Consider the following 70,921-nt stretch of genomic DNA (forward strand, 5'->3'; position numbering starts at 1 on the left):
ATGGGACAGAAAAATGTCACAGTAAATAGTTCAGCAGTCTTATCTTTAGAGCAGAGCTCCTGCACATTGACAAAAAAGTAGCTATTTCACCCACTCTATGTTGGCCCTGATGTCCCAGTCTGACTGACCTTTCACTAGTGTGAAGCCTCTGAGGGCTATTTTCATCCTCGTGTAAATCAGCAGCAGAGCTTTGAGGTTGGCATCACAGAAGTTCTTACCTCACAGGGACTGTCCCAGCACAACCTTCCTCTGGAGCACACCTCTGGGCAGGAGATAACAGGATCTGCTGTACATGCTGACTACTGCTAGCTGTTGCTGTCCCCCCTGCCAGAGGAATCCTGAGCCAATAATTTAGAATTTCCCTCTTCCTTTCCTTAAGAGACGCCCCAAACAAGTACCAGTATCTTCCCTTCAGGCAGTGTTTCTGCCACCCTGCTCCCTTGCTGCAGCCAGTGAGGAGGTGAGCTGTGCAGTTCTCTGTGGTCTTTCGTGGTCAAGAGAGAGGGAGGTGCCTGCAGAAAGCAATTTATCCCTCCTAAAATCTTAACTAAGTCTCTCTCCGAGGAAGCGCCAAGGACAACTTTGCTCCTGACACTGGTGTTTCATTTAGACACCTAAAATGAGGTGTGGGCAAATCCACACCCTTCTGCTTCTTGCATGATGTCTTACAAGGAGAAGTGTTGTAATTCTTCTGCTTGCTGCTCTCAGCCGCTAATGCTAGAGATGATGTTAGATAAAGTACATCCACCCACGTTCTGGCACAGCTCTTTCCCCCAAATGACATAAATGATAATTTTCTTGCAGAAATGAAAATAATCTTGCTTCACTAGATATTCAACACTGCCTAGTGTAAAAGATGCATATTTTCTTATTTAGCTGTGATCAATAACACAATTCCTATCTCTGGGTAACAACAGCCCACAACACCGAGGGCTAGATCCTGTGTGATGATTGTCCAAATGGCTGTGTTTTGTAATCAATAGCCTGAGAGTCTTTCTCAGAAAGATTTGCATTGCATGATCAACAGCTACAGTAGTCCAAGCCAAGATGATGAAAGAGACAGTTAATCCCAAAGAGCCAAGTCCCTGGAATGTGCCCTGCTCTGGGAGGGCATCACTCAGCCATGTGCATACAGCTGGGTACGTCTGGTATAGCTGAAGCTGGTAGTTAGCCAGAGGTCAGGGCTTGGTAGGTGGCTGGGGTTTTTTTGCCTTTTTTTTTTTTTAAGTAAGAAAAACTTCCACAGTTGTTCCACAGGAAAAGTAATTTACCCACATGGAATATATGCAGTTGTCCTTGTTTCCTCCTTGCTTACTTTCACCTTCTGCTAGTGTAATTTGAGTGACAAGATTTTTCCAAACACCAAATTAGGATAAATGGTTGTTGTGTGCAACAGATGAAGGGGAATAACTGGCAGGCTTTTATCATATGAGGAATATGTGCAAAGGGCAGATACTGAAATAAACTTTGTACTCTTTTACAAAAACAGCCAAAGGCAGAGCCCCACAGGTAGAATCCTACAGCTGTAGGGTGTTTGTGCTTCACTTCCCAGTCTCCCCTTTCCCTGGAGGCAGCTACTGCTGAGCTGTGACAGCTGGGATGCTTGTGAAGCAACTCCTAAACCACTTCAAGTTTTCAACCTTACATGTTAAAGCAAGCTACCCTTACCCAAGCAGAGGAGTGAAAGGAAGCCCAAAGCATGATTCTTCAGGGAGGTAAAACGCTGTAAGTGACACATCCCCTGGTACCTGAAGAGGGCCATTTGCACATATGAATGGCCAGGACACTTCAGGACACAGTGGTTTGCACCTTCTTTGCCCAGATGCACATGCCTACACCCTGCCCAGCACAGTGAGGGACCCGCTGAGTCACATTCAGTGCAGTCAGGTCTGAGCCAACCACATGTGAACACCTGCCAGAAACCAGCCTGTGAAACAGGCTTTCCTCACCATTGATCCTTTGGAGCTACTCACACCCTGGCAACGAAGCACCATCTCTAAAAAGAATCCCAAATATAAGAGGAAACAGCAATGACCGTCAAAGCTAGAACCACATGAAACTGCATAGGTAGGCCATATCACCTATGGTGTCTGGACATCACTAGGCTGCATGCAAAATTGCTGACTGACAAGTGCAAAGGCCTGAATTAAATGAGCTTTAAGATGAGGTCCAGTCACTGACTATCTGCACTTTCCTAGGTTGCTACAGTATAAAATGAATCAGGTCTGTGTTGATCATCAGTAAAAGTACCAAAACATGTCAACCCTTTGTGTGGTGCTTGGTAGAGCAGACCCAGGGAACATTGCACTTCAGGGGACCTGCTTGGGTCCGACTGGCCAAAGCCATTTTTCTTGGCTCCCCAGCTGAACTGGCAAAGTTGTCTTTTGCCACTCCAAGGATAAAAGGCCAGTGCTGGGACTGGCTCTTACCACTGAAGAGAATATAGGAATGTTCAAGCTATTACAGGGAGCTGACAGAAGATCTTGGAGAGTTGGTTATGCAGTCATAGCACCATCACAGGAGGTGGAAACAGCAGAGGTGGGAGCAGGGCAGTACTTTGTATCCCCCCATTCCAACTTCCCAAGCTCTGCTCTATCTAAAATAGCTAGGAAAGCCACCACTATTCCAGCTGCTTACTTTGCCACCAGTGACAGCCAACTTAAGTGAGCATACCCCATGTCTTGCTGCCTCATATCCCAGAAACAGCTTCATTTCTCCTGGTGGAGGGAAGATTATGCTTTTATTTCTCTGTCAGGCTTAGAAAAGCCATAACATAGCAGAGCAGATAGGAGAGCCCAGACAAAAGAGAAGAGCACAGGCTGAGTATGGGACCAGGCACCCAAGCTATCAATTTGCAGGTAACCTGGCATGCCTAGCATGAGGCACCTGGGTGCTGGGCAGAAACTAAAATGTGGGGCTAGGACATTGTGTAGCTGAGAGGGATTGACATGGCTGTGCCCTACGTGCTGCAAGCTCGCTCTGCTTACATGCTGGCAGGGACAGAGTTCCTCCTGCCTGGCACAGAGCTGCCTCAGCCCTGGGCTGCGTGCTGCCCAGCTCGCACCTTGGCCCCACTTGGATTCACATGCACCACACAATGCCTTCACACAGATATATTTATCAAGCTAAAAAAAGTTCTGGTTAGCTGTTGTGTCAGCTGTGAGGATAAGCTGCACTATCTAGGAGGGAAAAAGAGGCCACCTGGAGCTGTAAAAATCTCACAAGCCTGCAAAATAAGGAGGGCAGCATGCTGGTGGGAGGTTAGATATTTACTGGAGTGGAAGAATTCCAAAACAGAAATTATTCATTTTCACTGCACAGTCCATCCCCCCACCATAAAAAAAATATTTTCTTTTTACATATTTCCTGGAATATGTGATTGAACTAGAAGAGCATTTTATGCTCCTGTTATGAAAGGGAACCCAGTCCAGTGGGACAAAGTCATTCTTGGAATAACTTTCAATGAACTCTAGAGTTACAACTGGACTGACTTCAGTGTAACAAGTCCTCAGGATATTGGTGGCTGCTGCAGTCATGTTTTTGTAGGCAGTCTGGATCTACAAGTTTTCCTAGTATAATAACTGCAGTAAGAACTGTGAGGTTTTGTAACCAAACTCGTTTATGCTGGCAAAATCCCTTCTTTGGATGATAGAGAGGTGACTTATACCACTTAACTTCTTCCAGTTTTTACTTGGGAGTTGCTGTTCTATTATGAAATGTCTTTATGTTGTCTGCACACTAGGTGTGAATAATTACTTCTGCATTGTAACAGCACCCTTTTCTAGCACAGACTAGCTAAAATGCCTAAACTACTTTATTTTGTATAATGCAGATATTAGGATATGACTGGGGAATAAAGAAACTACTATCTTGAAACAAAACAGAGTGATGGCCTGCAATCACCTGCAAGGTAAATTCTGTGTGACAGTAAGAGAACAGAATTCACCAAAATAATCTAGAACATTTTCTTTCAGTATTTTTATCATGGTTGGGATCTTTATTTCCTAAGCGATCTGTATAAACATCTGCATGATCTTATAGCCTGTATATGTCTATTTTCATTTCTAAGATCCAAGTTAATCCTGTTTGCAGCATGCAAAGAACTTGAGCAGGATGTGATATCACTTCATGTCATCCCCACTTAGAAGTGCAGTAGCCCTGCAGTATCACTGCCTTGCCACCCCAAGGGGCAGTGGGACACCTACAGATTTGTCATTGCCAGTTTGATTGCAGATGGTCTAAGGAACTTCTGGGAAGCAGATGTTCCCTGGAGAATCCCCTGGAAATGAAAGGGAGCATGATAAAGAAAACAAAGTTGCAGGGGTAAAAATCTAAGTATATAGGTGGAGGGGCATCTCCCTGAAGGTGGGATTTCATCTGGTATTTTGTCCTGCAGAGAATGGAGATAGGCTCAGAAGGTTATTAAAGCGAAGATAATCAGGTGTGTTTGGTGGTTTAAAATCAGTGAAACTCAATCAGTGCTTGTAGAGAGCAGTTTTACAGTATTTCCCCATGCATGGCACACACCTTAGGAAAACTCCAGATCAGTACCATACTGTTCTTAAAATAAGCCTCAGAGATAAATTCACACATCCCAGCAGAGATGGGAGAGGTGATGAAAGACAAAGAGTCTAAGTAGAATCTAAAAGGGAAGAAGTTTTGGGATACCTGAATGTGCAGATTGCTTCTGAGTGGCCCATTATGGATTAGAATAATGAAAAACAGGCCCCTTGTCTTAAAGCCTTCCCTTGACAACCTTTTTCTTGAGGCAAATGGGAGCACACAGCAATTAGGCTACCGTGGGAGGAATTTGGTCTGAGGGTGTCAGGGCTATTCTGGCACCCTGTAACAGGCTTTCCCCAGGGTTCCCCACTCTCCGCCCATCACAGGAGTTAAGTATATCCTTGATGTGACAGCACCGGGGCCTTGGGACACCAGGAAAGGTGGTGTTGGAAACAAACAGCCATTGCCAGTGATTCAATGGCCTGCAGCTCATTTCAAGGGAACACCAAGGGGTGTGCTCCTTCCTGGGGCAACCTAGGGCACAGCAAAGTCGCTCCACCCATTGTCAACGTGCAAAGAAGCCCATCGGCATGTACAGAGAAATACAATCAGCCACTATATAAATGGACTTGTATAAGTTAGGTTGAATTCTTCTCTTACTGAGATAAGGAGGTCAGTGGAAAGGGGTGACAAAACAGCAAGCAAAGAAAACAACTTTTGTAGCAGCCCTGTGAATGTGTATGCAGCTGCAGGGTCAATGAATATGTGTCTCACAACCAGAGGAAAGATGTTGCAGCAATCAAGGTATAAAAGAAGGAGAGTCTGGCACAGTTTGGGCTACCAGAGTGGCAAAAAAAAAAAAAACAAAAAAAAAACCAAAAAAACAAACAAACAAACAAACAAAAAAAAAACAACAAAAAAAAAACCACACCACAACAAACTGTATCCAGTAGATATTACCCAAAAATAGCCTGCAAGACTAAAAATAGCATGGATATATCAACATCTAAAAAGAGATTAAAAATGAAGCTCATAAAGATTGTAAGTCACATGAGAGAATTTTAGAGGTTATAAAAGATGGTGATGAAAATTAAATTATACTAATTCACACTACCTAGTTTCAATCTCCTATCACCAGAGCCAAAACAAGCAGACAGCTTTATTTACTGGATTTTTTTATTTTTTCTGGGATGAACAAACTGAAGGTGCTGTATGCCAGACCTCCCATGCTTCTCATATAGACCATGTTTCCTGCTTGCACAGGACTCTCTTCTGCCAGCACCTCAAGCATGTGCTTTGGTGCCTACCTCAAAAAGTGCCTGGAGGACTGAAAAGGCGAGAAGCAAGAAACTGTGTGTGGGGAAACAGCCTGTGTGAATCCCATTCTGCAGGTCAGACATCTGTCTCAGGTTTGCAGGGTTTTGCAAAGTATTTCATGTGCCACTTTCTCTTGCCCATGGGCTAGGATGTCCTGGTCTTGAACAGACAGCAGCAGATCTGACTATGAACAGGGACCGGCAGCCCGGCAGCTCACAGAGGCAGCTGTTTAGCAAGTCTTGGCACCACCAGGGGTGTAGCCAGCTGCCTAGGGCCATTTTAGACTTTAGTTACAGACCCAGGACCCTTAGTTAAGCATATATCCTGCTAAAATACTCTAATCTTTCATCTGATCTAACCCTCCATCCCTGCTCAGGGGTATTAAGGGTTTAGTTCAGTATTTGCAACAGGACCCAGATAGATCAAGAGCTTAAGGTGAAAGGATAAGCGAAGAGGAGGGGCTGCAGCAGAGGCTGATCCCATCTGGGGAACAGCACAAAGCCCTGTCATTGGTGCTGTGTGCTGGTGCAAGCACTGGACACGAGCCGGCTCGGCATGAGCAGTTCCTGCATGAGCACACCAGGCTCAGTCCCAGGAGCTACAAGGGCAGCCACGGGAGGGGCAGGTAGGCTGCTGGGGCAGCTGCAGCACTCCCTGCGGCAGCATGGGGAAAGGAAGGGAGAGAACTGCTCTACTCAAAGCCCAGCTTGTGCAGTCATAGCCTGTCCGCAGCCACAGCCTGTAAGCAGCCGAGTGGACCCAACCAGGCGGGAGACTCAAGTCTTCTTCCAGCTGTTGCTGAAGTGTCAGTACCCCAGTCCAATCCCACCCTGGCTGTTACCATTCTCCTCCTAACCACCACTACCTTCCCAAGTTTGTCATCAAAACTGTTTGTACATGCTTCCCCTGGTCCTCTGGAATCAAAGTGAGCTGTGCTAGCTCAGGCAGCTGAAACACAAGGTCTGCCTGTATCTAGTTCAATACTAGTAAATAGGTCAAGGAAAGCTGGTGGCGTGCGTGTGTGCCTGAGTGGTAATCTCAGACGACAGACCTGGAGTTTACAGACTGAGTTAGGCACCTCTGTGCTGATCCACCCCACGCACCCAGGAGCTGACTTTGGCTTGTGTTCAGTGCAAGCTACACCAAGAGAGTGAGTCTGGTCAGAGGAAATCCAGATGTGCCCAGCACATTTTCATCCCTATCCGCTCTTTGACTGCCTTTTCCCCCCACTGGCAGTCAAGGAGAAGGTTCCACTGAGGTCCAGCTGGAGTAAAGCAGAGCCACACTATCCTGCACACACTGCCAGGGGCACAGTCCCCCCTCCTGGAACAACAGGGTGTGAAAGCAGGGGGTGTGGATGGTGCTGGCCATGCAGGGTGCACTCCCTCTGCCTCAGCACACAAGAGCTTGATGCCACAGAGCTGCCTTCTCACACCAGCAGTTTTCATGCTCCTAGATGCTTGCAGCTAGTGAGAAATGGTTTTGGTGATGCTTTAAATGCTCACATCTTGACTACTGGGGCCTAGCAATGCTCTCCTTCTACGTGTAATACTTGCCCTGTGGTATAGATGGGTTTGGCGTTGAGCTTATGAGAGCACAGAATTTGCAAGTTCTCACCTCTTCCTTCCTTCCTTCTCAAGCACTCTCAAATCAAGATGCCACAAACAAACCACTTTCTTGCAAGTGCCTGTACTACTGTTTTATGTAATTCAGAACTGCAAAATCACTTTCTCCAGGTACCTTAGCAGGCACCAGTGTAAGATTCTCTGTCAAAGGATCCAAGGAGACCTGGTGTTGACTCCTCTGTAAAAGCAAGAACCTTACTCTCTAAATAAGATAATTATCATGAGGGTGTTTGTGCCTATTCTTGTTTTTGGGGACTCTCTCTTTGCCACCATGACTCATAAAACTCATTAAGCCGGAGTATGGCCAGCAGAATATTTAATTACACAGCAGTTGCAGGGTAGTGACAGAATCTATGTTTAACAGGCTGACAGCAAGATGGCTTTATCTACAAAACTGTTTAGATGCCCGTACAGACAGTGCCATCCATAAGGCTGGGCAAGCCACATCAGGCACCAAACCAGCAAGGAGGAAGAAATTTGTGCCAGGAGTAGGCTCAAAACACTAGAGATTTGCATAAACAGTCTGAAAACCTGCCTGTCATCACCATGTCTGGGGCAATGTGTAGAAACATTATTTGGTAAATCAACAGCCTTGCACTGCACAGTGACCCAGATAGGAAATACGATGCAAGAAGGGAGAAGGTAAGACTGTGCATTGTTGTAACACAAAGATTAGGTTATTTGCTCCTACTTTTATTCTAGCTATGAGTTTAATAGTCAATAAACCACTTGAAAACAAGTTCCAGCCTCTCCCTTTCTCAGACACTCTCACAGCAACACAGCATACAGCCAGACCAATTTATGAACAATGTATTTCAGTACTTAGCAAAACATTAACAAAATATTCTTAAAACCACTCTACGTATCTCAGCTACGGGTGCACGACTTCAAGAGCACAGCCTAAGGGTGTCTGAGAAGCTGCTCAGAGGGATTACACCAATATTGCAGTGATTACTTCTTTCTCCTGTGTGTGAATAGGCTTGTTTACATGAAGAAACTCTATTTTCCATTGTGGCCTTTGGGATTGCAGTAGACGATTCAGTTGCAGCAGGCTAGGATATGCGAGGATGATTTTGCTCACTGGAATAAAAAAGCAAATGGAAGATTTTGGAACACTGTTGGAAATCCCCTCCCATTTGTACATTTTGTCCTGATTACTTAGAATCCAAGCATGATCAAGTGCTTTGCCATCAGCTTTGGTTTTGTGAGGTTTTACTCCTGGTAATTTACCTTACAATTAGCACTTTGTATCATACATTCTAAGGTCTGGTCATAAAATTCTACCATAAATACCTCAGCACACTGAAAGAAGCAAGCACTGTTCTGCTACAGAAAACACATCTTCCCCAACTTTAAAGAGATGAAGCAATTTTAAGGTTTTTAAAAGAAATTGTAGCTGGATGATACTTTCAGGAAGATAAAGGAATGATAGCTTTGTAGGGCAGTGGCTCAGTTTTCCTACACATATCAAAGGTCTTTGAGATCAAACAATAACTTATCAGTGTTCAATATGCAGTCTGTAAGCAGAAAAATAGTTTGCTCTCATCTTCTCATTCTTCTGCAGACAGAATATTGTTTCCAAAATTAGCCTTATTTACTCCAAATTATTGAGCTGAGCCAAAATCAAGCCTCTGTTTTATATTTTCAGATTTTTTTTCCCCTAAAAGTATCCAAACAAGTAATGGAGTATGCCTCTTTCAAAAGTATAGCACACAAGACTTTGATATTGCCATAAGGCTGTCAGAGTGAAATTTTCCTTTTTGTATCCCATATTTTAAAGTTACTTCTTTTGAAAAATAATACATGAAACTTTACCCAAACACAATTTCCCCCCCATAGTTAAACTGCAGCTAAATCTTGGAAAATACACTTTAGCTAAATTTTGGAAGACAGTGATTTTTAATTTCCCATCACAATCAAGGGACCTACATCAATGAAAAGGGAGAGTGTTAGGTCAGAATCTTCTAGTTTCTGTAACAGTCATCTGGTTTCCTTCTATGTTTACATATTTTTTAGAAACACAATTTCACGTGTTTTGCTTTTGGGACTTAATCCAGAGTTATGCTTGTGACTACTCTGTCACATATTCTCACACTCATGACAGTCCATCAGAAAAATGGAATAATTTCTATGTGGTAAATGACAGCATTTCTTACAGCATGTATTGCTGTATTCACTGGTCCCAGTGAAACCATATCTCCATTTGTGGTGGAAAGGGAAAGATCCCCTCTTCAGGAATGTTTCTTGACTGATTGAGGCAGGTATCTTTTTTTGTCATTTGCAGCTAACGGTCACTGCAGCTGCATTTTCCACACTGCTGGCACTAGTTTCTGTACAGCATCTAAGGGAATTTCTCCCTCTACACACATTTTTGGGAAGAGCCTTACATCTTAATTTTTCTCCTTTCAACCTGACCTCACACCTCATCTGACAATGAAGGAGAACCTGTTTCCCTTCCTGGTCCCACCACACTGCTCCACAACTCTGCTTCCTCTGCCTCCATCAGAGCTCAGCACTCCCCCACACAACATTGCAAAATCTCCTCAGCGATGAAGACCTCCTCTATTTATAGAGCGCTGAGGCTGGATGAAAGTTTCCAGAGTTTTCTGGAAGAGCTCAAACCTAGCTGCTCTGAATGCTTACAAAGGGAAACAAGCTTGCACCTTGCTTTAGAGCTTTGCCCGGCATCTAACAATCACTAAACCTTTGCAGTACAGTATGTAGTGCACCAGGCATGTGTTAGGTGTTATACATTGGTATGTATTTATGAACCTCTGAAAACTTTTCTTCCTGACATGCTTGGGGCAGATTCTCTACCATGAACCCATATTCTCAATTGATTTTTGTCCTAGGACTGTGATTCAGTGCTATCTTAAGATAACAGAGAGAGAGAAAAAAAAGTGGTTTTAGCTTTGTGCTGTGGTTTTTCCTTGTAAGATTGAGGCTGATATTTTAAAATCAAAAAGAAGGTTCCATTAACAAATGCACTGCTGTGTGATGCCCCACAAAGATGTGATTCAGCATTTCTTTTACTCATGTCATAAGGTAAATACTGAATATGCTTTAAAATAGTGGATAAATGCCTATAGCATGCCTATGAGGAAGGAGTCAGGCTGGGTTCACAGGATGGGCATATGCACAAACACAGTCTGTGAGTGTATATGAGTGTGTTTATATGAGCTAGCCATGTTCAGCCTTTGAAACTGATAAGTTGCTGCTTATTAAAATAAAAAAGGCAGCAAGCCCTTGACTACTTTTGCCCACAGCACATGGCTTTTATTGGAGGATATGTTTGCACAAAGGGAGGAGTGTTGCCTCCGACACAAATTTCAACAACCATTAGAACAATTTGGTAAATAGGTGAGGACAGAGTCTTCATCTATTGTCTGCCTATCCCCTCCAGTCAGAAGTCAATTACACAGTGAGGAAGCTCTGATCTAAGGGAGAAATCTTTTTTAGGAATCTGCTTTTTAATGAAAACTCCTGAACATGGTCCCAGCATTACCAACAATCTGAGGGTACACACATACACCCCGATACAAACAAATGAACAAACAACAAAGCACACCCAAAACAACAACAAAAAAGAGAGAATAATTCCAGAGAGAAAACGTAAGCCTAATGCCACAGGAAAGGAAGAAAAGTGAAATACACCTTCTGACAAGATAAGTTATCATCTTCCCTTGCACTGTAAGTGGATGAAGAAGGAGCAAGTTGCTTCTTGACCTGTTCTTTGCTTCCACATAAAAATGAAAGGCCATTTCTTTCAGTACCAATAAATGCCACTTTTTCTCTAAGTCACTAATTAGCTGACTGGATGAGTAAGAAACAGGTTCAGGTGACTCTTAACAGTGACAAACTGATGCAGAATGATAGCAAGACTCAATCACAACCCAGCACTAATTACACCTCTGTAGCACATACTATTATTCTGAACACAAAATAAGAATGTTAATAATACAAATTCAGCTGTATGCTTGCACAAAATCCTTGTAAGTTTAATTTTCCAGGACCTAATATTTCAGTTCTGCTTTGTAAAAGCTCTCCAATGTATAATTCCACCATTATGTTTCAGTGGATTCATGAATAGCATTGTGATATTGAAAGAGATAAAATGAATAGGGTCAGTTTAGATCATGCAGGGAGAAGACAACCGTTTTCATAATATGGGAATTTAAATAATATTATATATACACTACTAGCATTCCTGGTTTAGTAAATGTCTGTCCTTGGTATAAGTTGCTTGGGATGCTTTAAAACGTGCTTTAAAACGTGATGAAATACCTTACTCTGGTATTAGTCAAAGCGTATTTGCACAGAGGGTTGTGCTTGTTCACATAGGAAGAATAAGAAGACAGACAACACCATCATAATGAGTGTACATCAATATCACAAGTTTCAATATCATATTTGTTCAGCTCTAAAATAACAGTAACTATTATAATCAACAGCCAGAACCTTTCAATTACTAAAACCTGAATAGAAAAACAAAGAAACAAACAAAAACTTACAAAATTGGAGTCCCTGCGTGCTATTTGGACCATCATCAATAGCTTGAAACACCTCTCCTTGCATCCTCAGATAGCACTATCAGGTGATACTAGCCATTATCCTGTCTTGGGACAGAATATCCTGCACTGTGGATCTGCTGATTTCCTGAATATAGTTTCAAAATTAAAAGCTTCAGTCAGAGAAGAGAGAAAGCAGAAATGGGTCAAGTTACATAATGTTAAGTAAATAAGAGTGAAGTTACATGACATGACTGAGCCAGCTTACTATTCTGACTTGGGTGGTCCCACTTCTCCCTCCCTGACTCCTGGCTCTGCTGGTCCACACCCTCTCTTACACCACATAAAACCACTTGGTAAACTGATCCAACTTGTTAATCCAACAGAAAACTCTCTTGGACTGACTCATCAAAGGGCTTGACAAAAGTGATGCCAATGAGAATGGCTCTGGAGGGAGCAGAACCACCCCTTCTGGTGGCAGCAACTCAACACTGTGTCTTAAATGAACCACAGCTGAAGAAAGCATTGAAGAAGGGCACGAGAGCAGCACTGAAAGCAAACAGAAGAGCATGGAGTAAAATCCTGTGTCTTTGGGAAGAATGGAAATGCAAGAATAGACATCACAAAGCCCTTGGGATGGGGTAGACTCTGAAGGGTGCAATGGCAGGAGAGCAACTGGACATTGGATCGTGTTATGCATCAGAGGGGGACCTGGGAACTCAGGCACTTTCCAGGCAGAAGGATGACTGGGTAGTGACAGAAAACACAGTACTGAGTCCATCTGGATTGTGGAGGCTCTTTGGGGTTCAGGCTCACAGTGCTTGTATCTGTATCTCTAGCCAGCCCTGGCAAAGGGGAGCTCTTTGGGACAGATGTGCTACTTGGATAGTTTTAACAAAACTTGAGCTATAATATTGTATCCCCATTGTTCAAGAAAAGAGAGAGGACACCATTGTTCACTTGAGAAACAAGCCAAAATGAAACCTGTTCCCATTCTTCTCAAGAAACTGCCTCATCAAAAAAAGAATCAACAAAAATCAAACCGGTGAGTGTTATTGAAGAATATCAGCAAGTCAGTCTTATCAGCTCAAAACCTCACTATTATCTTTTCCTTCCTTTCTTAAATTACTGAGACAGGTCTCCCCTTTCATAGCAGCAAATGTTTTAAGCTCACTGTTTTCTTGGAATCTCTCCTATTTGCACAACTGCTTCCATAAGAAAAAGAGTTTAGAGGTATCAGAAATTGTGCTAGTCATCTGGAGAAAGGGAAAAGAAACCCGAACTGTCTCCTAAAGATAAAATATCCAGGTTTTTAACAGATTTGTCTTCATAGTTTCAAGAAACACTCAAGTTCCTCTCTTGAGCTCGGGGTAACTGTTTCTATGTAATCAGAAAAAAAAAAGAAAAAAAAAAAGGTGGAGACTTGGTAACTCATTAAATAGCACAATATATTGCAAGGCATGAGCTGAGGTGTTCTCAAGCTTCCCAAACCAAGGGGTAGAGGGCAAACTGTCCCTGCCTACACCCCAGGGCATCCCTGTTCTCTTCTCCAAGTACAAGACCAGGCACTGGCAGGAGAAAGAACTACGTGCCTGGCAGCCAAAAGACAAGGAAAGAGAAAATATGATGTGCGATAAATCAGGTACACACAAAATAATCGTGGCAGGTCACAGCATCCTAACACTGCTCGGCATTGTTTCCACCTTAATGATCTTTCAGCATGTCACCATGCTGAATCATGATGACAGAGGGGCAGGAAGCACATATCAGATCCAGAATGAACAGGTCTTTTTGTGATTGTGGTGCTATGAAGCACTGGGCTTTCTTTATGTTGGAGTCCTCTGTTCTCACTCTGGAAGACTTGTCTGCATCAAAATCAAGAAAAAAATCTGGAGCAGTTCAGGTAAATTTGTCCTACATACAGATTAAACAGGAATCTCTCTCTCATTTTTTTGCCCCCAAAACTGCTTATTGCTGTATCAGTGTGTGAATTTCCAATGGGTTTTAAAAATGTTCGTCAAAAGTAATTTTCTGTTCATAACTGGACTTTAAGCACCCTGAGGGCCTGCTGGCTTGCTTAAGTTAGAGGCCAAAAATGTACATAATGGTCAATCTTTTGGAAGACAGGGAGTTCTTTTCTAACCAGAGCCAGAAATACTCCCTCTGGAGAAATCTCACAAACAATGTGAAAAAAAATCTCTTGAACTTTCTATGGTACAAAGTTTTAAATGAGGACAAAACTGGAATGAGTTGGTCTTGAGAATTTTCTAAGCTATGCTGCATTTCCATAGCTTTACAGATACAAACATCTGGAAGCAGAATTTTCAGCTAGGAAGAAAAAAACCCCATTGCTCTCTATTTCACTAGCATAATTAATTTTCCTTAAACATGAATAAAATTATTACAGTAGACAAAAGTTTTAATATGTATAAATCTCTCTGGATCGACTTTAACCATATATTTGGTGTAATAAAAGTAGGCTACATTCCCAGATATGAAAATGCATACAGTTTCAGACAGATTCAGGGACAGCAAAACCAATTTTAGTTAAACAGCCTGGAGGAATCTCATAATATTAAAGACAGTATTAAACACAAGTTTACATAGAGTAATAGAGAATACACCTTATAATTTAGTCCAACATTTATAAACTCAGATTATAATGAAAGGTTTTTTCTTTTAAACATTAGACCATTATGATGTTCAGTGATAAACAACCAACTTATTCTATTACTTTAATGTCAGCAAAAACTTTTAGGGAAACTCTACAATGGCATCAACAAGCACTAAGCAGAATGAGAGATGGTACAGGGTACTGCAGATTATTTTCAGGGCTCTGAGCCAAATTCTATGTTGTCCCAAGTGCCCTTTGCCACGTCATACTGTGGAAAACATCAAGTTCTTGGCATATGAAAGCCTGGCTCTTGAAAAGTTCTGAGGCTCCTTCAGTTATGCTGCCCAAGTGATTTGAGGGGACCCTGTGTTTGGTCATGTGCTCCTCTGTAGTGGCTGGCACTAGTCCTGACAGGCAATAACCCCACACCTTCCAGATCACCTCTGTTGGGTGACCCTTTTCTTGCTTTGCAGAAACAGGCCAGGGGACGTAGCTGGGAGATTAAATAACCAAAAAATAACCTTTGGGTACCTCAGGAAAAAAGCATGCATTCAACAAAGGAGCACTTGCATAGCCTTGTGGATGTACTTTGTACACTTTGTCCTGATTAGAAAGGAAGCGAGTTTAACAGAGAATCCCACTCAGACAAACAGTTCTCTCCTTTAACTTGGAAAACCCACAAACCTGTTACAGTTCACTTGCTAGTATGAAAAGCAAGCTTGAAAAATGGCACTGTTGAGACCAATGAATAATGGTCTAAGTGGAATAGCAGCAGTCAGGCTGAAGAACATGGTGGAGTGGTCTACGTGGAGGACAGCAAATGCTATAAGCCCCCAAGTTCTGACTTTTAATTATGATGCTGTTGTGGACATGCATCTGTGTCACTGATGTCTGATGCTACCACCCACCTCAGCAGCACACGTAGCTTCCAAGAGGCCTTCTGGCAGCAATGAAAAACTTAGCCTGGAGTCCAAGCACTTCTTTTCCCATTCACAGCAAAACTATGTCAACATGAGATTACTTTACATTTAAACTTTATTTCTAAACTGACTTTGTAACCTTCTGTAATCTCCTCACTCTGCATTCACCTTCTCCCCTTCAAAGATTCTTCTTTGGTTGCTTATATAATCCCAGCACTGAGCACTGCAGTATGCAAGCCATCTAAAGCATGGTAAAAATGAAACTATTATTACTCCTTAATAAAACCAGAGAAGTTATTCATTGACCAAACTTTTTTTTCCCCCCTTTCTAATAAGCATATCAGATCCATATCTAAGTGGTGATAAAAAACTATGACCTTGCACTAAGTTTATCCCACAACATCCTCATCGTGACTGGTATTTAATTTAAAGACTTTTTTCACTGCATTTTCTGCAAATCAGTACGTCTCGTCATTACATAGTCACCAGTAAAGCTCTTTTCCAACATTCACTGACACAGACAAGAAATTAGATATCTTAGAAAGGCCACTTTAGGGACCAAGTGAAGAGTAACTAGGTGAAAAGAAAGAGAAGGAAGTCCCTTCCTCGTCTGTTCTGGCAACCATCATATTGATGATTTCACTTTGTATACCATATGTTGCTTGTTGTTGTGCGTTGTCCTCACACTGTCTTTTGAGGAGAAGCTCTTCAGCAATGAATAGAGTCTTATATGCCTGGAAAACATTTCTAGCATGTTGCAGACACTATTGCAATATGAATACTCATTGTCTTCTTGAGTTTCCTTACCACCACTGCTCCTCAACACAGCACTGTCACTGTAAAACAGCCTTCATTAAGTTTTGTGTCACTGGCGTAGTGCTGCAATAATAAGGCAGAATGTGTCATACACTCAAAGATGGATTTTATTGAACTTGGTATTTCTGTTGACCATGCAGTGAAACAGTATGATGTCAAGACAACCTGATGTAGCTTAGCACGTTAGCAAATGTGACAACTGAGAGCTTTAACTGCATCCCAAAATACATGTGGAAAAGAGAGGGAAAGAACAGAAGAATTTTGAAGCCAAATTAGCCTGTAAATTAATAACTATCATTAGATTTTAGCCAGTTACCATATTTGTGCCTTGGCCTTCTTCTTAGTTTTTTCATGGTTGGATGATTGAGTTTCAAGTCTTTCATCTCTATTGTGTTGGCTGAAGGAGTACACAACAAATGCAAAAGATCTTTAACTCTTCAGTTTCTAGTTGGCAGAATACTTCTGTTAGCATTTCTCAAGTTTTTGAAAATAATAGCCTTGACTCTCTTCTCATTTAAGCCAGTTTAACAATGCTGCAAGTCCAAGGTAATCAGCTGAATTAATCTCATCTTAAAGCATGCTAGAGGAATGCCTAAGCCTAGTATTTTCTACATACCTCATATACCTGTAATTAAAGGAAAAACTCTCATTAAACCAACATTTTAAATCTGTCCACTTCATGCTCTGGATTTAAAACTTAGTTTTAATCTAGCTCCTTCTGCCCTTACCACAAAGAAATTACTAACATAGAATTTTGGTTTTAGTTTCCATCTCTTCCAGTTCATTTGTCACTTATTTTTTTCTTTGGTGGTTGTTTTTAATTCACCCTTGGAGCTCACTAGTCAAATTCACCTTGAAATTTTATCCACTGGGCTTTCATGACCTTGTCCCCTCAGTACTCCTTTTGCCTTTCTAATAATTCACCCTGGTTTTCCTTCTCATTTTTCACGTGTGTAGCACAAGGCAGTTGTAGCCTTGGTACACTTTGTTTCTCCTACATCCTTCACATAGTACACTCAATGCCTAACATTCCTCCAAGTCTTGCTACTATCAATCGATCTCAAATCCAGTTCTATAGGAGAGATCAAAATGAAAGCATTTTAACTGCATACATAGTCATCTAACTATAATACAAGTATATTACAGTGTTAAACGTCACAAAAACCTGTGAGAAGCAAAAGCATTAGCACTCCTCCACTACAGTGGCAGAGAACAAACCACTTATCTAAAGTCACATGAAGTCCTGTAGCAGTCTCTGGGTTACAACCAGAGGATTAATTTCACTTTTCTACCTCAAGATCTGTATATTGGCTTATGTATTTTACACTTCTTGGGCTTTAGAATGGATTTGCTTAACTTACAGGCAGTGCAGACCAATGGGATGCATTGTGTCTCACCAGCCCAGCCCACGGAGCAGATATTTGCTGTCTGTCCACCAAATAGTTCTCTGAGAAGATGGGCAGAACATCCAGCCCAGGAGGAATCACTGCTCTGCCACACCTCTCTGAAGCACCGACCACCGTGTTGGGCTGTACTGCAGGAAACTGCAGAATACACGGCACTTTCCTAAACTATACCACAAGCAAGCAAAGCCACGCTTAATCGGATCAGTGGAAGCCTAAACATCACCTCAGAGGAGTCCAGAGCCCCATGTGGCTTCTCACAACCGACGTGACTGAGCTGAGACCTTTGTCCCTCCACCAGCACTGTTCTGCCAAACGAGCTTCCTTTTTCCTGTCGGGGACTTTGCCATGTCCATCGCAGCACAGGCCACAACTCCTGGCCTCGCCTTGTTTTGGCAGCTGCATCAACTGGCTCCTTCTTCCTGCTTTATGGTTTTTCTTTTCTTAATCAGCCTAACTCCGGTCTTCATTACCACCCCGTTAGTCGGGACACAAGCCACGTGTTATTTATGAAAGAGACAGCACATGTCTCTCCCGCTCTACCAGCCATCCGGCGGGAGTATTTTGGGGCCTACGGGAGGGACAAAACCTGGCTCTCCACTGTAGCCGGGTACCGCCGCCCTGCCTGTCATTGAAGCGACAGGCCCCAGCTTCCACGTCACCCACCGCTCCTCGGTGCCCCCGCCTCACCTGCGGCAGGCCCAAACCCCAGCGGGGCAGCGGGGCAGCTCGCTACTGGGGTCAAGGGCACCCCCAGATTACCGACCAGCCCAGCGACGACGGGGCGGCCCCGGCAGCCGAGACCGGTGACACCCCCCAGCATTTTCCCCACCATCCCTGCCGGGAAGGCCGCGCTCGTCGCAGGGGGTTAAGGGCGCCATCTCCACAGGAGCACTGCGGCCGCCGAGTCCAGTCTGTGTGCCAGGGCCGGGCCCGGCGGCCGCGGCAGCGCCTCTCAGCCCCTCACGCAGCGGCGCGGAGGACGCGGCCGGCCCCGGCCCCGCCCGCCGGGCCACGCCCGCCTGACGCGCCGGCGGCGCTGGCGGGCTGGAAGTGGCGTACGTGCACAGCGGGCCTCTGGAGTGGCGCCTCCTCCTCCTGGCCCCGGCACAGCGGCGGAGGCGCGGTGGGCAGAGGCGGCGGCCGCGCCGGCCCGTGCTGCACCGGACAGAGAGGCCGGCGGGGAGCGGAAGGCAGCCCCGTACCGCGCCACCCCGCTCCCCCTCGGCCGTTCCTCCGCCGGCGGGGCGGCGACGAGGCGGCGCTAAGCAGCGTTAGCGGCGCAGGGAGGGCGGCGCGAGCCCCCGCGCCCCGGAGGAGGCCGCGGGCCGGCGGAGGGCGGCGGGGGCCGCGGCGGAGCCGGAGCCGGGCGGCCATGATGCAGTGAGCGCTCCCTCCCCGCGCGGCCGGGCGGGGGCCCGCGTTAGCGCCGCTCCCGCCCGCCTCCTTACATAACACACCCCGGCGGAGCGGGGCTGCGGCGGCACCACCAGCGCCATGGCGAATGACAGCGGCGGAGGCGCCGGTCAGGGCGGCCAGGGCGACGGCAGCAGCAGCGGCAGCAGCAGCGGCAGCAGCAGCAGCAGCGAGCGGGACCGGCAGTACTGCGAGCTCTGCGGGAAGATGGAGAACCTGCTGCGGTGCGGGCGCTGCCGCAGCTCCTTCTACTGCAGCAAGGAGCACCAGCGCCAGGACTGGAAGAAGCACAAGCTCATCTGCCGCGGCGGAGGCGCTGCGGCGGCTGGCGCGGCAGGGGGCGCTACCGAGCCCCGCGGCGGGCACCCCCAGCCGCCCCGCGCCCACGGCGGGGCCGCGGCGGGAGGCGGCAGCCGGGCGGGGGTCGGGAAGGGCGCAGCGCCGCCGTCCCCGGAGGCCCCCGCCGAGGCCGCTCCGCTGACCAACAATCACGTCGCCGCCGCCGCTGCAGCTGCCGGCGGTGAGGCGGAGGCTCCGGCCGCGGCCCAGTCCCCGGCCCAGTCGCCCTCCGGGGAGGCAGTGCTGCTGTACCGGGACAAGTCGAACCTGTACCCGGGCGGTGTGCAGGCGGGGCCCGGCGGGGCCGCGCTGCGCCCCAACGGGCAGACCAAGTCGCTGGTGCCGCAGCGGCTGGCGCTGGAGTACATCGTGCCCTGCATGAACAAGCACGGCATCTGCGTGGTGGACGACTTCCTCGGCAAGGAGCTGGGCGGGCTGGTGGCCGAGGAGGTGCGAGCCCTCCACCACACCGGCCGCTTCACCGATGGGCAGCTCGTCAGCCAGAAGAGCGACTCCTCCAAGGACATTCGCGGCGACAAGATCACCTGGGTGGAGGGCAAGGAGCCGGGCTGCCAGACCATCCGGCTCCTCATGAACAGCATGGACGATCTCATCCGGCACTGCAACGGAAAGCTGGGCAACTACAAAATCAACGGCAGGACGAAAGTGAGTGAGGGAGGGAGGGAGCTGGGACCCCCGGCCTCTCCCTGCTCCTGCAGGCGGGGGGCGGGAACGGGGCGGCGAAGCCGGCGCTTCCCCGGGTGCGGGCGTGTGTGCGCGCACGTGTGCGGCTGTCTGCGGGGCTGCGTGCGTGTGCGCACGTCCGTCCGGCTGGCTGGCTGTCCGTCCGTCCGTCCTTCCGTCCGTGCGGGTGCCTGTGCGGAGCTGTGCTGTGCTTATGCACCCGCTGCCGCTCCGCTCCCCGGAGCCGACTCATACGTGAGAGTCGTGTCCAGTTCTGGGCTCCTCAGTACGAGAAAGAAGCTCCTGACTTTCTCTAGAGGGTCGCAAGGCGTTTGGAGCATCTTTATCATGAAGAGAGAATGCGGGAGCTGAGCCCTTTTAGTCTAGTGAAAGGAGGATAGAAGGGATCTCATTAATGTATGCAAATATTTCAAAGGTTGTTGTTAAAAAGTCGATGCCAGACTCTTCAGTGTTGTCCAGTGACAGGACGAGTAGCAGTGGCAGTAAACTAAACCACAAGAAGTTCCACCTCAACAAGAGGAAAAACATCTTCACGTTGAGGGTGGCAGAGCTCTGGAACAGGCTGCCGGAGAAGTCGTGGAGTCTTATCTGGAAACGTTCAAAACCCACCTGGACGCCTGGTGACCCTGCCTGGGCAGGAGGGTTGGACTGGATGATCTCCAGAGGTCCTTTCCAACCCTAACAATTCCGTGGCTCACGCCTGGCCACGACGGAACCCCCAACTGGCAGGCTGCTGTCCCGCGGGCAGCCTGGGGATTGCTGTCTACCGGGAAGGTGCAGAAGGGTTTGTTTGCAGCAAAAAAGGTGTTCTTGTTTCTATGCCTGCGTTTTGTTAAAACCCTCTTTATTTGGAAGCTTATCTGCTAGGTGATGAGTATTGAAATGCGGGTCTTTTCGTGGTCTTCCGAAAAAGGCCCGGGTAACAGTGCTCTGATGGGCGTCGGGAAGCCGGGAGCTGGCTGCGAGGTGTCCCGGCAGCGGCCCCGGCTGAAGAGCGTGGAACCACTTGTGCTTAGCGTTTGTAGGCTCGCGTGTATGGGCCAGGTTTTGGTAAGCCTTGGCTCAGGATGTGGCCTTCCAGGTGCAGGCCTTAAAAATGTGGTCAGGAGACCCACATCAGTGACTGAGTGCCCCGGTGGCACAGTGCAAATGGTATTGTGGCAGGCAGCAGAGTCACAGCGGAGGAGCAGGGTGGCTTTGAGCAGAGCTTTTATCTTACCCTCATCAAGTCACTTTTCCACAAAAATCTTATTCCTTAGCTCTATTTCAAGATCAGAGAGCTGAGTCAAAATCTCCCATTGTATATTAGCCTAATTTGCAATTCCCTTCCAGTTCTTTAAATAAAATTCATGCCCTTGATAGAGAACTAGTAATGAATATTCATCAGCATCTTTTCTTTTTTAAAAAAAAAAAAAAAAAAGAAGGGTGAAGCCCATTCAGACTTTGCTACCTCTGTTAAAGCATAAGGAAGCCAGTGAAATAGTAGGAATCATACTGCCGAGGTGGTTGCACTATCACAGATGGACTGTTGTTGCTGCAGCTGCAGAATCTCAGCTGGTAGGAAGCTGCGGGAGGGAGGCAGGGAGAAACTGGACAGCGAAAAACAGCCCTGGATTTGTTCAGGGCACGGGAAACTCCCGAGATAAAGAAAAGAGGGTGGGATGGGTTTTTTTTGTTGTTGTTGTTGTTTTTTTGGTTTTTTGTTTGTTTGTTTTGTTTTGTTGGTTTTTTTTTTTAATTTGGTAATGCTGTCTTTGCATTTCTTCAGTTGAACCAGTACTGTGCAAAAACTTTTCAGTGGGACCATGGTAGAGTCCTCATAGATCTCTGCAGGACTTTTCTAAGCCAGTTTACCTTTCAGGCAGTCTTAAATCTCTTCAAGGCTTCAAACTTGCACTCTAAAAATGTCGGTAGTTTTGCCTGGATTTCAATTTTATTCAGCAAAAAGGAATACTGCTTCAGTTTTTATGTTCAGTGGTATGCTTCTGCAAAGAATAGGTGCCGGGGTTTTGGAGTTTTAATCCCAAATCATTGCCCGTAATTCCTGGACGACTGTATTTTACATTCCTACTTGGTTTTCGGTTGCTGCTGAAATCTCTCTGTTGGGGGGGATCAGAGAAGGTGCAGGGATCAGATAGTAAAAGCACAATTCTTTGCTCCTTGGTGGCACAGGAATGCATTAGTTTGTTTTCTCACTTTCCCTTGCTTATTTCCCCACAAAAGCCAGTGCTTTTAGTGTGCAGGAAAGCTCAGTTCTCTAAAATTCCAGCGGAAGCAAAACTGTCATTCACTCTCAGAGATTTACTTCAGAGTTGAATGAAAAGAAGCAGATGATACGTAGGGTATCACTTCAAAAAACTTGTAACCATAAAACTTGTAATCCATTGGTGGTGTTGGCATTGAACTCGCCATCACTTCTATAAAATATCTAGAAGCAGTGCATGAAAAAACAAGGAGAAATGGGTCTGAGGTATATATACCCTTAATCTCTTGGTTTGTAAACCTGCCTGTCAGGCAAAAAGCTATGTTGTGTTAATAGGATCTAATTCAAACTGATTTACATTCACCAGGGCCAATCCATTAAGACTAAGAACACGAAATGAGATGAAGTAAGGTAATACCTTGCTTGTGACCTGAGATTTTGTATTTTAAAGTTTCTGATAGGTGTTTTCTCTAGACTACCTGGGCCACCTAGAACTGATCTCCTTAAACTGATGTGGTTCTACCTAGTCCTGAGTGTCAGCAAATTACTGTCCAGCCTAAAAGATAGTCGTACAGCAGTAGTTATAAAATAGCCAAGTACCTTTGATGTGTGTGGAGACAGCAGCAAGTATAAGAGAGTGGCTAACTATTTACTCATCTTGGAAGTCCTGATTTGCTGCATTCCTTGCTTTTGTTCTCTTTCTTTCCAGACTCTGCTTCCTTCTTTTCTCTAGCATGAGGGTGGCACATACTTGCATATTTGAGCTCTGGTGTCTTTCTCTTACTTCCTGTTATTTTCTAGCTTTTTCTGCTTTCATGTGTTCATAAATTGTCTTTTTATCCCCTTTGTCTTAATCAGTTGCCATATTTGTACGTACATGTATTTGTGTTTCCTGCCTGTCCTGTTCTTATATAGCTAGAGAGGAGGAGGTAAAAGCCTGCTCATCAAAATCAAGAAAAGAAATTGTCCTGAATATCACCCAGGTGAGAAGGTTTTTCCTTCTTTCCCATATGGAGCATGAAGAAGGGGTCATGGGTGGGGCAGGCTTATGATTTTTCTGCTAGCTTTCTCTTTCCCCTGTTGTGGACTGCTGATCTGAATCTTCCATCCTTTACTGGTCCTGGAGTAATACTGCAGCTTCCCAGTTGTGGACTGGGTTCCTAATACTCCTATACTCACCATATAATCCAACATCTGATTTATCAGCTATTCCTCTTTCTGCTCACCATTACACTCAGTGCCATCCGTCCCCTAAACCCTACCCCCTGCCTTTTGTTGGAAGGACATAAAATAAACAGTTTGACAGGCCCTGTTGCATCCCTTTAGTTTTTCTTTCATTCCTACTTCTACAAATCTGTCAGGAGACCAATCCTGTTCAAATTGCTGCATTTTAATGCTCTCCTCTCTCTACTAGTAGGCCAGTGGCACCCACTGTTTCTCAGCCAGCCAGCTGTAGCTTAAAAAAATTGCTTTATTTGTTACACATCGTGCAAACTTGCTTTTCTGCTTTTTCTGGTAACTGCTTATTTCTTACTCTGAAGATCCTGGAGTTTTCTGAAGATTTAGAGAACTCTGGATTCAGACTCGTCTGACTGTGCCCTATTAAATTAGATTCTTTTGAAGTTAGTAATGCTCCTTTAGGAAATAGTTCTCCAAGAGTGAGTGTATTTCATACCTTGCTGTTAGCTTTTTTATGAACTTGACAGAAGAGGCTCTTTGCTCTTGCCACTTATTTATGTTGCAGCTTTTCTACAAACATGTTAGATTAATGTTACCAAGAAAAAGTAAGATTTATGGGTGTTTTTTCCACTGTATCTTATTCTGCAAAATATAACTGTAAGCATGTGTGGCAATAAGAAGACAAATGAAAAGTTAGAGGTAGGGAATAAGAACTTGGCAACCAAGCAGGTACTGGAAAGTGGTGATGATGATGGCAAAGCTCTGGTAGAAGAAAGGAAGGTGAGCACAGGGGCAGGTGTGCAGCTTGGGTAAGTCCTGCTTTGATTGAAGGACCCAAGAGCTGTGACTGGAGATCTGGGCTTAGGAATGTCTGTAAAGTGGGATTCCCTTCAATTTGCTTGTGGGATGTGCAGTTACATTGATCCTCCTGCATAATTCTGGAGATCATTTCACTATCACATCTTGAATTTCTTTCTTGGTAGAAAACTTACTGATCTGATTTTTTTCTAGTGAATGACGTCATGGAAGGGGTTGAATTTGCCACTGAGTTGTGGGAAAGTTTGGGTAGGTCCCTCTCAGTATCGCAGTACTCACTTGTGTTGCTTGACCTTGATACAGAATATGACCAGTGCTCATCGTCATCTATTGGTTCTTTTTCCCTGACAGCAGCGTTTCTGTTGGTGATGTTATTTTCTTGTAGACGAGTGTGTTGGTCAGCGGAGGATTGTGTGGTGATTCATGGATATACAGCAACCCATACACAGTTCTTAAATCCCTGTTGGAGTAGAGCCCTGACATGGGATGACTATAGCTTTGATTTGTTGTTCCTCATGTACAAGCCTTTTGAGTCCCAGGTGAAGCAGATTATCAGAAGACTGGAGTTTCTCCTGCAAATGATCTTTTGATTGAGAAGCACAACAGCAGCCAGAAAAGACTCTTGCTTTCAGCCAACTTTAACATTGCTGAGATTCTGACAGGTTCTCCTACTAGAGAAAATTGCAGAGATGCGCTGGTTTCCGAGGGGCAGCTGTGTGGTGATTACAGCTTTGAAGTGTGGTATGAAAATAGTGTGTCCAAGGGTGGGGAGCACTTCTTGGAGAACTTCTCCACACCCCTGTGTGTTAGGCTGTAGTTCAATGAACATTTTGGGCTGGCAGTGCTGGAGAAATAGTCACTCTTCTTTGCCAGCACAAGTATTTACATGGCCATCCTGTGAACTGGTTTGGGGAACTGATCCATCTGAAAAATAAACTGGCAAAAGAAGTGCTCCTGGTTCAGTGTTCGGATGTTTGTGCTGGCACAGAGGACTGGCAGATGGTGAGACTTTCTTTCAGCAGCAATGCAAATTTATGCCAGTTTAAAGTGTTTGCCAAACTACAGCCTTAGTGTTTAGCACTTAGAGTCTGATTCACCCAAAATTTGCCCTTGAAAATTCAAACACAGTTTAAGAAATCTTCACTAGCTATGTATTTTTTTCTTTCTTAACTTTTCTTTTTTTGTTTTTCTGTGTTCAGTATGAGACTCGGTTCTTGCCATCAGAAACGCATTCTTCTGCCCTCCAAGAATCTTTTACAACAATTTTATACAGCAACTTTGCTCGTCTACCCACCAGGTGATCCCATATAACATGTACAGTGGAAACGTGTTTTCTCCAAATGAAAACTGATTTCCCTCACACTCCCAGCTTCAAAACCAACCTACTCATAGGCTTATTGGCTGTTCCTATCCATTGTTCTAGCGTTTTATTAGCATCAAAGATGTTCTTGACTTGTCTGTTTTCAAGACAGAGCTGGATTGGCATCATCTGCCATGAGCAGTGTGCTGCAGCTTGTTACTGTTTGCTGCAGGTAAGGAAGGTCCCTACTCAGCCCCATCCCTTTGTGCCAACTCCAGTACTTGTTCTTATTCAGGTGCTGTGTCGGATAAGGGCAGTTTCAGTACTATTTCACATTTCATGTCCTGCTCATTTCTTCTCTGGTGCCTGCTGCATTAGGATAGGTGTATGAAATTCTGGATTGGTTTGTTGCTTGCTTTTCCAAGCCATTTTTGACTGTAACTGGAGTTTTTGTTTTTTATTTGTTACTGTTCTGGAGATAACCTGTAACATTGTAGTTTGTAGTCATCAATGATTTCAGTACACTGTGGATAATTAATTTTTTCCTGTCAGTGATATCAAGGATTTTTGGACCATGTTGCTACTTTGATGTTCTATGCTGTCTCTTCTGCACAGAATGACCTCATTTAATAGTGCCTATGAATCAAATAGAATGCTTCCCATCATAGCTGTACAGCTCAAGAGGAAGAGCTGTCTTCCCTTCCCTGTGGCCTCTTAGACTGAAATTCTTTGCAAGTGATGTCCTGCCAAGTCATAGGACTGTCTGAACTGCGCTTCTCAGATCCCTGGGTTAGTTGTGTCAGTAACCTTGACTGGTTTGCAGTTGAGAGATGTTTTCCTTTTTTCTAGATGGTGCTTAATTGCTGAATAGGCTGCTAGCTATTTCCTGAAAAAAATAAATTGGCAGCATGTTATTCTCTTCTGTGATATGTTCATTAGATTTGTAATTCAGTTGGATTTAGTCTGTCTAATATCTGATTGCTCTTGTCTTGAACAGGCTAAGTTGCTATTCGAATTTTGCAGGATGCTGTCTTTCTAGTTGCTTCTGTGTTGTTCTGTAGTGGGTGCTAGTACGTATGTTTGTACATCCAGGTATGTACATAGCATACTTGGAATTTAAATGAAGGCTTTCTCCTGCAGCAGAAAGGAAACTTGTTGCAAAAGAGAAACGGATACTCTTTATAAAGCAAAAATTTCTTCTTGCCTATCCAGAGACTAAATAGTTTCTCTTTAGGCTCCTTAGAGAGCTCCTGTACAAAGACAGCACTTTTTTCAGTTCAAAAATAACTTTTGGGACTGTTGTGAGTGGGTTGCTTGGTGAATTCTTCAGTAGGGTACTCGTGGGCTCCCTGGCTCTTGTGCTGCTGGATTGTTACTTTTCAGTGGGGGAGTGACTGCAGACAATGCAAGGACTGTACAAGTGTTTTTTGGAAATCGACATAATCTTATCAATTCAAATTCTTTATTCATTGGCATGTTTTTTACACTCCACTAAGAAAAGAGTATTTTGAAAGCAGTGTTTTTAGTGACTAGAACAGTAGAGTTATTTGACTTTGCAGTTACTACCAAGTGAAATAATCATTATTTATGATACCCTTTTTGTCTTCTGCGTTTGTGACTTACTTACACCCTTCAGAAGGAGGACTAATGCTAGTCTTTGAGGCCTTTTGGGAAAGTCATTTGGTGCTGATGAAATCCTTGTGAACTCCTTTGAGTTTCTGAAGGTTGTTGGTTAATGATGGGTGGTCAGGCATTTTTCCAGTGCAGGCTTGTGCCAGAATTAGCTGGTAAGTGGCAGTTGTAAGCTTCAGGTCAAAATCCACTCACTGTTCCAGTGCAGTGTCTGTCAAAAATAGAGCAATGCTTTTATGCACGTAACAGCTGCTTACACTTGAAGACTTTCTTGTTCTTTGGTATTTAACTTAAAACTGCTTGAGAGTATTTTTGTTAGCATATGGTGTTATAAATAGGAATCGGGTAGAAATGTGCGTGCCTGCACGTCTGTGCAGAGGTTGTGTGTGGAGGTGGGGTGGTGGTTATCGATACATTGTGTGCATAGTGCTCTGACAAAAGGATGAAGTCCATACCTGTAGGGTAACTAATGGCACCTAAAGAAAAAGTTGATTAATACCCAAGGATTAATTTTACACATTAATTTAGGCTCAGACCAGCTTTAGAGCGCATAGTTTGACCATGAAGGCATTCTGCATTTTAGAAATTATGTACAATTTTGAGGAGATGCTGCTCTGTCACCTCAGTGTGCTGCAGTAAGAGCAGAGCCTGAGACTGCTTTGCTTTGTTTCAACAAAAACAAACATGATGTTGAAAATGATACAAAGGTGAATACAGTGAGGAAGTTTTTCTTTTTGGTCCTAGCAGGGTGGAGGAATTATTGCATTGACTGTAAAGTTATAAAATGCACTAAATGCTGAAAACTTTAGGGCCTTATATGTATTTGCTTGGTTTGGTTTATTTTTCCTGGGTTTTGTTTGTTTTGTTTGATTTGTCTTTGTATGAAGATGTTTTAAATCTGTTTCCAGGAAGAGCTTGTATTATCAATTCACATCAGTTTGTTCTGTTGATAGCTTGAAATTCTTGATGAGGTGGCAGAGGCTGTAGGATTCTCTGCTGGGCATATAGTCTTGCTGTGGTTTGCCCTTCTGGTATGCCAGGGTCTGTTATCTTTCCTGCTTGAGTTGGTCAGATGGCTGCAGTTATAAGTCTTGAAGTTACTGGTCAAATGAAACAAAAAAGTTTCAATAGTAGTTTAGCATGACTGTTGTGATAATGTGAAATTTAAATTACTATAATTTAAAAACTTGTCCCAACTTTGAGGCAGCAATCCTCGTATGGTTAAGTTCTCTTTGTTGTGAAGAAGTCCAGGGGTGCAACATGTGTAAGGCTTCCAAAGCAGTTTATCATTGGTTAATAACATATCTCTCTTGTTGCTTCTCTCTGTCCTGTTCAAGCATCTGTTCAAGCAGCTAAACCTTGCTGTGGATGCCAAGATCCCTCAACAGCTTCTGCTGTATTAGAACAGTGTGTGGTCTGTTCTCTGCCAAAGGCATTGGGCCCTTCCAGTTTCAGTGGTTGCTGCATTGTTGCTCAGGCAGCTGGCATGCAGCCTTATTGCTGTGAGAAAGGAAACTGTGGCCAGTTGATAAGGGCATCTTAAACTGACTCCTTTTCAGCTGGCACACTGGATGATGCCCAGTGAAATAGATGCTGGCTGAATTGTACCTCTGTTTGGCTTAACCTTATCTGTGTGTGCTTTAGCCCCTCTATGGCAGCGCATCAGCCAGGCAGTAGCGCTGTTCGTAGTGGTGGATTTGCTCTTTCAGGGAGACACTGAGAGAGCTGGGGCTGTTTGTGGCAAAGGAGAAGGTGTGAGGGGACCATACCAGTGGGTACAGATACTTGACAGGAGGAGTGAAGGAGAGGGAGTTGACTCTTGGTGGCAGTGCTCAATGGCAAGGCAGTGGGTACGCTGAGATGCAAGAAATTAAATTGAAATGTAAGGAACATTTCTTCCATTGTGTTGAACCAAGAAGGAGCTTGCTACAGAGGTTGTGGAGTCTCCATCCTTGGAGATACTCAAAACCTGATCACTGGTCCCTCACCTGCTCTGGGTGGCCCACCTCTGAGCAGTGGGCTGGACCACATGATCTCTAGAGGTGCCTGACAACCTCAGCACTCCCACAGAAAAAAAGTACTGCAGTTTGAAATGGAAAAAATGCAATACAAGCCAAGTTTTGCAACCTGTTAAAATATTTTTTTCCAGCTATGGCACTGTCAGTATAAGTCCTGCTTACTGCATCTCTGAATGAAGTTACCAGGAGTCTGTTTTCCTGCTAGTGGTCATTTGCTCCCTAAAGGATCACTGTGGTTGAATGTACCAGTAATGTAACTGAAATATTCCTGCCTTGGATCCCTTTTGGTCAACCAGGTGGTCACTTTTACTAAGTCTGTGCTGCTGCCTCTTTCCTGTTTTCTCCCAAGTTGCCTGTTTTTCCATTCATGTGTACATGTGCTCATAGCACAGTCCTTTCCTAGCATAGTTTGCTGATACAAAGCATGTGTACACTTCACAAGACTGATTGAAGCAGTTTAAGAAATGTTTAAAAAATTGAAGTCAGTTACCTGTAGGGGATTCATACTTTCTCTCCAAAGTTATTTGAAGTTTGTATGATCAAGGTTCTGCTCCTGTACTGAGAGGGCATAGTGTAGCAGGCATAGTTACACTTTTCTTGCAAGAAAGACCGAAAAACGAAATACGCTGTTTCAAAGCCACAAACTACCAAAAAGTGCTTTACTTTTAATATTTCACATATTTCTACTTTATTTGTGTAGTAAATTTGTTACAAATATCTGGCTAAATAGTATCTTTGGTAGATTTCAGTTTTGTGAAAAATTGTGAAAAATTCCACCCACGCCATATTAAAAAAGGTAAGTGTGGGGAGGGAACATTTGAACTGGTAAGATTCAGGCTTATGTATTTTGCCAGGCTGTTGAATAAATCAAAAACCTGCAGCTCTCAAGTTACAATCCTTACCTCTTCCATCTACCTTCTAGTAATTTCCTTTCATCTCTATTCCCCACACAGACTTGCTGCTCCTGCCCACTTCCATCCTGCCTGGGTTCCCCTGGGGACCTTGTTCTGCAGTGCTGTGCTGAGGGAGAGGGGAAGGGAGAAGGAGCAGGGGCTGGGAGAGGCTGGCTGCCCCAGTAGGGGTGCAGAGGATGATGCTTGCCTCATCTTGCTGCTCTCTGCCAGGTACAGCAGTTGCAGTCACCCTGTCAATGGCCTGTCCTCTGTAAGGACTGTGTTAGAGAGATAAGAGCCATGTGCCTTTTGGGAGATGTCAGCTTGGCCATCCCTAGCATATATCTAGTGGTAAACTGAAGCCAGATGGAGTTGTGTTCATCTGAAGTGACTTTCTGGATGAACTAGATGCTAGGCCATGAATTGTAGGTTAAAGCTAAGTGTTTTTGGGGAGTATCCAGTCTTACTATAAAAGTACCCTAAAATTTAAAACCATTTGTTCTCATTGTTCAGATGCTGAAGACCCGCTCTGCTCAAAGCTTGCACTTTTATGCCCTCTGGCTAATTTGGTTTAGGTTCTACCAGGCTGCCTTTTTGCGTTTGCTCTTTGGGAGTTCTTCCTTATGAAATGTCTGTTTCACACAAGTATTTGTCATTCATGATTATACTATTATGTAGTTGTAAATAATCAATAACTGTTCTGTACATAAAGCTTTAAAGTGTACGTAAAATGGTGTTCTCATATGCCATCTACCTCTGGCAACTCGGGAGCTCTGAGGCAGAGGTTGTACCTAGACCACTGCATGTAATACGTGCAGAGGGATAGACACATTTGCCATTAATTTATGTAATCTTGTTTTAAAAGCCATTTGTACTTTTGGCCTCTGCAACATCCTGTAACAGCGAGTCCTGCAGTTTGATTAGATGGAAAAGGAACTTCCTTTTGTTTAAAACCCACTGATGGTGATTTCAGTGTCTCGTAGACTGTATTGTGAAAACTCACTTCCCAGTAGTTTTACTTGTCATATTATTTTAAAAAGTCTGGCATTTGCTTACATGCATTTTTTTTTCAGCTGACATACTTTCCCTCCTAAATTGAAGAATTTTAGGCTTTTCAGTGTTTATCCAATAGGTACTGTTTCATTATTCCAGTTATTCCTGCTGCACCTTTGTGCAGCTTTTCTGGTTCTGCTGATCAAGGTAAGGCAAGCAGAAGCACAGTATTTAAAGTACAAATAAATCCTGATTTTGTGTGCTGGCAGGGTGATGTATTCTGTGTTGCCTTTCCTTGTCTAGTGATTTATGACACTTTAGTTGCTTCCTCTGCTGTGCTGAGATGAAGTTCTTGAAAGAACAGCCTGTATTTATTAAATTTATTTTCTAAAGTGATGATATCCAGTTAAAAGTCATCACTTGATAAGAAAGATGGAATTTTTTTCCCCCCCAGTCACTCTTTCCTGAATTTCACCTCCCATTTTGTTGTTTAGGTAGTTAGTATTTTTTTACAATGTGCCTTTCTTCATCCAGGGCTGAGAGGGACTGCAGCATATTTAGGAATTGCAGGTAAACACCCTCACTCTGCTCCTTCACCCCCTTTTCCCAGGTCATACAGAAATAGTACAGGTCTTCTGGGAATTGTGCTGGTAACACCTCATTTTTAACTAAAAGGAGGTTCATTTGCTGTAGTGAAATTGCAACTAGAATTTACTGTTTTATTGGTCTTTCTTTTGCCTGTTTCATTGTTATGAAATGCCTTGAAAGTAAGATCCATGGTTCAAGTTCTTTATATTTAAAAATGTTTAATGTTTGCATTAAAATTAATGGGTTGAGTAAATTTGTATTAAATCTCCACTACAGCTTGAACAAAATGACATGTAATGACTCTGGAAGGCCTCCTAACACCTGGCACAGGTTCAAGAACAACACAGGAGTTCCTATACTGGAGTCCTGACTTCGTCATTTTCCTTAGTGAAAATAGAAAATGGGAGTTGTCTCACTCATGAGCCAAGGCTATGCCAAAATGATATTGTAAGAGGTAATAAGATAAACATACATTATTTTTACCTGTTTAGTCCTATAGCTTTATAAAGGAGCTTGTAAAAATGGAAAATAATATTCCACTGCAGGACATGAAATGTAAATGAAAATACTATCAGCTAGCTTTATTTTCAGTTATCTCATATAGCAACCTGAATTTTGCAGATTTCTGGTTTTTACTGTCTTTTACTCTTTCTACACTCACATCCTGCTACTTTGAAGGAACACACCCACTGAAAGACAAAGCTAGTAATAAATGATGCTTCCTCACTATTGAGACTGAGAGTTCTGCAATTCAACTTAGAATAGCTCCATATTAAAACCCCAGAGAAAACTTGCCTTTGAAGAGCAAAAATTCCAATGTGCTTCCCCCTTCCTTCCCCCCACCCATCCCTTCCCTTTGGGAACAGCTTTCTGGAGGGAGTGATGGAATTCTTCAGGGGCTCAGTAGGGAACAGAATTTCTCAGTGATGGGAAGATGGAGTCCCTTGGAGAGTTCCTTTCCTTTGAAAAATCTGTTACACTTTGTTTTCATCATCTAGCCTTCATTTTTTAGGAACGGTTATCTTGGGTTGGGAACCCTCAATTAAGGGTTATGTTTACAGAGGAAGTAAATTCTTGTTTTCTGGAGTAACTCTCAGTTGTCTTCATGGTAGCTGTATCATATTGCTTGTATTGATCCTGGAATTAAATATATTGGTCTTTTTACTGGTCTGTGTGTGTGCCAAGTGGGGGGATAAGTTGGTCAATAGGCTTGAGGGCAGACCTGGCATTCAGAGAGGTAAGTAGCTTTTTGCAAGGCCACTCCATGCAAACATTTTACCTGGAGTACAGATAATGTGAGCAGCCTTCTGCATGCAGGTATATGGATATGAGCACAGTGCTGTGCGTGGAGTGGTGGGTTTTTTCTTATCTTTGGTTGCAAATCTCTGTGCTGAGAGTAGCCTTCAATGTCCAAGATGTTTTATGGTGTGGTTCATTAAGGGGCTGGAAGACACCCCAGAAACAATTACAGCTGAGGCCTGCTGAGGTATCTCACTCGTTAGTGCTTGCAACTTGATTTCATGGGGTTACTAGCAGGGCAGTCCAATTAAAACTGAAATACGAAGATAGAAGTGCTGTGGCACTTGCTCCCTTCATTACTGCAGCACGTGGTTGGCAAGTGCATCCGCTGTCCACGAGTGCATCCTTGCCCACTCCTCCCCTTCATTCCTGTTCTTCCCTACAGCCTTTATCTAGCTTTGAAATCAGCTTTCTTCTGCTTGGTTGCCCATCTCCAAACAAGTGTGACTTTGAGAGGATAAAAAAAGGTTTTGGGATCTGTAGTGTGAAGATACAGGGCCATTTACTATACATAGTAGAAATTAGTAAATCAATTGGCTGCCCTCAGATAATTTCTTGAAGTGCAGTCTCCTATTTAGAAACTGCTACCCAGTGTTAGTGTGTGCAATACTAGATACATGCTTTAGGAGCTCTGTTGCTTATTTTCAATATGTATTATGTAGAATTAACTTTTAGAATTTTTAGATATTAGATATTTTTAGATATTTATATAGATTTAGATATTAATATTTAGATTTTTTAGATTATGTAGATTTTTTTTTTTAAATAACAGTGTCTGCCTAAAAGACTATTTCTGTCAATCCTGAAATCTGAAGTGATTGCTTGCTGACTTGAAGGGGAAGTTGACTGTATAGAAATCTGTAATCTAAGACTTTTAGAATTGGCTGCTGTTCTGTTTCTTCCTTAGTTCTCATGAGACTCAGCATTACTTTCCCCCTTTCAATATTGCAGAATTTTGTCAGAGTTGCCATTCCTTCTGTTGTCTACTTTCTTCATCTTCCTTTTATTTCACTGTACATTGTCTATCCATCAGTAACTTCCACTGCTGTTGCTTGAGTTGATGATGAGTTCATACCTTGGGTATGAGTTGTTTGGGGTTATTTGCAGAATGAGGCAAACGCTTTGTCATCCATTATGTTCTTGCTTTTTTTTTTCTTTTTGTTTTTCTTTAATTGGCACAGCATTAAGCTGGGAACAGGCTTTACTTAAGCTCTGAAGAACTTGCATGTAGGTTGCATAAATATGTGCTGTGGAACAGTCCCCTTGGTCTGATGTGACACCTCTGATCTAGGCTACTATTGCTAATCCCTGCAATCTCTCCCCAGTGAGTACTGTAGATCGCAAAGCCATAGCTTTTCTTTGGTTTACCAGGAAAGTTTCTCCTGATTGGGTTTTTAGGGACATGCAGATAAACCTTTCTGAAGAAACACAAAAAATGGAGGTGTGTGTGTGTATCCTGTGTTGAAATCCATTATTTCTAGATGGGGTGTGGAGAAGTGTGCTTCTCTTTCTTACTATATACTGTGCTTTTAAGAAGGTTTAAGAGTATGTAAGTGCTGGCTGCATACTAATACAGCTGATGTTGAGATTTTTGACTTTCTGTGTGAGCATTTGAGAGGAGAGGTCCTGGTTCTGTGTTCTTCTAAATGCCTTGGAAGAGGGGGCAAAGTCTCAGTGACAAATTGTTAAAGAGAAGCTTTCTTCTTCCTGTCAGTGTAGTACACCATGGTTTGCTTTTTTGCTTACATCATCACTTTGTGTGGAGTATGGATTCCCTCACCACCTGAATTTTAGAGTGGGAAATTCGGAGTTTGAGGTGACTCCTAACACCAATGCTTGCTGAGTTACAGACAGGCATAATCAATTTGATTGACAGGAGCCTTGTAACTTAACATTAACAGGCTTTTTAGTTGTTGTTCACAGGAAAGGACTAATCTATGGAGAAGCTGCTTGCCTTTTAGGAAGGGTGAATAATTTGAGATATATATATATATATATATATATATATATCTCAAATATTATTTTTGTTGTTGAAAATAGTGGCAAAGATGAAAAGAGGTAACTTTTTTGGTTGGATTGGTTTTCTTCATAGCAGCTTCCTAATGCCAAGTATAAACAGACTTGGAGCAAACCAGATGGGTCAGTTTTAACCAATTTATAGTTGATAATGCAGCATGTTCTATTTTTTCCAAGGCATGAGAGTGATGTGTTTTTCCATCACGCTGAACTTCTGGGCCAGTGGTTGTGATCGATGGGGAGACTGGGAAAAAGCCTGTTGAAGCAGCACCAAGGAACTCTGCAGGAGGTCCTAACCTAGAGATGATCTTGTTGCTGCCCTGAACATAAGCTCACTGTATAGCCAGCTGAATTGGCATTTCAGAAGACAGTGTGGCTTTTGTATCAGCCAAACAAGCACAGACAGTTTTCTCAGGTGTTTTTTCCTCCCTGGAGTCAGTGTTGGGTACATTCAGATCTTTCTCATGCTCACAAGGCTGCATGCTCCTGGAGCAAATACGTTGCATTCCTGAACCACTCTCCTCCAGGATTTCCACTGAGCCAGTGCAGCCTCCTTGTTGCAGCAGAATGCCTCCTTAACCTGAAATGACATGGCTGGCTGTGCTGGGACATACAGAGAAGGGGTGGGTTTGGGAGTCACTTTTCCGACTTGGCATGCAGGGTCAGCAGTCCTGCTCCTGGTGTTTTGATCAGTCTGTAGTGCTGCATGGCCTCAGCTGTTCCTCAAGGCTTTGCCCAAGAGCTAGTGGGAACTGAGACAGCTGGAATACCAGTAGATTTGTTTAATGCCTGCGTGCACATGAACTGGATATACTGGGTGATCTGGTTAAAACAACAAAACCCCTAACTGTTGTTTATGCCAGCTGGGAAAGAGGCCATATTACAGGACTGTGGTGGGATTGTAAAGAAAAGCTTGGTTGGAGACAGTTTCTGTGAAAGCCCAGAAAAAGTAGCATGGGCAGAGTCAGCATTTCTTGCATTTAAATTGTAGGTAGTTTGAAAACATATTACAGGCTGCTCATTGCTGTTTGGCTTTAAACCTTAGTCAGACTTCTATGCAGTGCTAATATAAATTAAACCTGTCCATAAATAAATCTCTACTAGCATTTCAGTGCATAGTTACTTTTTTTCTCTAATACATAAATATTTTCAAAGAATTGTTTGGACTCTGGTAATTGGAGTGAATGCTGTAGTATGTGGTGTGAAGTTTGGAATTCTGTGGGCATGCTGTATCACGTAGGTCCCCTTGAAAATAGTTCTAAAACCTGTTTTTAAATCATTCTCCTTGGCATACTGTTTATGACAGTAAATCTTTCTGTGGTTAAAATCTAGAGGTGGCACCTGAGGCCTAGTTATGGACATTTTACTACATCTACATGAACATTTATTGAACTTGCAGTGTTCAAGTAATTCCAAGTATCTGGCTAACCATAGTAGTAAACACTGGATCCTGTTCCCATGCAGTTGGGTAGCCTTCAAATTTATATATAAAGATACCTTTCCTGCAAGCTGAATTTGGGTTATGTGGTTATTTTGTTCCCTAAAACAGAAACAAAATTGCAGTTTTAAGAAATGAATCCCTCCTAGTAGTTAGCAAAATGATTGTGTATGGTTTGTCTTCCGTAGGCTAGAAAATCTAGGCTTCTCACTATGTATAGTTTCGAGGAGAGAATGGCAGAGATGATCAGTGACATTCTTTAAATGGGCAATTCTCAGCCATTAACTTTCACAGATAATACAGTAAGGTTTGGTTCAAAAAGAAAACCAAAACCCAGCCACCTCTTGTAATCTTTAGTGTTTCTTCCTTCCCAGCCTCTCCTGGTACTAAGTCCCCAGCCTTGATGTTTGGGCTAATGTGCATGCTTTATTTTTAAGGTAGTGTGTCACAGCATCATTTAGGTTGAAAAAGACCCCTTAACGTTGAGTCCAGTTGTTATTGAAAGTTTACCCAGTAGATCTCTCACAACTGAAAAAATTCACTGATAATACATAATCTAAAAATAGGTAGCCATGCTTTTCAGTGTGTTGTGGATCAGTGTGCCTGCTGATGTCATGTGGTTGGCTCTGGAAATCTGGTGTACACAAAGTGCTGTCAGAATATATTTTAAGTGATGTAGCTGAATGAGACTTCATAAAATTTCGGTTCACTGTTGTAAATTGCTTTAGTGTTATGTTATTTTTAGCTCTTAAAGATGTTGCTGCTCGGTGCCCTTTTGGAATGGGCAGTGATGAAACTTGGAAATTGAATAGTCTCATGTGAGAGCAGAAAGCTCTGCCCCATCTTGGGGAAAGAAGTTTCAAAGTACTTATTTTTTTAATGGTTTTATTAATTTCAAAGCAATTACGGTGTTAAATTAAAATCAGACTCTAAAAATTTGTGTTGCACTGACTTCTCTGTCAAATTTTTACACAGCGCCAAAACAGTGAGTCATGAGTCTGCTTCCCTTGAAGGGAATGGGGAGATAGCCATGGAGGCCTGCCAATTGTAAAAACATATTTAACTTTATTCAACAGTTGTTTGAATCTGAAATGTATTGGTCAACTTATTTAATTATGCTCTAGACAGATTTAATCTGACACAAATCAAAGTATGCTTTAGACCCTTCTTAGCTGCAGAGTCATATGTTGTGTTTGCTCCTCAGCTTGTAAGAGAGAACTTTCTTCCTCTGGTGACAGTGCTTTTCATCTACTTTCTTTGGGAAGCCTCAATTAAATATACTTGGGGGATTTGTTTGTGTGTTCTGTGTTGTTGAGCTTTTTTTTTTAAGTTTGTAGTAGACTTTGATATTAAAACTATTAGAATGTGTTATGTTGAATGTTAGGGGAGGGAGCTATTACTGCTTTGAAGTATTAACATATCTTGGATGTGCTTATATAAATGCTCTTTTTTTCTTTATTTCCTTTTTTTTAGTGAATTCAGGTGTTTTAGACTTAAGACATTGTCTGTATTCAGCGATATGTTAGACAAACTTTACTTTTTAACTTTTATTATTCTAGCTAAGCCACTGCACAGCTGTGTACATTTTTAGATTGAACTCCATTTTTTTTTGTGATAAGCAGTTAGATTAAGTTAATGGAAACTAGGGCTTCATAAGATTGAAGGACTGCAGGTGTATTTGCAGTGCCTTCGCTGACTCAATTTTAAAGCAGCACTTTTTGGTTAAACTGGCACAGTTTTGAGAATAGGCGTGTCCCACCTAACCTGGATAGCAGCCTGGAAAATGCCACTGTGTTGTGTTGGAAAAGATACAATCTTTCTTTTTCCTTGCCATTTGTTAGCTTGCTCAACCCTCTCTTTGCCTTTGGAGGTTGGAGAGTTGCAGCTTTACAATGAGGTATAGGAGAGCAGAAAAACTCATTAATTTTTAAGCACTTTTATCTCAGTTTAGTAGTGGTGAGAGCTGCAGAACTTCAGCTGGGAAGTGTGGTTTAGATCTTCCTGTTATATCTGTCTTTAGCACTGGTTTCAGTTGCTCATGGGTTCACCTTTGGAGATGCGTTTCTGCAATTGCCCTGCTCACCTCAGGGCTCAGTCAAAACCTCCATGCAAGGAACATGCCTCCTGCTGTCCCAGTGTTGAGAATCAATACCATTTCCCCCTGGTTAATGTCTCTTGCTTGATAGTTTCATAAGAGCTTCTCTATCCTATTTTTTATTTGTTCAATGTATCATCAAGGTGTAAGTGCATCCTGCATGCACAGTCATTTCCTGAATATTAGACTTAAGCAACTGCAGTTCTGTGTTTTTTCCTGTGCCATGTGTAAGAACTGATGAAATCATCTGGGCTCGTATTCATGTTTCTTCTGCAAGAAATGAAGATCATTTCTTGGAGCCTATGGACATGCATGGATTAAAGGAATGATACTTGAAAATGAACTTTTTGTGGTCCTGCTGTTAAGCAAAATTAGAATTGAATGGTAGAGTACCAAGCTAGATGTTGCTACAGTGAAAAGTACCTGCGCTGGTTTTTGCTTGGTGGCACCATGGTTGCATTCAAGCTGCTTGGATCCAAACTTCATGTGGCTCTTCTGGCCCTAGAGAGCTCAGCTGAATGTGGCCACTGAACAGCATGAAAACTGTTGCCTTCTGGCTTGTGTCAGTTTATTGGGATGTGAGCAGGTAAATGTAATGTAAAAATGAAGACAGGAATAAAGCCATGACTTGTGGAGGAATTAACTGCTGGGTTGGCAAAGCTTTTTTTGAAATTTGGTCTGAGAAATCAAGCATCTGATTGGCAAATAAGAAATAAGCAATGTATAAAGGTATTAACATATTGTGCCAAACTTTTGATGGGATGGGATGGGATGGGATGGGATGGGATGGGATGGGATGGGATGGGATGGGATGGGATGGGATGGGATGGGATGGGATGGGATGGGATGGGATGGTGCTTGATTTTGTATGCTTATGAAATGTGGTTCTATCTAAAGCAAGTTGAAGTCTTGTATTGGCCATTGCATTGAAAAGCCTGGGAAGGAGGGGGGTAGGTCGGGTTACTGAACTCCCTAGAAGGTCATGGAAGATGTAATCCATGTACATAGTTGTGTGCTGGTTCTATTAATAGTGTAAGCAGCTATGTCAGCTCTCAGTTTTTCCTCTCTCCCTTCCTGTCCAAGTTCATTTTTCATCTCTGTTCTTAGTTCAGTTTGCCTTCACTTTGCCAAGCTTTCCAACTTCGCTGTTAAAACTTTGCAGGATACCAGAGAGGATGACCTGTGTTTGTCATTCTCGCCTTCAGTTGCTTGGGTTTTTTTCCTGAAAAAGAAGCTTACTCTGCTTTCTCAAGAAGATGGCACAAATAGCAAGTGTATGCTATAGTCAGGGTTCATTAGTTCAGGTGGTGGAGAATTGCTGATTTCTGTTTTGGTATTTGGGGCTTTCTTTCCTTCCCTCTGCAGCTGGGTGTTTACCATATCTGCAGAGAAAAATGCAAAGGAAAAGAATGGTTCCTAACTCCTTTGCTAATGGACAAATTGAATGGGTGTAGTGGTAATTTAATATCAGAAGATAGGGCTTAAAGATCTGTGATTCAAAGCTGCTGCAACATGTCAATTTTTCTTTATTTTAGTTTCTAACTTAGAAATTCCTTTCTTCTCTTGAGGATGTGTAATGCCTTGATTAATTTTTAAGCTGCGAAGTAGCAGTTTACTTTCCCCTTGCATGTTTTCTAGTTGACCATGACTGCAAGGCATGAATTTTTAATAGGAAATCTTTGCAAGGCCTGATATTTCTCTCCAGCTTTTCTAGTTTCACAGTGTTGACGTGTGTGAAAATTTGATTCTCTAGCCTTGCTTACCAAACCATGGAGGATAACAGCAGGAAATTTTACTCAGATGGAATTTAATATAAAAATACCTATATTAGCTGTGTCTCAGATTTATTTTACTCTTTTTTAGATTGCTTTGTTTTGGGTAGGGCTGACAGGAGTTTCTCCCTGTTGCAAGTTTCTGTCTGTGTTTGTGAAGGATTTGCAGAAGACTTAGGAAACCAAGCCAAGCTGTACCATGCTAGCATGTGGAAGTCAGTAATCTTGATCCTGCTCACAGAAGGTGATACTAAACCAGCCTTTTGTTCCTTTGATTTGACTGTTACTTCGTTCAACTTGTGAAAAATCATAGGTTGATGTGTGCTTAAAGTGAAATGTATTTCCTCAGAACTCTTGTTTGTCAGGTATTAATAAATTCTTGAAATAGAAATACATCACAGACCAAACAGGGCTGGGTAATTTTAAAATTTTATTTTATTTTTCTTTGGTTCTTCTTTGCAGTGGTGTGTGAGGTTTTTTTTCTTTCTTTGAATAATCTGTCAGATGTCCAGTGCCAAGGATTTCCAGTGAAGTCTTTGTGAGTACATCTGATAAATTTTGGTAGGAAGTCGTTGGTCTTGCATTTAGACATCTTGTTTTGGTCACTGAGATTTGCAGTTCCTTCAGCAAACAGCAAAAGTGACATCTCCTTGACTGATGCAGCTTTGATCTGAGCTTAACAATAACGTTTAAATATTAAAATATTTAATATATTTATTTAATAAATTAATAGAACACACATTCTCTCCATTATATGTTTGTGGTTTTGGGGGCTTTCCCTCCTTATGGAATTTTGTGTTCTCATGTTACTGGTATTCTCCTCTCTTTCCTAAGGGTTGGCTTTAATGTTTCCTTTTTTAAAGGAATGATACCTAAGCTTGCAGGCATCCAGCAGTGAGGGGAACAGAGAGGATAGAAGAAAAACCTTCAGTTTGTTTACCTGCAAATCTTCCTTCTTTCTAGATGGGAAGGGCTGTCATACTTCTGTGTGAAAGGAGACTGAGACTAGTCCCAGATGAAATCATGTTTTTAGCTGCACTGTTGTGCTATGCCTCCCAGGGCTGTCTTAGCTGATGTGTCTTTACATTGTGTAAAAACCTGTATGGACTATGGTTTATTCCCACGGATGTCACCTTTGTGCATTTTATTGTTAATTAGAGTAATTCCTGACACACTAGGGATATCCCTATTCTTAGCAAAAAATCTGTGGTTTCAGTTAGTTCTTCTGTTAACAAATTAATGTTGCTTATTCAAGCTGATGGCCTTACTTTTCTGGACTTAAAACATTTGCAAACAGAAATCTATATGTGAATGAGTGATCAGCAGGAGCTCTAGCATGTGAATACTTCAGGTTTGATAGACACAAACTGGGCAGATATCAGTGTGTGGGGGGGGGGGGTGCACTTTCGTGCTTACTTGATTACTCATGAATTCCAGGGGGTATCTTAGGACAGCACCATGTGCTAGACACGAGTGCTCAGCCTGAAACAGATGTTCTTGGGTTAAAGGAGGTTAATATTAAAAGTGTTGCCACAGGAATCCTGTGAGTGAACAAATCCAGTGTGGACTTGAAGTACATTTCTTGCAGAAAGTAAGATTATTGAATGCTTAAAAATTGTAATGCTGAAGAAGGATGAAAGAGGAGGCTCCTTTTCTGTTAAGAAAATGCAAGTAATACCTGGAGTTGAATTAACTGATTACTTTTATGTAACTGATGAGATGGGTGGCTCTTTGTTTTGGAAAGCTAGCAACTTTATTGTTCATAGCCCAAAGTGTTAGGGAATCTTGAACTTTCAGGTCTCAAATGCCTGGCTGTACTGACCACCCCTAACAGTGTTTAGAAAAAATAAAAGCCAGGGACACAGATTTTTCTCTGTTCTTGATATATATGTCTTTGCTTGCCTATTTATACTGTAAAATGCTAAACAACAGCAAAGGCTTTGTTATTTATGTGGATCACTTCTTTGTCCTTTCCATGCGGGTAGTTTTACACTACATGACAGTTTGGCATGAACTCACTTCATACTGTTGCACAAAGCAATGTATTTCCCATGTTCTATAAATTGTTACATTTTGTACCCTTCCTGATCATAGGTTAATTTGGGATAGAGCAAAAGCAATGTTTTTTATGCTACAGCAGCTGAGTTGCGAATTGGTTTACTTTCCAGTTTGCTGCTAAGGGCTGAGTCATTCTTAGTGTTATAACAAATACATGTTAGATAAGTTATCGCAGCAAACTGTTTCTTGTCACTTGGAGTTGATGATAGGAGAAATTTCAGACTATGAAGTCAAAAACAAGAGGTCTTTTTAAACACTGAAAGAATTTTAGACTCAGATGATTATATGAAATTAATATGACTGCTTTTTATGTGAAGTTGGTGGCAACTACTGTTTACCCAGACATTCCAAAAAGTGTTGCTGGTCTTCTTTTTTCTTCAACAGTGTGGTGTGAAATATAGTTTTGTTGCCTTGGAGTCTAACTCCTCATGATTAAACTGAGAATTAACATTGCTCTAGCTGCTTGATCTCAAAGTTCTTCATATTCTGATAGAGTTTTAGTAGCTGTTTTCACACTGATAATGAGCAACAGTTAGTGTCAGGGTTTAATTTGCATATGTCTCAGCAAAGTCCCTTAAATTGAAACTTTCCTGTTACTAGGAATACTCTTACAGAGTTGGACCTGGATCTGCTTTCAGCACTGTTCATGCTCCATGAGAACTTGGTACAATTTATGTGATACATAGGACTTTTTTGTCAAGAGTGTTGGCTCTCAGTGGAAACCAAATAGCTTCCTCTTCCAGTCCAGCTTTGCTTTTGTTTTCTTCCTCTTTTTTTCCTCCCTAAAAAAGGAAATTACCGAACCCTATTACATTATTTGGTATCTTTAACTCTCTGTTTTGATTTCTGTGGGTTTATCTTCCTGCAGCAAAACTGATAAGTCATGACTTTGCCAAATATTAGATCACATTCTTGATATGTGTAGCATTTTCCTAACATGATTCCTGTGATGATAAAGGCATTGTGATTGCAGTAAAGAGGTTGGGAAGCTGAAGTGCCTAATCAAAATTGGAAGTATATTTGGATTTTGTATTTTTGAGTACCTTTCGTGCAGTGTAGTCACTTTGAAATGATGTGAATGAAGTTCGGCTTTATTTCTAGGATTCTTTAAAGTCACAGGCTTACAATTTGTCGAATACTGTGTTCTGATTTCTGCCCAGACATAGCTACTAAAAATTGCTGTTTCCATTAGTAAAGTATATTTGGAAGTAAAGATTTTTAAAAGGTTATAACTATAACAAAATCCATTCTGCTTACTCGTGATATGCAAGTATTTTACTGTTTGAACTTGCAAGTACTTTAAACTGTTTCTCAGTTTGCACAAAGCACAGTTTACCCAGCTACCTCCACTGAATGTATTCCTCAATGCTTGCAAGTAGTACAAACTCTATAAAGGTTTATTTATACCATATAAAAGGGGGAGGGGAGGTGGGGGAGGAAATTAAAATTACCAGTATAAAGCAAAAAAATTGCTTTATTGGGAAAGTATTTTTTGTGTATTACATGAAGGGTGAAAGGGTTTGCAATGCAGAGGTCTGACTTAGAACTCTAACTTAACCAGGCTAAATCTAGACAGGAATGTTTGTTTATAGAAGTTTTTACATTTTTTTCATACAGCAGCCAGGCATTGAGATTAGCAGTATGTTGTTTTGTTGACAGAAACTCACCTTTTTGTTTGGTTTTTGGTTATTTGTTTGTTTTTTTTTAATTGATGCTGCAATTTCTTGCAGGTAGGATATTGTCACTGCAGACATCTGAGTACTGTGGTGGCAGTGGGTGACTTGACCTGGAAAACTTTGTTCTGATTTCTTTCAGAAAACTGAAATAATTGTTTTTTCTAGCAAAGGCATAAAGATTCAGGGATGTGCTGTGCAACGCACCAGCCGTGTGCTCTGATAGCTAGTCAAGCCATCTGGGAGCAAGGGCCAGTTTGTTTCACACGCACGTCCGCATGTCTGAAGACTCAGAAATCGCCTTCCAGGGGTCTTTCAAGTCAGCTGAGCAAAGTGCAGCATGGGAAGTTTAATACACTGCTGTACTGGGAGTCGTTTGATGTCAGAAGGTTATTGCAGATTACTGCTTGGTGTCTGTTTTCCATTTCTCACTTCTTGACTAAAAAGGATGTTTTTGTTGTACATGTAGGTTTGTTTCAACAAAGGTTCAAAGACCTCCTATGTACAGGACAAAACACAAGCCCAAGAATGCCCTTGCAGTGATCAAGTAACATGGGCTACTGGTTTTGTCTAAAAGTCTCCTAAAAATAAAAGTTTGACAACATTTTTTTGAGAAGGAATTCCTTGCATTTGAAACACAGGGGGGGGGAAAAGAAGATAAAAAGATAGTTGTCTGAACTTGAGTCTGGAAGATTTCTTATCACAAGGAAAAGTTATTAAATTGCACACAAAACATTCTTCCTCTCTTCTGTGTCATTCGGGGGAGGGAAGTCTGAGTGATTAGTCACAACATGAGAATAGCCCTACCTTTCATGCCTTAATTAAGTGTTCCTCTCAGTGTCTTTCATGTCTTTGTTGTCATCACCTGTTGGTGTTCTAAAGAGTTTTTAACTAGAAGGTAAACACAGTTAAAAAATTTATTTGCACATATTTTCTGGTTTAATTTTTCTATTGCTTATGTATTAATTGCTTAAGAATTAATATAGATAAAATGTAGAGTTTTCCCCCACACAGTGATAAAAGTAATTCTTGTATTTAATTCTTTGACTCCAGGCTATGGTGGCTTGTTATCCAGGCAACGGCACAGGATATGTGCGCCACGTTGATAATCCAAATGGAGATGGAAGATGTGTTACATGTATATATTATCTTAATAAGGACTGGGATGCCAAGGTATGCAATAATTTCTTTCTAAAATGTTTTTTATATATATATATACATATATATATATATATGTACACACTTGTTACTGCACCTTCGCTTGAGGTTTTTGTTCATGTCCTTATTTCTGTGCCTTAGTTGTGTTTTTACATTATGTTAACTGTGGGTATCCTTTGCCTCCCTAGTTCTGTTGTCAGTGAGAGCAGATAGAATTGAAGCATTTTTTATTTTCAAGGCTTTGAATTATATCAGCAGGACCTTCTTGACAGTAAGATTGAAGGAAATTGGTAAATGTCTCCCTATACACAGAGAGAAGTTAAAGGCAATTTCATATGTTCTTAATTTAATTTTTCCATATATTCCTGTTGAGTCTTGAGTTTACTGTTTGTGTAACTAGGTTGGTTATTTGGATATGCTTATAAAAATAAAGATACTGTAGCTTGATAGCATTTTCAGATAAGCCAAGTTGCTACATCAGTATAGTTCAAAGCAGCACAAGTCTTGTTTCACTGTAGATGCAGGGTGTAGAACAGATTTATACCACAGTTGGAGTGGTCTAAGAGTTTACTACTAGTGGCTATGATAAAATGATTTTTTAGTAAGGATTTTCCTAGTGATTCAATGGGACTTGGTAGATTGGAAGAACAGATGTAGCTAAATGGCAGTATTGAGACCATGAAAGAGTCACGCAAAGATAGTTTTGGTCATTCTTTGATTTCTCTGCCATTAATGATGGAGTTTATTCTCATAGTGTATGGGGAAGAAACTAGGTGGAACTACTGATGCTTCATCATGCTAAGGGTGTAGCATGTGGAAGAGTACATAGGAGCAGTCAGATTCTGTGCATTGCATGCACCAGATGTGGATAATACAAATTGCAGAGGAGAGCTGCTATTTTTCTTTTTTCCCCCCTCATAACATACTTGCATAATACTGGTAGGTCAGAAAGCTGAGTCAGATGGCTGCACTTCAAGCTTTCTGATATGTTCTTTTGACATGTCAAATTGAATCCTACAATTAGAATGTTTTTGGTTTTTTGTGGGTTTTTTGTGGGTTTTTTTTGCGGGTTTTTTTTTGGGTTTTTTTTTTTGCAGTGGTAGCATCTTTGTATAGAAATGTACTGATTGTACTAAAAATCTTGAAGTGCAGCTTTGGGGCTTTTTTGGTTGATTTATGTTTTTTCTCTTGGGAAAAGAAAAATACATATCAGAGTGTAGAAGTCAAGCAAACTGCATTTTCACAATAATTGAGAAAATTTTACTAGCTGGATATTTAATTTATGAACAAAGGCATTCCTTTCCTGTAAAATCTATTTTGAGTTGCAAATCAATATACTGCCAAGTATATTGTTTCTTGAAAGAAGAATCCCAAGCTTCCTTTAGAAGAAGAAATTACTCTTTTTTGTCACTTGTTTGCTGACTTAGATCACAAATGCCCCTGTCATTTATATCAAATTGCCTTGTTAGTACTTGCACTGCTAAGTCTGTTATGACATGAAGATGGCCATCTATAGTTAGATTTAACAACATCAACACCATCAGTAGGAAGAAGTTAATGTGACTTAAATATAATTAACCCCACCCACTTGTGCTTATTTCTAGATATACACAAGTAGGTTCAACTGTTTTTCCAGGTTTTTAAAACCTGGAAAAGGTCTAAATTGACCTTGACTAGTACAGATTCAGGTCTTAGTTTGAAGTCTCCTACTTTCTCCTGATTTTAGTTACACATAAACTTGTGCCACAGTTAAATAAAATCTTTAATGGGGAAAGGTGAAATGCAGATGTGAAATAAAATGTTTTTCCAATCCATATCGGGTTGGTTTTAGCCACCTGTGTAATATCAGTCTGTCTTGTCAATTTTTTTTTTTTTTTTTTGCTAATAGGTAATGCATCAACCCTCCCCCCGTCTAAGCTCACAGCTTTTACTTAAACATGAATGCATATAGCATTCTGAAATCACTCAGTGAAAAATACGTTGAACATTTTGTTAAATGAAATGTATTGACAGAAAAGCCATCAATTTCTGTAGCACCTAATAAAGGCTTTTGTTCAGTTCCGAGTGTCTGAAATATTTTCAAATGTGATATTCAGGACTTTTAAATACAGTGAGACATGGCTCTCAAGCATTGTTTGAAAATATTTCATTTGTAGGTAAGTGGAGGCATCCTTCGGATATTTCCAGAAGGTAAAGCCCAATTTGCTGATATTGAACCCAAATTTGATAGACTGCTATTCTTCTGGTCTGATCGCCGCAACCCTCATGAAGTACAGCCAGCATTTGCTACAAGGTAGGAGTGATGGACTCTACTGCATGATGCCTGTCTTAGAAACAAATGAGAAATTAGTGACAGTGTAAATTATGATCTCATATAAAGGAGAGTTTCTGCTAATGGATGATTAGGCTTCCACTGTGTTGCTGAGTTTGTAGTGTTGCCTGATCTCTTAATTTAGAGAAATCCTGCTGAGAGCGTGGGTGGGAAGCTTCTGAGTGTGTGCTTGGCAGAACTGGGTGGGAGCACACAGAGCCATAAGCACTCCAACTTAGCCAAACAGTGTCATTATTTCTCTGTAGTGGCTTTACACCCTTCTCCCTTCCCTTTGTCCTTAGCATCCTACTGTGTTACTGGAAGATTAAGCTGAAGTACCCAGTCAATGTTCTGTCGTGTTGGGAGGGAGCTGTCAGAAAATAGTAGTTTTCAAACTAAGCTACCACATTCTAATTTGGGAATTAAGTGAGAGTTGTGGAACAGAAACAACCACTGATACACAAATATTTTTATGGAGTACTAGAGGAGCTGCTCCCAGTCTGAAGCATAAGGGGAACTTGATCTCTCTTTTGTCCCTCAATGCAGGGCACTGGTTGATGCTAAAGATACCCACATTCATTGCCCCCACCTGATAAGTGACATTTCCAGATAGTGGCAATAGGTAAATCATTTGAGTCTTTGATCCAGACTTCCTGTTGCCCATGTTTTTAACATGTTTGGATGGCCGGAGCACTGAACATTGACTGGAGCTGTGAGATAACACAACTACATTTGCAAGAAGTAACTTGAAATTGCCTTCAGCACATCCTCTTGCAGTTTTTCCACAAGCTGTACCACTTTCCCCTCCCCTTTTCTACTCCCAGAAGAGTCAGAGGATGAAATGCCATTTACTAAAGCTTCTTAAAGTCTTTTCTCAATAGCTGGCATTTTGTATTTAAATCCTCTACGGGCAGTGGAAAAACAGGGGAGCCATGTAAGAAGGGGTAGTTAATTGTCCCTTGTGGCAAACGTCCAAAAAACAAGATCCTGCAGTGTGACTGCAGTGATGAACTTGACCTAGTGAAAAGATGAGGTCGCAGGTGATGTGGGCAGAGACTTTATGCTGGACAAGAACCATAACAGCAACTCATTAGGAAAAAGAGTGCAAACTTGGAGCATCAGTGTTCACCCCTTCAATGACTTTTCAGATAATACCTACTAGTAGGAAAAAATCCCTCAAACCCACTGCATGCTTTATGAAAACTTTCGCCTTTCAGACTGCAGAAGTGTCCTCTAGTTTAGGTTGTATTTCATGTCACTGGTATTTTGCTTCATCATTCAGGAGTTCTTTTTTCTTGTGTTTCCTTAGGTACGCAATAACAGTGTGGTATTTTGATGCAGATGAAAGAGCACGAGCTAAAGTAAAATATCTAACAGGTAAGCTCTTGTTAATATCCTTGTTATTTTTTTTTGTGGAAGAGTAGCTAAGTCTAGCTTCATCTCCACCCTCTGCACAAAAAGAGAAAGTGGCATAACTCAAGTTAGGTTTTACAGGGAAGGTGACCCAGGGTTTGAACTTCTCCTGGGCAATGACTCGTGAAATCCAGGTCAATGCCTGTCCTGCTTATTACACTTCCTCTGAGATCTGAGGCTGCTCACTATTTTTACATGGGGGATACAGTTTCTCCCTACTCTTGTCTCCCTAATATATATAGAGATTAAATACACTGGAGACTGTAAGGCACTGCAGAAATGATTGCTCTGGAAATAGTTTTGATTGAATATAGGGATTCAACAAGTGAATACAACTTTACTTGCTAGAATTTTTATGTTGGAAAAACAAAAGCCTAAAATTAAAACCTGTAATCAAAGAGTGGACTCACTTCCTTAATTTCCAATTTCATCTATCTAGCATCTGTTTTCCTTCTCTGGTTTCTTCCCCAAGAGGAAGTTGATCTAATTTTCCTGTTCAAATTAGCATTATAAGGAGAAAGGGTCTAGGACTTCTGTCATGCTTGTAATTGCCATCACAATTTTGTGTTTGTTAAAGTAGTTTAAAAATAAACCAAAATCAGGTGTACTGCAAGTGCGCACACACACACACACACACACAAACACTGCTTTGTCAAGAAATTTGAAACCAATGATGCTGAAGATGTGTGCCAGTCATTTCCAACTGAGACTTCCATTCACTGCTGTCTGGAGCTCCTAAGCAGCCCCAGAGCTGTGTACAGTTCAGTCCAGTCCCTCTGGGTGCTCTCAGTGCCCATGCACTTTGAGAGTGTCAAGAGCAGTGCGGGAGCTGGCTTTCAAAGGGAACTCCTCAGCTCCCGCTGGGCAGGCTGTCCCACTCTTTGGTGGCACATGCCTGGCAAGGCACAGTTGACTTCCCAGGAAGTCACCCTGCCTGGCCTCCACAGGAAGCCTCTCTGTCTCTAAGCCAGCCTTTATGTCACAAGTGTGCAGCTCCGCAGCTCCTGGAGTCAGCCTTGCTGGATCATAGCTGTTTGGTTGCCTCTGTACAGCTTCAGCTGCTGCCCTTTCAAAGGGAGTTGCAGAGTAATGGTTGGGGGAGCTCAAGCCTGAAGGGAAGGTGCTCCTCCCTTTCCAGGGTTCCCCTAAGTTGCAGGTGCTTGAGGAAGGAAGGCTGGGTTGTTTAAATTTCACAGGATCAGTTACATTGGAAAGGACCTCTGAGATGATCAAATCCAACCTATGACCAAACTCCACCCTATCAAATAGACAATGGCACAGAGATGGTGTTGTCAGAGATGGGGACTCCACCACTCCCTGTGCAGCTCATTCCAATGTTTAATCACCCTTTCTGTGAATAAATTCCTCCTCCTTCAGTATTAGTTTGCTCTGTAATGGGTTTATATTACTGTATTGTTGTGGTTTCAGTTTTCATTTGCAATTAGAATTGCATTCTTTGCTCTGTATCTGCAGCAAGAATTGTGCAATGTGAAATTTCTGCTGACAATAATATATGAAATTACAGAATAAAATGTCATAAAATAGAAAACTATTAATTTTTTGGATGTCAGTCTAACTAAAGCCATGCAGAATATGTGTGAGTTTCTCTTGCTTATATGATACTGTGTTTTGATAGTAAAACTTTTTTGTGGAAAGTGATATAGACTGTTAGACTGTACTTCGATAAATGCTGAAAAATGCCATTTTCCTTTTCATATTTCTGCAGGTGAAAAAGGTGTGCGGGTTGAACTTAATAAACCTTCTGACTCAGTTGGGAAAGATGTTTTATAAGCCTTTGATTTAGCAACTCCCCTTGCTATTCTCCCTGACAAATCTTGATGCTATCTATTAACTTTTGAATGTGAATAACAAGATAAAGGAAAATCAACAACAAACCAACATCTTATTATGGAAGCAAACAGTGTTTCAATGTTGCATCAAAAAGAAGGTTCTTTGACTGCTGAAGCATTGTACTATATGATTGTGACTCCAGGCCTGTGACTGCTTATGTGAAGAAGATAAGCAATCAGTAAGAAACACCATATGCATCTGGACATAAATAAGTGCCCTACATAAAATTTGTCCATCCTTATATTTTGCCAGACCTGTCATCCAGCTGAATCCATTTCATCTCTCCCTTTTTTTATATGGTAAAAGTTTGAATTTTGGGTAATTTTTGTATGACCAGGTACAGTTTATCAAAATTGAGTCTTAAAAAAAAGAAAAACTGAAAAAAAAGGAAAAAAGTGCAGTATTCTCCAATATAACATGGATCTATTTTTGTAAAACTGTTCATACTGTTCTCCTCTGCCATGAAAAACCTAATTTATTGTAAGGGTTGCCAGTAACTGATAATCACTTTAATTTTTTTTTACAACTTTAGTCAGAAAAGGAGCACTTTAATTACCAGCTAAAAACCTGATTGTTTTATATCATATCTCACACTAATCTTAACTTTTAAAGATTGCTGCTGTATTGTTTTTGGGGGTTATTTTGTTTGTGTTTTTTTTTTTTTTTACTATGTTCTCTTGAACCTTATTAACAAAAGCAAATCAGTATCTTGCTATTAGTAACATTCAGTTGGTGGTTTTTTATGTTGAATCCACAGAGGGGAAGTTTCTGTCTCTCTACTTTTTTCTTTTTTTTTTTTTTATTTTTGGAGGAGGGATGTTTGGTTGTTTTTTATTTTTTAAGTGACTGGCACTAAGTGAACTTGACACTATTGGTTGCTGTCATTGGCTTTGGGGACCTGGTAAATACCATCAAGTTACAAGAATATACAAGGGCTTTCCTAGGCTATTAGAGGTACCCAGAACCTCCTAACTTACTTGACAGAAATTTTTGAGCTTTCTCCCTTTTCTAAAAAATACTTGCCACCCTCCTTTCCTTTGTATATAAGTTAATAGAATATCTAAAATTCACTTTTTAAAATTTCCTTTTCAACTGTTGGTGTCCCATGCAGTCTGTAAGTTAACACCTTGATCTATTATATAGTATCAAGGAGGTGGTCAGCACACTGAAGCTGAAGTGCATCACTCTGTAGGCTCCTTGTGCAATAATACATCTTTAAATTTTCACTGTTGCTGAAGGATTTCCCCAAAAAGGCACTGCCCTTTGATCAATACGGAGGTATATATTTAGTAAGAAAACATTTGCTTTCTTTTACATTGTTTTTATTTTATCCAGGAGATGGGACATCACAGAATAAAAGTGAGATGTGAAGAAACTGTGATATTCTTATTTTAAAGAAATGGATGTTTTGGACACGGATTTTTTTTTCTTCTTTCTTTTTTTCTTCCTGAGCTTTAAAAGCTTGATAAAAGTAAAGCAAACCTATCAAAGACAGCATTCATATTTACAGGAGTTTGGGGGTTGTACACCTTACCCACTGCATTTTTTCTACCTGTCCCTTATTTCTTTACTTAGCCAAAACAATGTGAGTGTACAGAAATTCTTCTGTATATATTACAACTTGTGACAATTTTAGCATCTGTATAGTTTGTATTCAATTAAAGACCCTTTCTATGGAAAGCTCAGTAATTTTTTATTAAAAACATTACTATTGTTCATGTAAAACATGAAAAAGCTAATTGTTTAGTAACAAACTGACAGAAGGGGGGAAAAATTCAGTATTGATATATGATTTAGGAGAACCAACAGAAATCCCGGTTGTTTTGATTTCACTTTTCCTCTTTTTCGTAAGTTCTTACCCTGTACAGTTCTCTTCCTCTTTCCTCTTTTCTTCCCAGAAAAACAGACAGGAGACCTTTACTGTAAGTGCCTCTGCCAACCTGGCCAAGGAGTGCAAATCCTCATTACTGTCTGGTCTGCAGTGCTTTTAGGCTACCAATGAAACAAGCAAAAAAGTCACCTCTTCTACTTCATCTTCATTAGTATTCCTTTAACAGAAGTTTGGTTTTGTTTTAGAAATGTAGGCATAAGCCTTTAAACTCATTTCAGTCCCTCTGTAATTCAAACTGCTGCAGTTAAACAGCGTATCAAATTCTAATCACACTGTAGGTTGGTGCTTGCCAGACAGGTTTAAAAAGTGCTTAATTTTTCACTCCATATAAGTCATTACAACAGGGTCAATGAATCAGGTCAGCCATTTCTTCCATGTCCTTTAGAAACTGTTCATTTCATGTCGGTTGAATATTCAGTCTTGAGCATCACCAAGCAGGTCCTTGTTTTAAAACTATTTTTTAAACTGTCTTATGATCTGTATGTGTCTAGTCCTGGTTAAAAATAAAGCTTCATAATGCTATTTTTATTCATGATGTTAGCTGGCTGTGAAATATGAGACCTTTATCTATAGCAGGCAAAGAAATTCAGGATTCATTTACAGGTTGCCTATAAAGTTGTGTAATTTCAAAAGCAGTGTTCATTATGAAAGAGCTCTCAAGTTGCTTGTAAAGCTAATCTAATTAAAAAAAAGATGATGTATAAAGGTTCTTGAAAACTATGTGGTTATTTGTAATCTTTGTAACTTTTAAAACTACTCTGTAGCAACTAATTTATGAATGCCTCCTGATACAGGGGGTATGTGGTATTCTGCTTGTTTTGTTGTGGGTGCTTGGTTGGGATTTTTGTTTGCATTTGTGGGGGTTTTTTGTTATTGTGTTTTTGATGGGTTTCTGTTTGGGGATTTTTTTTTTGTTTTGGTGGATTTTTTTTTGTTTTGTTTTGGTTTGTTGTTTTTTTTTGGTTTTTTTTTTTTTTTTTAATCAGAGCTGTTTCTGCTCTGGAGAAGGATCTGGGATCTTTTTTCTTTAGACTGCCTGCAGTTACTTGGGTGTGGTCACCATTTTCCTGGTTATTTCCTCCCTCAAAAACAGGACCCTTTTTAGGCTTTCTGAAGAGGGATTAGAATGTAGAATCAGCTCTACCTTGGACAGATATGTGAGGTACAGAACAAGTCACATTCAAACAAGATTTGTGAAGTTCAATGGGATCTCCTTACTTTTATATGGCTCCCAATGAATTATGGGCCCTTGAGAGAGGATAGAAGAATGGTCTCAGTCTGCAGGTTCAAAACTCTAAGAGATGCCACACAATATTCCTCCACTTTTGACAAGCTTTGTAATGACTGTATGGTAACCACGGAAACAGCTGCCTGGCTGTGCTTCTGACATCACTCTAGCTTTTGTGAAGCCCCGTGCACGTGCTTGTCTGTCTTCAACTAGTTCAGAGTTACCTGGATCTTCAGATGACTCCAGCATTAGTGCACCTTTCATGGCACTTGGGTGCCAGTTGTGCTCATTTCTGCTCTAAGGTAATGGTTCTTGGCATTTTTTTAGGTTGAAACACAAGTGTAGCAGCACTTAGCTGGTGGCACAGTGCTTTGAAGCTTTTTCCATGTTCAGTGCTGTATATTTTCTTGCAAGTTCTCTTGAAAGTACCTCTTCCCCATCCTAGTTCTACATTGAACAAGGAAGAAGCGTTTCTTGTAACCATCCTGTGTAGACCTGGTTTGGGTGGGTTTTTTTGTTTGTTTGTTTGTTTGTTTGTTTGTTTTAAAAAACCCACATTGTTGAGGACAATATGCAGAGGGATTGTTTTGCATAGTAAAATCAAACACTGCACCAGAGAAAATGAAGTGTTTCTCTTGGGTGTTTCTCAGAAAAGACATTTGCAGATTTAAGAGCTGACAGCCTGTATCAGATGTAAAACATCTGGCTTTGCTGACCAGGAGTGGAAAGATTACATCTTACTGGTAAGTACAGCCAGACTGAAAAGTGCCATTTCTATGCATGCTGAATGCTTTGAAGAAGAAGGGAGAATGCCAAGTGACAAGAGCAAACTCAAAGTTGCAGAACTCCAGGAGTCTAGAATTTGTACTTTGCCTGCAGGCATGCAGATAGCTGCATGCTCTTGCAAATACTTAGTAGGAATTTATGAGTACTGAGCAGCAAAGACTTTGAAGAAATTCATGAGTCTGAGCTGGATTTGGATGTCATCTGCATTTTGGAGGGGATTGAACTATGGATTTCCAGGTCTCCCATTTTCAGCTTATTTTTCTTTTTTCACGTGTAAAGCTTGAATGTAGGTAATTACTGCACATGTACCGAAGCCTGTTTGTACAGGAGCTGTGTTCACTCTGGAACATCTGATGCATCAGAGTTGCTTGACCCTGTCTGTTATGGGTGGATAGCAGCTGGCAGAAGCAGGTTTCAAGGTCCTCTCTCCTACCAGACACAACCAGTTTCAGAGAATTTGCTCTGTTGACTTTTACTACCACTTAGTGAGTTTCATCAAGCTTTTCCTGATGGATTTGAAGTTGAGTGAATATACAGAACATTTATCCCTTTCCTGAAATATGGAAAAAAAACCCCAAACTCATAGCTCCCAGTGAGTTGGCTCTAAAAGTGGAAGGGCCACAAAGGATGTAACTTGCCAACCTGTTGGGGATAGCACAAGTCTGTAGAGGAAGGAAGTAACGAGTTCAATAGAAATGGTAAAGTAGGACGTGAAGAGACTGGCACATGAGACCAAGCTAAAACATGTTGGGTGGGTATGAGGAATATGGGACATTCCAATTATATGCTATAGGTGTCTGCTTTGAGAGGAACATGAAGTGTGGGGAAAGTGAATGTACAGTATGTTTGTCTCAGAAAAAAACAGTTGATACATCCCATCCAGATTTTTTTCATGGATGTGTGTTGCAAGCAAGCATATTTTTGTCTCTGAAGATGACATGATTGTAACTTTACTTGAGCTAGGATTTGGTTTCCTCATTTGTATTCCAGAAGTAAGTTGTTGGACTTTCCCCTTATTAAATATGCAGCTTGGGATTAAACTTCTAATGGCAATAGTTTATGGGGTCTTCTGGAGAATTTACTGTAACTGTTTTTGTATATAACGTGACGATAAATGCTGGAAGAAGTGACTGGCTCATTTAGTCTCTAAGCCCAATACCATCCTTTCCATATGGCTAAAAGTTTGCAGTGTGTACCTCATATGTGAGGGATGTAAAACACAGAGATGGGCTAACAACTTACCAGAATCACACACAGGCAAGCTGTGTGATACAAGGCACACACTTCAGGGCAGTGTCTGAACTGAAACCCATTATTTCTTTAAAATACTAGTGGACATGGGAAGTAAAATTCCATCTCTGAATATTCTGAATATCCAGCACTCCTTGTGGGTTTGTGTTTTTCAGGGTGGTTTGCCAGAGTGGAACCAGTTCCTCTCCTGGGTTTGTTTCAAGGGCTGATGTGGTTCTATTTTATTTTATTTAAAAGTAAAAAGATGAAGCCAGCATAACTGAAGCGTAGAGATTTGTCTCCTACTCACAAACTAAAAGCCTGGTGCCTGAATATCATATTGGGTGGTGAGCTGGTATTTTGCTACCTAAAGAAAGCAAGGGTCAACCAAAAAGCCAAGAAAAAACCTCAAAACTGTCTGAAGGCAAGTCATTTTGGTTGTAAATGTGTCTTACTTACGTTACTGCATGTAAACAAGCTTTATAAATCTATTTAAAAAGATTACCTGATTACAGAAGACATGGTGGCAGCTCTAAGGAACAGAAGGAAACTAGAATTTTAGAGCTGGATTAATGGTTGTTGGGATCTTAAGAATTTTTTTCCTGCAGTAAGATAGGAATGAATCAACCAACCACTACATAAACAATGCCACCACCCCTAGATCTGAAAAGTGCAATTTTGGTGAGTGCTGTACCGTGAGTTACCAGAACTAAAAGATACATCAGAACTGTTTTTATAGGAGCACTTGAGAACATCTTTGGATGTCAAGGAGAATATTTCCTCAGGGAAAATGATTGTGGACAACTGCTAATGTTTGCCAAAAGGCCGTGGGTAATAACAATCTGTTTTCTGAGATTAGAGTCCAGTTGATGGTGTTCTTGATAGCAAAGAGCAAAGATTGAGCTGTCACATTAGGCATATTTATTTTCCCTTTGCTTCCCCTTCCCCAACCACAACATAATAGTGAGTAATGTGGTGCTGGGCACTTGTTCTGCACAGTCATATTTTAATGAGCAAGCAGAAACTGTACAAAGTTAACTCTCTTCAATCCTAAATATTTCTTGTATCTAGAAGAACTCCTGAAGAGGGCATAGGTAGCAATTTCTAAACTTTTTTAATACCTTTATTTTTTCTCACCTGCATTATAAAAGCATAGCTGTTTGGGTTTGTGGGGTTTTTTAACCCTTTATTTAAAATAACACACTAGGAAATTACTGTCTCTAGCTGAGGGTTTCTGTAACTCTGCAACATTATGCAATGAGATGGGGAGGGAGGGCACGTACTGCACGATAAATCCAAGGCTTATAGAAATCCAAGAGGGCAGGCGGGGAGCAGGGGGCCACCTGTGGCCAGGCTCTGACTAGGACACCAGGAGCAGGATGCAGAAATGAGAGACAGAGCAGGTGGGGTCCTGCTGTGTCACAGCCAGGAAAAGGCCTCGTCCCAAAACAGAAAAACATGTTCTTTGTGTCCCAGAGGTGACAGAGACACGCATCTTTTACAGGATGCTGTGTGACACAAAAATCCACTGGGGTAGGGGTAGAGGAGTGGGGAAAGTGGGAGGGGGGTTGTTACACCTGCATTGCTTATAGTAGGTTTGAAAATTTGCTCGTTTCCTCATGTGAGAGTGCTTGGAGCGCAACTGCTCTGCTTCCAGCCTGCCCTTGCCATTTCTGCTCCCACATGTGCGTGGGGGCCTCTCCAGCCCCTTGCTACCCCTGTGCTATTGCATCCTTCCATGGCTCCCCAAGCAATGTCCCACCTGCTGACAGCTCAGCTGCAGGCCCTTCTCTCCTGCTGTGTCCCTTGAGAGGGGGTTGGAGTAAATTATGACATACCTGGCTGAGGAAAACATTTGGGTGGGTTTTTTTGTGAGATGACAGCTGGTCATTGCTGGTGGCTGCCTTTCCAGGTGCTCAGGTGCTACCCAAGCTCTTGGCTGAGGTCTGTACAAAATGCCTCAAGAAGAGTGGCTACCAAGTCATGGCTGGCAGAACAGCCTCTGGCTGGTGCTCCTGACTGTCCCTGGGAGGCCAGCTAACCTTGAATTGCTGAAGGTGCTCCTGATGCTTTGCAGAGGTGCTGAGGCCATACATGGCACAGCTGAACCATGGCAGTTCATGGGACATACCCTTCACCTGGCACTGCTTTTAGAGTCGCTTAACCATGCCACAACCACCCAGCAGCAGATTCACACCAGCCTTGGGCAGTCTTTCTGGTGAAGAGAGGTAGAGGGAAGGAGACTGGAAACTGTTGCAGGTTTCACGGACCAGACATCTACTTGGCAATCTCCTAAAAATCGTGTCACTTCAACAGAAACTCACATCCACATGTGAAAACACGCTGAGGGCTGGGTTCAACCCATCCTGTAACACCTCATATCTGGGTGAGGATGCTTGCCCAGCAGCAGAAGCCTCCCATCCCTCTCCTCTTCCTGATGAAGTTAAGGCAGTGTTTCCCTCCGTATCTGCTGCATGGCCTGACTGCAGCCTCCATACAGTTCAGTGCCTGCACAGCTGAGGCTGCAAGGCATTGTTTTAGGATGGGAGTGTGCTGCTGCAGAATTGTCTTGGAGAAGATAACATTTCTGGGACCTGTAAAGGGATTAAAAGGGAGGTGGTATTAAGGCAACGACTTTTCAGTGTTTTTCTCCAAACTGAGGGCTCCCCGCTCCTTCAGGGGATGCTTGTGTTTAATGCTTGTGTCTGTAACATCTTGCAAACAGCTCCAAAGTCATGGGATTGCTTATCAGTTGGGATGTGTATCTGCTTCAGCAACATTGCATTGCATGGCCCAAGCCTAAGCCCAAATGTCAGCAGTGAGACCTCTTGGCAGAGTTGTTTTAACTCTTCCATATTGCCTGGGAAATGCTGCCTCATACCTTGGATAGACTTAGGGTTTCACAGTGCATGAAATACCTATTTCCTCTCATGGGATGCTTTTCTGGCATTCTAAATCTCTTCCAGGTACATTCTAAGTTAATTAAGTCTGAGTTTTAATTCATGTTGTCTGCAGGTTTGATAATCCCCCCCATCCCCCCCCCAGTGGGACTTGGAGAGGATTCAGCAATTAGGCTTGGCAAGGCAGAGCTTCCTTGTACCTGTCCTTGTGTCATGGCACCTGCCCAGCTCCTGCCTGAAGTCCCCCAGGGTCTGATGCATGTGACAGGAGACTTATCCCTCATCCCCATGGCCTGCATGGTGGTAGTGATGAGAGCTGCCCATGCCAGACCTTGCAGGGAGAGAAAGAAACACACAGCTGGAAATCACCTGATGGTCAGAGATGGTGTGAGCACTTCTAGTCTGTACCAGAGCAAGGGCAAGAAGGTGGACCTTAATTGCCTTTAGCTGTAATTTCAGTTTGACCTGAAGTGCTCCTGGGGTTGTTAGGTAGAAACCCAGGGCTGTGTAGGTGGGAAGGGGCTTGGGAAAGTGGTCTGGTCCAGGTCTCCTGCCCTTAAACAAGGTCACCCAGATCTGGCTGCCTAAGACCACAGGCAGCTGGGATTTGATTATCTTCAAGGATGGACACTCCACAATCTCTGCAGGAAACTTGTTCCCATGTTCAGCAACCCTTGCTGAAAGAAAATTTTTTCTCTTCTTTAAATTAAATTTCCCTTGTAGGTATTGCTAAATGTAAATCAAAGGAACAACCCAAAGGATCCTTAGCAGCATATCCTGGGGAACAGAGCAGATTTAAAATTGGAGTCTCTTACTTACAGCTGTCCATACTCCACCTGGTACAGGTGCCATCCTCTCTGAAGCCCCTGAGGTGTTGACTTATCCTCAGGATGACTTGTCCCCTTTGGATATGTTTCTGTTTGCCATCTGCCAGAACAGAAGCCCGGATCTGTGCCATGTCCTTCCAGAGCCACAGTACCCAGAGCAGCCTCTGCCCAGCCTTGTGGTCCTGTGACACTCCAGGGACCTTTTGGTGCTGTTGGTGCTGCAGCCAGGCCCTGTCCCACCCTGCACCAGCATCTGCAGGAAGGCACCTTCCAAGTGAGTCACTTGCACTTCAGCTTTGTGCCTGTCACCAAGCACAACCTCCTTTTGATTCACCTTCCCAGTGAATCAAAAACTGCTTATGGATCAGTGGCAGCACACCCACCAAGGGGATCCTTTGGGGATGAAAGTGGATCATTACTGGGATGCTCTGAGAAGGCAGGGCAGCAAAGCAGCAAAGTGAGGTAAGAGCAGAGAGGCCCTATGACCATTCCTGCCATTGTAAATTGCTTACTGTAGCCACAAGAATTAAAACCCCCAACGAAACCAAGTTCCTATGGCTCATATCCTGTACATCTTCCCTCACACTTTTCATACCACTAGTAACAGCTCTCTGAAGAGAAGATACTTGCAGTAAACGCAAAAAACTATGATCCAGAGATGAGCATCAGTTAAAGAAAAATAATCACTGCTTTTGAATTAAGCCATTATGAAGCCAAATACTTGGCTTGTGGGGTTTTTCCCCTTCAAAAACCCTTTGTTATACAGTTTAGGAAATGTCACATCCAAGACATACTAAGGCAAATTATGTGAGTGAAAGGTGATGGATGGAACAGAGACAGGGTGAGCTATTGAGGCCAAGCTGCTGCACCTGCTTAGAAATTAAATCTAGTCTTAAAGCAGCCTGGCCTGGCAGAAGCTAAAAAGAAACAGAGGAATTAAGGCCATGGCCACGTCCCATTTTTATCTGTAGTACACTACTCTTCCCTGAGGCTGTTACACCCCTCTGGCTCCCTGTCTTAGCCCAGGCACAGGAGTTTTGTGATTTATAAACCCCTCTGACTTCCTAAAACTCCGTCCTGCATCTCTTGCAGAGCTGTGTTGTTGCCAAATGATGACAGAAAAATAGCTTTGTCGCTGCAACAGATACAAGCAGTGCGATATCTGTAATCCACAGAGGGATGCCTTTGGGGTTACTCCTAAGCCCTGAGCTAGAAAAATGAGCTGCTCTCTCATCTTCCCAGCCCTTCTTGCAGCAAAATTAAAGAATCACTCACAGAATCTAGTTAGCTGTAAATTCTTTCCCCCCTCACCACTATTCCTCCTCCTTTAACTTGTTTGTGGTCCAGTCAGGACTGCTGCTGGTACACGTTCAGCCTGGAGCGCAGTGTAGGTGAAATACAAGCCTGCAATCCTGCACTCAGTTCTCTCCCCGCACAGGTTACAGAAGCAAGAAATAAGAATTCCTTACGAGTAAGGAGTGCCACCTAACGGCCTGTTGAAGGATCCCAAAGCTCCATACAGCCTGAGGTCTTGGCTGTTTTCTCCCCATACCCACGAGTCTATGAAATCACACACGTTGTTTTCACATACAGTGAAATACAAGTCTCTTTCATGGCCTATCTGCCCACAAACCACACTTCAGAGGTAATTTTTTCGCAGAGTCTTTGCATTCATATTTTAAAAAATAGTTTCTTAAATCCCAAGGCTTCAAGAGAACTGTAGTAATTCAGATGCAAGTAAGAAATTGGGCATTTCAGTTTGGAGTACAAAACTGATGAAATCTGGCTATCTGTTAAGGAGCAGCTGCTGGAGACCAGCGGTTTCACTGCTGCCTTCACCACATCAGGCAGCAACAAAAATGCTTGTAGGGGGATGTAGGCCAGCTGTAACCTCACCAGGTCACCCGGTCCAACCTTTTAGTGGCCTTTCAATTTAAGGTGACAAGATTAGGCAAAAGGCACAGACACGGCATTCTAGGATGACCAGACCCAGCAGTGGTGAAGCAAACTGCTATGGTGGCAGCTTCTTAACATTCTCCAGACAGAGTAGTCTGCAGCATCCTACCATCACCATGGATTGCTCCAAACACTTGGAAGAGATGCCCACCTGGCTTTTTCCTCGGAAACTTGCCGTTGATTCAATCTTGTTGTTACCCTTCAGTAAAGTGCATCTTGCTTTACTTGAAGAGATGCTGTGTGTGTGGAAAATGCAAGAAAACTGAGGGGCTAGAGAAGAACACAGGTAGAAGAAAAATCTCTCAAGCCATTTAGTCTATTGCATGTCCTGCTGTGCCAGGGGAAGTTTGAGTAGCTACTTTACACCTCAGGAATTATTATTCACTTCTTGTCCAGTTATGACTAAGCCCTCTCTAGCTCTTGATTTAGTCCTAGATTATTACCTGGTGACCTTCATTACTCTGGCTCAGAGGCAGGTAGCGCAGCCTGTTCCAAACGAGCAATATTTCTCAGGTTGTACTCTTGGAAAATGTTCCTAGAAAGGGGGCTCAGATCCCTGATTCCACACTCTGAGAAGCAAGGCCTGCCCTGCCTGAGGGACCTGCTTCCACCTAGACATAAATAGCTTCCTCATCAGCTTATGCACAGGCATTAGGGTTGAACTGGCCATGAGAAAACACTTCTTCCATGTGACCCAGATATGCCAGGTGAAAACAAGTAGAGGTTGGACTAAAGGAGAGGTCAATGCACACAACTGCTTTCAAAATATGTTCTAGAACAGACTGTTTCTATTGCGTATCTTCTTGCAAGATACTAATACATTTTAGGAGCCCCGAGAAAAATTCTTCCCACTGCTTCATCAGAACTCAAGTATTATGAAAATTTCCTAGATAACATTTCCATAAAGTAAAAAAATATTTGCTAATATTCAACCTTCAAGATTTCTTGCCTGATAACCAGTTTCAAGGCAACTGAAAAGCAGTCTCTTCTGATAATTATGAAAGGGCCAAATAACCCTCACTTAGGCAGTTTTGACCTCTGGAACTCCTCTCTGAATTATCCAGAGCAATCCTAGTAGGTCATCACAAAATGAGATAACTTTTTCCTTTAGTTTGAAAAACCTTCTGTTGACAAAATGCATACACATTTGACCCACCTTCAGAAATCGAGTCCAGTAACTCGTTTCTCAGATTTCCATTCGGGCAACTTACACTGCACTTCAGTGAAGTGTGCTTGCTCAAGGCTTGCTGACAGCTTGTGTTGTTCAGGCAGTATCTAAACTCACTCAAGGACAAAGACAACCAATAGAGAAGATGAAATTTCTCACCTTTGACCCAAATTGAGCAGCGTATTTTAAAAACATACTGGTAGTCATTGTTATCCTTGTGGGTAGGACACTGTATTCAAGCACAGCATTTTACACAAACAGCATATATAGTCACATACCCAGAATCAAGGCGGCCATGACATGACCCATTAATAACAGCCTGCAGTAAATAGCAACTGCAAAGCCTTCCTCTGTGGATAAGAGATCCTGGTATTAGAATACTTCCTTGTAAAAACACGTATGACAGAGGTGCTATTTTTCCACAGCTAATCCAGAATTGCTCAATTGTTTGGACAATGATCTATTTTAGGATGTGTATATATGGAGGACAGACTTGCCTACAGCTTAAGTTCCCCCCTCCCTCAAACAGGCTACACTAGTCACTAAATGCTTCATTTGTTTTCTGTTTGTCCTTCAAATGAATAATTCAGAAGTAAAAGATGACACTAGGAAAACATTCCCACATTAAACAATACCCTCAACCCTTCTCCTTTACTCACATCTGTCACAGTAGAAAAGACATATGAGGAAATTGCAGAGAGCAATTTTAATGGAAAGATCTCTCAAAAATGCTTCATGATGTGAGACGCTTTGTGGTGCAACTCTCATCCTCATTTTAAAAACATACAAGTATTTCTTGGTAGTCCTGTCCTTGGAAACGTCAAGTATCACTGGAAACACTGATAGATGCTGCAGCTTTAAGAAGGAAGTATGGAAATTTGACATGGCAAAGCAAGTTTTACTATCAGTATTTGTAAATTTTTTCACAGAAGTGCAACATTACTGAAACTGTTTTAAAAACAGGATGGAGAAAGTAGCAGTTAATGCAATCTGTATTCACCAGCATCTGTTTTTACAGGAAAATTTAAGACGGAAAAGTGTTAATACAGAAAGACTCTAATAAACAAGATTGTTATCAAATATATAGGTGAACCCACTGGTAAATGACACAAAATGGCCAGGCTTAGTGGAAATTTAAACATCAGTAACAATTTATTGAAAGTATGCAAGAACAAAGTAATTGACATTAAATTTCTGTAGTGTCAATATTTTTTTAAATATTAAGCATTTAAAATGAGTTAAGAGAGCAGTAGTAATACTGTAAACATGTACAAACCAGGCTGATACAGCCATTTAAAATCACAGTAACAGGATATAAACCAATTTTGTTTAAAAACTATTTATATAAAACTAATTTTTTTAGGCAAACATACTTACAATCAGTTTTACTGGTTGTAAGGAATCAAACTGCTTAATGTTTAACCCGTTAAATACTTTAGTGCAGCAAGAGAACATTTCAGGAAGCTCATGTGGAAAACACATGTGCCTGGCACTCATAACTTTTCCTGGCACAATGGCTTTAATACTCAATTGACTGGCCTGCTAACCATGAACCTGACTGGCTTCTAGAAGAAGCAAAATAAAGACTGGCAAGTAATGTCACTTTAATCTTAATTTGTCCTGTATAGCACTGGAAGATTAACTGGGAAATTATGAAGTATTTTATGACATGTCCAGGAACAGTCTTTACTGGTATTCCTAGCAGTGCTCCACACAATTTTTACTTACTAGCGTGAGGATATGGAGGTCAGTTACATTTTAAATTCCATTTCAGAACAGGCACACAGACATGCAACCACAGCTGAGCAAACCCTGAGCAAATTACCTTTCAAACAATGCTTCCAGCCCTGGTTTATCTTTTTAAGAAACTTTCTGTTGTTTTATGCAAGACAAGAATCAAGATGTTCATTTATTTTAGATTCCAAAACATCAGTCCCACAGACAGGACAACTGACTCTTCTATCCTGCCTCACAGGATTGCTAGGACCTGCAGAGGACTGTGTAAATTCAGCTCTGCTTTTTGTAGTTGTAGTGACTTCATTAACCCCCTTTGGGGTGAAATACTTTTCAAAGGCAGTTCTGTCTTCCTTTTTTGGCCATACCTGCAGTGTATTAGCACATTCTAAGTTTTTTTTCTCAGATGCACCCTGAGCTCTTGGGGTCTGCTCCGAACAAATTCTTTTTGGTGACCAGTTAGAAGATGGAAGAGCCCTCTTGCCAACTGGTGAGCCTTTGCTTGTTGTTTCTTCAGCAACACGAGCCATCCTAGCAGGCAATCCATAGTCATTCTCATCATCTTCTGTACTAGCAGCAGAAGGTTTTGGAAACTCACGCTTTAAAGCTAAGTTACTCTTCTCACTGGCACCAAGCAGAAAGATGCCATTGTGGGGTAATTTTTCCGGTTTTATCTCATTTTTAGGGATTGGTATTGTCCTTACTGCTGAATGATGCAGTGAGCCGTGTGCTTCACTGTTTCCAGTGGAGCTGCTGGCATTTGTGTTTTTCTCTGAAAGCACACCATCTCCTCCTCCAAGCCGATATCCTGTTCCACTAAAAGGAGTCAGGTCTTGCACACCATGCATTTGTGCCTTGCCTGCAAAATCAGATTAAAAACTAAGTTAATTTTTTTTTTTATTTAAAAATCATGGGCTTAGTATTTGAGGTGTTTCACACACAAAAAAATCTGCTGCTTGAAAATGATGCACAAAACTAAACTTTTTGTAGACAATTCAGTTGAGGAGCAGCCTACAAGTGCACAAACAGGCCCTGTTCTTTGGCTGTGTAACAGTAACATCTAAATCAAGCTTATGTAGTGTTTGGTCCATATTTGTGCAAGAAAACAAAAATCAGTCTTGAAAAGAAAAAAAAAAATAATAAAATACCTTTGTTAGTTGACTTGAAATGTGGAGGTTTTGCTGTCTGGGTTTTCTGCTTGGACTTTTCTGAGAATTTCTCTGGCTCCTTCACTTTTGTGAACGTGCCCCCACACGTCCTTTGATGTTCATCCCACCAGAAGTCATGTGCAGAGGGTGCTCTGTTCATTGAGCGCTTCACATATCCAAAGTAAGGTGCTCTGTTTTGGCAGGGGCCATTGCATCGCCACCAGTGCTGGCGGTACAAATTAATCTCATCGTAAAAATTATGATAAATCTAAATTAAATAAAACAAACAAAAAACCCATGTCATTATGGAAGTTACAAATTTTGTATCACTAGCTCTATAATATTTTTTAAAAAAATCTATTTCCATTCAATTCCTTCCACTACTGCTGTGGTTTTTATATTAGCAGTTAAGAGAGCTGGACCGGAGTAAGATTTGATCAACACTTAGCTACCATTAAAACAAACCTTTAAAAAGAAAGATAGGATCTGTAGGAATATGTCCTGGTTATCTTGTTTGAAATGCAATGAAATCACTTTGGAAATCTATCTACAATTTCACCTAGAAGATGAACTGTTTAGAATGCATTATAAACAACACCAGTACCATATTATCCTTTCAGCTATTACCTTAACTGATCTTATTAGACACATTATTTTTAAATATTGATATCATTACTCTCTATTGACATGAATCTTGACTGTTCTTCACATGGAACACTTCTGTCCCTGCTACCATTAAGCTGTTTCTGGTTTACAACAAAAGCTTAAAGAAAAATTCTGACAGAGAACATTCCTGAAAAATACAATGACTAAAAACTCACTACATGTTCCTCAACCTGTTCCCACCACCGTCCCCAATAAAATAACTATGGAACTGGCACACACTTGGATGCAACTTTGTATTGGTACCAACTATAGAGTGTCTAACAAGAATATTACATATTCCACACTGGTCAATAAAACACCCAATGAGGAAGAAAGCTCTGTTAAATCAGGTGAAGAGGATTATTCTTACTGTGACATTGGCTCCAGTCAAGAGATTAATGCGACGCATGTGCTTGCAGAACTCCGGTCCATGCGACTCACGATCTTTGTAGTTATGAGTAACAAAGAGCAGGGCATGGATCATTTCGTGCAACAGTGTCTGAAATGATGCAACCATTAAGTATTCAATGCAGAGCATTGCATTTTCAGTTTAATGATTAAGCTGCAAGTATTTTACTCTTCTACACTGATTGTGGTACTGACCTTGTCTTTGATTATTCACACATTCAGTCTGGGTCATAAAAACATACTACTTTGATCTATCAACCAAATTACCCCTATTCCCATATCACTAAAACATGCTGCAGAGTGTCACTACAATAAGTGGCATTCCAAAAAGGAGAAATAATCCTCAAACTTAAATCACATCTCTAAAGACCACAATCCCAAAAAAGAGACACTTTTGAGCAAGCTGAAACTCTACAGCATTTCTGTTGTTAGGCAAATCTGATTGTTCAGCCAGCTCAAAGCAGCAGCTCTAGCAGAGGCGCAAGAAGCAACAAAAAGTCATGTTAAGTCATATCCTATATCCTTATTTTCTGCTGTTGACCCTTTCAAAACTAGAGTCTATGGTTTGAATATTAAAGGATAATTTAGGGATTAAAAACTTGGGGTGTTTTTTTCTCTATATAAAAATCAATAAAATAAACAAGTGACTTTAGATTTCTACTTGGAGTTGCCCACTTACAAATATAAAACTAAAGACTGACATGGTATTGCAACGCAAGCCATACAAATGTAACAGTAAAGCCACCACTATTTTATGATCTATAAGTTACTGCATAAAGGAATCCCACTACGAAATCCAAAATCTTTCTATGAAGTGGGGGGGGGGGGGGGGGGGGCTGGGCACAATACTCTTTATGTGCAGATTCATAAGCCACGTTCAAATACCTCCACGAGATCCTTCCTTGGCCGCAACTTTAGAAGAGGCTCACTGAGACGAATGGAGCACAACCCACTTCTTTCGTGATATGAACAGATACCAGCAGAGCTGAAAGGAAAAGCAGAAAGAAAATATGAAAATCTATTTGGTTTTGTAGCACGTAAAGTAAACAGAGAATTTAAGTTAAAATGTCATCCCCTGTAAACATATGCTAGGTCACTCAGAACATGGAATAGAATCACTTAGTAGTTAATTGAAAAAGTCAGTCTCATTAACCAAAGAAAAAAAATACCCACAAGTCCCTTAAAATAGAAAAACCTGTTTTGAAGGCAGAAGAATGTTGTCCTTTAGAACTTGTGATGGACTGAAATGCACTGCATGGAGGCTGAAGATTCATGGCAGCAAATGCTGACTTAATTGTTGGTTGTTTCAATTTCACTCCCCACCCTTCATCAAGTTTTGACTCATACCAAACCTACATACACCTTTACTTCTGTGCCCTAATCCAGCAAACACCACTTTTTTTTTTTTTGCCTGTGTTAGTCTTACTAACACAGAGTTAGTCCTCTGTCAGAGCAATAGCCAACTATTTCCAAATGTCTAAAGAATACTGCAACCAACACAGGATAAGAGGTAGTGGGACCTGCATCTGCTGCAGAACTGCCGACTGCACTTTTAAAAATTCCTGGGTTTGTTTTACCTCAGCTTTCTTCTCTATTCCCCTTCCTAGTCTATTCTAAGTTTTGGTAATATACTATTATCAGTTTCTATTTGCCTTTCTGCCGTGCAGCGTAACTACCATAAAGACTGAAAACCAGAGCAGCAACACGGCTACCTGAGTTCCACGAACACCATCTAAGACCGAGTCATTTCTTCCGTCTTAACATCCCTCCGGCTCGCCTGCAAGCCGGGAAAAGCCTTTGATGGCTGCCTTGATGCAAGGCAAGGGAGACAGCGACAGCGACCAACTCATGTCCCGCCGTACGGGCTCTGCCAGAGATGCGGGACATTCAGGTGCCCGGGAAGAGAAGCCGTGGCAGCAGCAGCACTAGCGGGGCACGGCGAGGAGCAGCACAGAGCGACAAGTGACAGCTCCTCCCCGACACTCGCAGCCGCACGCTGAGCTCCACGGCTGCCGGCCCTTCCCGCCGCCCCGACACCGCGCACGCTGCCGGAGGCACGGCGGGAAAGCTCCCGGGACACAAGGATCGGCCTTCCCACGCCTTCCCGGCCACGGCGACCGCCCCCCCACACCCCCCGGTGCCGCACCTGGTCATGCGGGGGCTCCAGGACACCGTGACAGCCTCCAGCTTGCCCCAGAAGAGCGTCTGGTTGAACTGCACGAACAGGGCATGCACGTCGGGGATGGGGTCCAGCAGCTCCCACGCCTCGTCCACCACCGAGAGCGGGCGGAGGGACGAGCGGTACGGAGAGACATCGGGACGCTTTGCTGCTGCCGCTGCCGTCTCCGCCGCTGCCTTGTCCTGCTCGTCCCACTCCTGCTGCAGCCTGAGGGCCAACAAGAAATCTTCGTCCTCCATCCCGAGCGCAGGTCCCGTCGATCAGCAAAGGCGCAACCGGGATCGGAAACCGGGATCGACAACGATAACCGGGATCCGCAGCCGCCGCAGCGCACGCGCAGCACCGACCCGCGGGCTGCTGCTGCTGCGGCCGCCGCCGCGTCCTTCCGGCTGCGCGCGCCGGCAGCGTTCCCTCCGCCCCTTCCTTTCCTCCCCTTCCCCTCAGACGCTTCCTTCCCTTCCCTCCGCCCCTTCCTTCCCTCTGCCCCCGCCCCGCCCGGCGCGGTCCCGTCGCGTCACCGCGGGCGTTCCGCTCCTGCCGCCGAGCTGCGGGGCGCAGGCGCGTGCGCGGTGTCCCCGGCGGCGGCGGCGGCGGCGGGGCGGGCACCAGGCGGCGGCGGCTGCGGCGCAGACATGGCGCTGTCGCTGGGCGAGGGCGGCGGCGGCGGGAGCCGGCTGCGGCGGCAGCTGGAGTCGGGCGGCTTCGCGGCGGGGGAGTACGTGAAGCAGCTGTCGCAACAGTCGGACGGCGACCGGGACCTGCAGGAGCACCGGCAACGCATCCAGGCGCTGAGCGAGGAGACGGCGCAGAGCCTGAAACGGAACGTCTACCAAAACTATCGGCAGTTCATCGAGACGGCGCGGGAGATCAGCTACCTGGAGAGCGAGATGTACCAGCTCAGCCACATCCTCACCGAGCAGAAGGGCATCATGGAGGCCGTCACCCAGGCCCTGCTCCTCCAGGCCGACCGCGACGACCCCGCGCTGGGCGCCCGCCGCGCCGCCGCCGCCGACCCCTTCCTGCCGCTGTCGGCCAAGGACGCGGCGGCCAACGAGGAGGGTCGGCAGCGCACTCTCACCACCCTCCTGGAGAAGGTGGAGGGCTGCCGCGACCTCCTGCCCGAGAGCCCCGGCAAGTACCTGGTCTACAACGGCGACCTGGTGGAGTACGATGCCGACCACATGGCGCAGATCCAGCGGGTGCACGCCTTCCTCATGAACGACTGCCTGCTCGTGGCCACCGCGCTGCCCAACCGCCGCGGCGCCTACCGCTACGACGCCTTGTATCCCCTCGACGGGCTGGCCGTGGTCAACGTCAAGGACAACCCGCCTATGAAGGACATGTTCAAGCTGCTCATGTTCCCCGAGAGCCGCATCTTCCAGGCTGAGAACGCCAAGATCAAGAAGGAGTGGCTGGAGGTGCTGGAGGAGACCAAGCGCAACCGTGCCCTCAGCGAGAAGCGACGCCTGGAGCAGGAGGCCCTGCCCCGGCCCGCCCCGACGCCCCCCGAATCCACCAACCCCTTCGACGAGGATGAGGAGGAGGAGGAGGAGGATGAGCCCTCCGCTGAAGAGGAGGTTGTTGACCTCTCGCTTGAGTGGATCCAGGAGCTGCCCGAGGACCTGGACGTCTGCATTGCCCAGCGGGACTTCGAGGGGGCGGTGGACCTCTTGGATAAACTGAACGAGTACCTGGCGGACAAGCCCGTGAGCCAGCCCGTCAAGGAGCTGCGGGCCAAGGTGGATGAGCGGGTCCGGCAGCTCACGGACGTTCTGGTGTTCGAGCTGTCCCCGGACCGCTCCCTGCGAGGAGGCCCGCGGGCCACCCGCCGAGCCGTGTCCCAGCTCATCCGCCTGGGCCAGTCCACCAAGGCCTGCGAGCTGTTCCTGAAGAACCGTGCGGCCGCCGTGCAGACGGCCATCCGGCAGCTGCGCATCGAGGGCGCCACG

At 42.8% G+C, this 70,921-nt stretch overlaps 3 protein-coding genes across 6 annotated transcripts in view; 2 read left to right on the top strand and 1 right to left on the bottom strand.

The window, feature by feature from the left end:
- Positions 1-18,968: 18,968 nt before the first annotated feature.
- EGLN1 (egl-9 family hypoxia inducible factor 1) lies at positions 18,969-54,437 on the top strand. Its single transcript, XM_062490170.1, has 5 exons — positions 18,969-20,127; positions 45,193-45,312; positions 47,454-47,590; positions 48,918-48,985; positions 50,748-54,437. Exons 1-5 carry the CDS (start codon positions 19,204-19,206, stop codon positions 50,810-50,812), a joined length of 1,314 nt encoding a protein of 437 aa, XP_062346154.1. The 5' UTR covers positions 18,969-19,203; the 3' UTR covers positions 50,813-54,437.
- Positions 54,438-63,993: 9,556 nt separating this feature from the next.
- On the bottom strand, positions 63,994-69,364 carry SPRTN (SprT-like N-terminal domain). Of its 3 annotated transcripts, XM_062489137.1 has the most exons (6): positions 68,940-68,975; positions 68,506-68,660; positions 67,679-67,778; positions 66,756-66,884; positions 65,741-66,008; positions 63,994-65,451 (listed from the first exon to the last, which is right to left on the bottom strand). In XM_062489137.1, the coding sequence occupies exons 2-6, from the start codon at positions 68,523-68,525 to the stop codon at positions 64,739-64,741; spliced, it is 1,230 nt and encodes a 409-aa protein (XP_062345121.1). In that variant the 5' UTR covers positions 68,526-68,660; positions 68,940-68,975; the 3' UTR covers positions 63,994-64,738. The 3 variants fall into 3 exon arrangements, with proteins under 3 accessions (XP_062345121.1, XP_062345119.1, XP_062345120.1); XM_062489135.1 differs by lacking the exon at positions 68,506-68,660 and having other exon boundaries at positions 68,940-69,364; XM_062489136.1 differs by lacking the exon at positions 68,940-68,975 and having other exon boundaries at positions 68,506-68,679.
- Positions 69,365-69,577: 213 nt separating this feature from the next.
- EXOC8 (exocyst complex component 8) overlaps positions 69,578-70,921 on the top strand; it is a 6,512-nt gene continuing 5,168 nt past the window's right edge. For both annotated transcript variants that reach the window (XM_062490172.1, XM_062490171.1), the window contains exon 1: positions 69,578-70,921. This exon is cut by the window's right edge and continues 210 nt beyond it. In XM_062490172.1, coding sequence (XP_062346156.1) covers positions 69,605-70,921 — 1,317 coding nt within the window. In that variant the 5' untranslated portion in view covers positions 69,578-69,604.

This window comes from Cinclus cinclus, chromosome 3, assembly GCF_963662255.1.
Source record: "Cinclus cinclus chromosome 3, bCinCin1.1, whole genome shotgun sequence".
NCBI lineage: Eukaryota > Metazoa > Chordata > Aves > Passeriformes > Cinclidae > Cinclus > Cinclus cinclus.

Excerpts from the sequence above, each read along its gene's own strand:
- EGLN1 (XM_062490170.1), top strand. The coding sequence starts at position 19,204 with ATGGCGAATGACAGCGGCGGAGGCGCCGGTCAGGGCGGCCAGGGCGAC. Across the intron at positions 45,313-47,453 it reads ATAAGGACTGGGATGCCAAG|GTAAGTGGAGGCATCCTTCG; the intron begins GTATGCAATAAT and ends TTTCATTTGTAG. Across the intron at positions 48,986-50,747 it reads TAAAGTAAAATATCTAACAG|GTGAAAAAGGTGTGCGGGTT; the intron begins GTAAGCTCTTGT and ends ATATTTCTGCAG.
- SPRTN (XM_062489135.1), bottom strand. The coding sequence starts at position 69,211 with ATGGAGGACGAAGATTTCTTGTTGGCCCTCAGGCTGCAGCAGGAGTGG. Across the intron at positions 67,779-68,939 it reads TGGAGCCCCCGCATGACCAG|CTCTGCTGGTATCTGTTCAT; the intron begins GTGCGGCACCGG and ends TTTTCCTTTCAG. Across the intron at positions 66,009-66,755 it reads TGACTGGAGCCAATGTCACA|ATTTATCATAATTTTTACGA; the intron begins GTAAGAATAATC and ends TATTTAATTTAG.